Source organism: Eriocheir sinensis, unplaced genomic scaffold, assembly GCF_024679095.1.
Source record: "Eriocheir sinensis breed Jianghai 21 unplaced genomic scaffold, ASM2467909v1 Scaffold19, whole genome shotgun sequence".
Lineage (NCBI taxonomy): Eukaryota > Metazoa > Arthropoda > Malacostraca > Decapoda > Varunidae > Eriocheir > Eriocheir sinensis.
This window is the reverse complement of record NW_026111294.1, coordinates 213,514-285,602: the sequence shown is the minus strand read 5'-3', so window position 1 is coordinate 285,602 and position 72,089 is coordinate 213,514. Positions and strand designations below refer to the sequence as shown.

The 72,089-nt window shown below is 44.5% G+C and overlaps 2 protein-coding genes across 4 annotated transcripts; one reads left to right on the top strand and one right to left on the bottom strand.

Annotated features, from left to right (window-relative positions):
* Positions 1 to 39,919: 39,919 nt before the first annotated feature.
* LOC126990683 (prespore vesicle protein-like) lies at positions 39,920 to 44,863 on the top strand. 2 transcript variants are annotated; one of them, XR_007744640.1, is made up of 3 exons: positions 39,920 to 40,606; positions 42,182 to 42,266; positions 43,107 to 43,190. XR_007744640.1 is itself a non-coding variant. In XM_050849367.1 (3 exons), exons 1-3 carry the CDS (start codon positions 40,429 to 40,431, stop codon positions 44,683 to 44,685), a joined length of 858 nt encoding a protein of 285 aa, XP_050705324.1. In that variant the 5' UTR covers positions 39,920 to 40,428; the 3' UTR covers positions 44,686 to 44,863. The 2 variants fall into 2 exon arrangements, 1 of the variants encoding a protein (XP_050705324.1); XM_050849367.1 differs by lacking the exons at positions 42,182 to 42,266; positions 43,107 to 43,190 and adding exons at positions 43,590 to 43,715; positions 44,132 to 44,863.
* Positions 44,864 to 48,074: 3,211 nt separating this feature from the next.
* Positions 48,075 to 51,269, bottom strand: LOC126990682 (putative nuclease HARBI1). Of its 2 annotated transcripts, none has more exons than XM_050849366.1 (4): positions 51,045 to 51,269; positions 49,938 to 50,598; positions 49,033 to 49,406; positions 48,075 to 48,866 (listed from the first exon to the last, which is right to left on the bottom strand). In XM_050849366.1, exons 2-3 carry the CDS (start codon positions 50,596 to 50,598, stop codon positions 49,039 to 49,041), a joined length of 1,029 nt encoding a protein of 342 aa, XP_050705323.1. In that variant the 5' UTR covers positions 51,045 to 51,269; the 3' UTR covers positions 48,075 to 48,866; positions 49,033 to 49,038. The 2 variants fall into 2 exon arrangements, with proteins under 2 accessions (XP_050705323.1, XP_050705322.1); XM_050849365.1 differs by having other exon boundaries at positions 48,075 to 48,853; positions 51,045 to 51,267.
* Positions 51,270 to 72,089: the final 20,820 nt, after the last annotated feature.

Sequence of the window (72,089 nt, the reverse complement as noted above, 5' to 3'; positions counted from 1 at the left end):
CGTGAAAAAGGGATCGTGTGTGTGTGTGTGTGTGTGTGTGTGTGTGTGTGTGTGTGTGTGTGTGTTCCATTCCCCTCTGATTCTTGAGAAATCTGCTGCTTGCTCAAAATTTTGTGGGCCAACTTTTTTAGCCGAATATATGCTCCGAAGCGGAATTTAGTGAGGATTCTTATGGTATCTTCAAATTCCTCATGCGTCTATTAGTTCCCGAGTTACACCGAGAAAACTGAATGTTATTCTCTCGTCAGAGTATCCTAACAAATAAAAATCGCTCAGAGCTCCTCATCTACGTTCCTTAGAAAGATTGCCATATGTTACTATTAAGAAACTTATCCCAACAACTGCAAATTTGACGCACTTTCATCGAAAACTTAATTTTTAATAATTTTTTATTTACTTTTATGGCGCGTTTCGCGTCATCGTCCGCCAGAACCTTTTACCCTTGATGACATGAAATGCGTCATCGTGCGCGAGAGGGTTAAATAAGTCAGATTTATCTCAAATTCACTGTCTGGGCAGACAAATATTCGGAAAAGAGAAGGCAAACCAGTTTGTAGATATATATAAATATGCCGTATATTCACGTCCTTATGGATATCTTCTTGTTGATTAGGGTTTAAATACTCCTGAATCCCTACAGTTTCGCTCAAACATTGTTGGAGAGCCTCCCAGATGAACGCGTATTCCAATGGTGAACTCCAGGAAAAAGGAACTCTTACACGTTCTATACTCCCAACATAACGAACCCTATGGTTTAAGCTCTCAGCTACTTCTGATCTTACTCTCTTAAGCCTTTGCAGTTACTTTCTTAAACCATCGAAGCCCGCCTTCCTGAAGTCAGGTATTAAGTCTTGTTTCTGCTGACTCTATCCTCCCATTTAATATTAAATTTAATTTCCTTATGATCACTGTTACCTAATGAACCCCCAACCTCAATGTTGCTTATTATGTCCTCTTTATTAGTTAACAACAAATCCAAAATATTTTCTTCCCTCCTTCGCACTGTTTTGTATATAGAACGAACTTACATTAGCTGAACCCACACTCCTGGAAGAAGCTAAAATTTTCTAAAGGCTACAATAAAGTCAATATGACCGATGAAGATACGGCACGTCACAATGAACAAACTCACTGTCTTCTCTGTAAATACGGGTTTTAAAAGGTAAAGGAGTAAAACATCATGACCATGAAAAATCAGGAAACAATTACATTGAAGCTTATTGTAATAGATGCAACCTTCAAATGAAAAAAATCACAAATTGCAGCGTACTCTCATTGCACATTATGCGGATTACGACAGGACGTTAATCCCGCGTGAATTAACGCTACCTGGCTTTGAAAATCAAACTAAGACCAAAACATTCAGTTCAGAAATACCATGAAGTCATCATAAATGACTTGAGATTTATTGACACGTATGTCTTTATGTCTGGTTCACTCGCGGCTTTAGCGAACCAATTCATCAGCACTGGGAACGAGCCCATGTGCACACAACAGATGTTGAAAGATGTGCCAGCACCTGCGTTACCATTATTGATCAAGGAAAGCAGGTTTTTTGTTATGACTATATGGACTCGATGGAACGACTTTCTGAGACACGTCTTCCATCCCGCGAAGATTTTTTCAATTCGCTTCAAGAAGCAGAACTTTCCGAAAGTGATTATAAACATGCTCAGAATGTTTGGAAAGTAGCTGGATGTCAGAGCCTGATGGACTATTTGTTGCTTTATGTAAAAGTGGATGTTGGCCTTCTATGTGATGTCTTCCTAGAGGGGAGAGGTATTTTGAAAACACAGTGGAGGTTGGATATTGTAAATTATGTTAGCCTGCCAGGATTTGCCTATGACTCTTTTTGTTAAAAACACAGCAGGAATTAGAGATGCTTAGTAGCCCACACATATATCATTGCATTCAAACAAATGTGCGTGGGGGCTACACAAGTGTTGTGCGTCGTTTTGTACGCACCAATAACATCTACACGAACCCTCAGTTTAATCCAAAACATGATAGAAACACTTTCCTTTCATATCTTGACTTCAACAGTCTTTATCCCACTGTAATACAAGAGAAGTTACCATGTGGAGATATGAGAAAACTAGATGAGACAGAAATGCACTGGTTTTTGAGCGGGAGGGGGGCTAGGTCAATCAAGCAACCGATGGCGATTTTGGATACCTCATTCTGTGCAATACTGAGGCTGTCTCACGTGAAGTCATTGAGAAAACGGATGACCTCCCACTGACCATCAGAAGACACAATATCATCAATAGAGATATATCGTCAGCCGCACACGAATGGTATGAAGAAGAAAACCGTCCAGTACCGTGTAAGAACATAAAACAGATTGGAACACATGTTGCTCAGGAGAAAATACTGTTTGCTCTGTCCCTCCTTAAACTGCTATTCAACTAGGCCGGGTTGTTAAAAGTGCATGCTATTTATATGTTTAAGCAAAGCACTTTCTTGCGGACTTCATTCAGGATAACATAGAAGCCCGCAAAAGTGCTACTTGCCCTATCAAGAAAACTGCAATCAAGTGTATTTCAAACAGCATTTTTGGTCGATACCTGATGAACGCGGCCAAATATAGTGAAGACATAGATATTGTCACCAACCGCGAAAAGTTTTTGAAGCTGGCCCGAAGTCCTTACTTTAAACGCGTTGTACCCCTCAATGATGGTCATGTAGTTGTAGTTCGCCATAAGAAATATTCACAGGCGAATCATCCAAACTACATTGGCTACTACGTCCTAAAGCTGTCCAAGCTGCGACTATATGATTTCTTTTACAGTATCATGAAGGCTCATTACGGGGATCGGGCGAAACTAGTGTATTGTGACACTGATTCCTTAATAACAGAAACTGAAACTCCTGATCTATTAACAGAGTACTCGCAGGAACCCTTTAAAAGCTATATAGACACAAGTAACTTTAGCTCCTCACATTCCTTGTACAACACAGACAACAAAGGCAAGCTCGGATTTCTCAAGTCTGAAGTGAGGGAAAGAACCATCTCAGAATTTGTAGGTGTAAGAACAAAGTGCTACTCCATCCCCATGGCAGACAGTGACCGGTTGAGTTCAGCTAAGAGCGTTCCAAAGCTCATAAAGAAAAAAAAAAAAATTGCTCATCAGCGATACAAAGACGTCCTATTCCAGAAGCAAACATTTACCTTTGGCTATCAGGGATTCACAGTGCGTAATGGACGAATGAGTACAGTAAAATATCCCAAGAGAGGGATATCTGTAGTTCAGGACAAAAGACACTGCTTTAGCACCTTGGAGTTACGACCTTACGGTCATCCCGATAATTCTACAGGGGTAGAGGAGGAGGAGGAAGAGAAGGAAGCTGTAATCATAATTTGACCAAATTCCAATAAACATTGAGTTTGTTTGACTTGTTTATATGTCCTTTATCAAAAAATGAATGAAAAAAACAATAATTGTCTTAAAATTTATTCGATTTGTGGAAACATGTAGACAAAACGCGTCTATGTTTCGATCTGGCTCATATAAAAAAAAGAAAAAAAAAGACTCGCGAAATGTGCGCTAGTCCGAGAGGGGGGGAGGGGGGGGGTTAGGGGGTCTAGATACCCCTCTTCCGTAACCCCCGCAACTTACCCCCACTCCCGTCACCCCCCCGCTGACCGCTGACCCCCCCAACCCCCACTTCCAGTCCCCCCCACTTCCAAATTACCCCCACTTCCGTACATTTGTTACTACTTACATCTGTAAGGTGCTGTGGTGGGTGTGTTATGAAGGGTATTACATCTGTAAGGTGCTGTGGTGGGTGTGTCATGAAGGGTATTACATCTGTAAGGTGCTGTGGTGGGTGTGTTATGAAGGGTATTACATCTGTAAGGTGCTGTGGTGGGTGTGTTATGAAGGGTATTACATCTGTAAGGTGCTGTGGTGGGTGTGTTATGAAGGGTATTACATCTGTAAGGTGCTGTGGTGGGTGTGTCATGAAGGGTATTACATCTGTAAGGTGCTGTGGCAACCTCACAGTGTCTGTCAACCTCACAGTGTCTATCAACCTCACAGTGTCTGTCAACCTCACAGTGTCTATCAACCTCACAGTGTCTGTCAACCTCACAGTGTATGTCAACCTCACAGTGTCTGTCAACCTCACAGTGTCTGTCAACTTCACAGTGTGTCAACCTCACAGTGTCTGTCAACCTCACAGTGTCTGTCAACCTCACAGTGTCTGTCAACTTCACAGTGTGTCAGCCTCACAGTGTCTGTCAACCTCACAATGTCTGTCAACCTCACAATGTCTGTCAACCTCACAGTGTGTCAACCTCACAGTGTCTGTCAACCTCACAGTGTCTGTCAACTTCACAGTGTCTGTCAACCTCACAGTGTCTGTCAACCTCACAGTGTCTGTCAACCTCACAGTGTCTGTCAACTTCACAGTGTGTCAACCTCACAGTGTCTGTCAACCTCACAGTGTCTGTCAACCTCACAGTGTCTGTCAACCTCACAGTGTCTGTCAACTTCACAGTGTGTCAACCTCACAGTGTCTGTCAACCTCACAGTGTCTGTCAACCTCACAGTGTCTGTCAACTTCACAGTGTGTCAGCCTCACAGTGTCTGTCAACCTCACAATGTCTGTCAACCTCACAATGTCTGTCAACCTCACAGTGTGTCAACCTCACAGTGTCTGTCAACCTCACAGTGTCTGTCAACTTCACAGTGTCTGTCAACCTCACAGTGTCTGTCAACCTCACAGTGTCTGTCAACCTCACAGTGTCTGTCAACTTCACAGTGTGTCAGCCTCACAGTGTCTGTCAACCTCACAATGTCTGTCAACCTCACAGTGTCTGTCAACCTCACAGTGTGTCAACCTCACAGTGTCTGTCAACCTCACAGTGTCTGTCAACTTCACAGTGTCTGTCAACCTCACAGTGTCTGTCAACCTCACAGTGTCTGTCAACTTCACAGTGTCTGTCAACCTCACAGTGTCTGTCAACCTCACAGTGTCTGTCAACCTCACAGTGTCTGTCAACTTCACAGTGTCTGTCAACCTCACAGTGTCTTTCAACCTCACAGTGTCTGTCAACCTCACAGTGTCTGTCAACCTCATAGTGTCTGTCAATCTCCCAGTGTATGTCAACCTCACAGTGTCTGTCAACTTCATAGTGTGTCAACCTCACAGCGTCTCTCAACCACAAAGTGTCATCCAACCTCACAGTTTGTCAGCCTCTCAACCTCAGACTGTGTCAACTTCACAGTGTCTATCAACCTCACAGTGTCTGTCAACCTCACAGTATCTATCAACCTCACAGTGTCTGTCAACCTCAAAATCTGTCAACCTTAAAATGTCAACCTCGCATTGTCAACCGCACTGTGTCATTCAACCTAACAGTGTCAACCTCAGATTGTCAACCTCACAATGTCTGTCAACCTCAGTTTCTGTCAACATCACAGAGCCATTCAACCTCTGTTTCATTCTCACAGTGTCTGTTAACATCACAGAGCCATTCAATCTTACAGTGTTTCAGTGTCAGTCAACCTCAGTGTATGAACCTCATAATGTCTGTCAACCTCAAAGTGTCATTCAACCTCACAGTGTCAGTCAGCCTCACAGTGTTTCAACATCACAGTGTCTCGCAAACTCACAGTGTTTCAACCTCACAGCGTGTCAACCTCACAGTGTCATTCAACCTCACAGTGTCTGTCAACATCACAATGTCATTCGACTTCATAGTGTCCGTCAACCTCACAATGTCATTCAACCTCAGAGTGTCATTCAACCTCACGGTGTGTCAACCTCGGTGTCTGTCAAACTCACAGTGTCTGAACCCTCACAGTGTCATTTAACCTCACAGTGTCTGAACCCTCACAGTGTCATTTAACCTCACAGTGTGTGAACCCTCACAGTGTCTGAACCCTCACAGTGTCTGAACCCTCACAGTGTGTCAACCTCGGTGTCTGTCAAACTCACAGTGTCTGAACCCTCACAGTGTCATTCAACCTCACAGTGTGTCAACCTCGGTGTCTGTCAAATTCAAAGTGTCTGAACCCTCACAGTGTCATTTAACCTCACAGTGTCAGTCAACTTCACAGTGTGTCAACCTCGGTGTCTGTCAAACTCAAAGTGTCTGAACCCTCACAGTGTCATTTAACCTCACAGTGTGTGAACCCTCACAGTGTCATTTAACCTCACAGTGTGTGAACCCTCACAGTGTCATTTAACCTCACAGTGTGTGAACCCTCACAGTGTCATTTAACCTCAAAGTGTCTGAACCCTCACAGTGTCATTTAACCTCACAGTGTGTGAACCCTCACAGTGTCATTTAACCTCACAGTGTGTGAACCCTCACAGTGTCATTTAACCTCACAGTGTCTGAACCCTCACAGTGTCATTTAACCTCACAGTGTGTGAACCCTCACAGTGTCATTTAACCTCACAGTGTGTGAACCCTCACAGTGTCATTTAACCTCACAGTGTGTGAACCCTCACAGTGTCAGAACCCTCACAGTGTCATTTAACCTCACAGTGTGTGAACCCTCACAGTGTCATTTAACCTCACAGTGTGTGAACCCTCACAGTGTCTGAACCCTCACAGTGTCATTTAACCTCACAGTGTGTGAACCCTCACAGTGTCTGAACCCTCACAGTGTCATTTAACCTCACAGTGTGAACCTCACAGTGTCTCAACCCACACAGTGTCATTTAACCACACAGTGTGTGAACCCTCACAGTGTGTGAACCCTCACTGTGTGTGAACCCTCACAGTGTGTGAACCCTCACAGTGTGTGAACCCTCACAGTGTGTGAACCCTCACTGTGTGTGAACCCTCACAGTGAGTGAACCCTCACAGTGTGTGAACCCTCACAGTGTCATTTAACCTCACAGTGTGTGATCCCTCACAGTGTGTGAACCCTCACAGTGTGTGAACCCTCACAGTGTCATTTAACCTCACAGTGTGTGAACCCTCACAGTGTGTGAACCCTCACAGTGTCATTTAACCTCACAGTGTGTGAACCCTCACAGTGTGTGAACCCTCACAGTGTGTGAACCCTCACAGTGTCATTTAACCTCACAGTGTGTGAACCCTCACAGTGTCATTTAACCTCACAGTGTGTGAACCCTCACAGTGTCTGAACCCTCACAGTGTCATTTAACCTCACAGTGTGTGAACCCTCACAGTGTCATTTAACCTCACAGTGTGTGAACCCTCACAGTGTCATTTAACCTCACAGTGTGTGAACCCTCACAGTGTCATTTAACCTCACAGTGTGTGAACCCTCACAGTGTCATTTAACCTCACAGTGTGTGAACCCTCACAGTGTCATTTAACCTCACAGTGTCATTTAACCTCACAGTGTGTGAACCCTCACAGTGTCATTTAACCTCACAGTGTCATTTAAACACAAAGTGTGTGAACCCTCACAGTGTCATTTAACCTCACAGTGTGTGAACCCTCACAGTGTCATTTAACCTCACAGTGTGTGAACCCTCACAGTGTCATTTAACCTCACAGTGTGTGAACCCTCACAGTGTGTGAACCCTCACAGTGTCATTTAACCTCACAGTGTGTGAACCCTCACAGTGTCATTTAACCTCACAGTGTGTGAACCCTCACAGTGTGTGAACCCTCACAGTGTCATTTAACCTCACAGTGTGTGAACCCTCACAGTGTGTGAACCCTCACAGTGTGTGAACCCTCACAGTGTCATTTAACCTCACAGTGTGTGAACCCTCACAGTGTGTGAACCCTCACAGTGTGTGAACCCTCACAGTGTGTGAACCCTCACAGTGTCATTTAACCTCACAGTGTGTGAACCCTCACAGTGTCATTTAACCTCACAGTGTCTGAACCCTCACAGTGTGTGAACCCTCACAGTGTCATTTAACCTCACAGTGTCTGAACCCTCACAGTGTCATTTAACCTCACAGTGTGTGAACCCTCACAGTGTCATTTAACCTCACAGTGTCTGAACCCTCACAGTGTCATTTAACCTCACAGTGTCTGAACCCTCACAGTGTCATTTAACCTCACAGTGTGTGAACCCTCACAGTGTCATTTAACCTCACAGTGTCTGAACCCTCACAGTGTCTGAACCCTCACAGTGTCATTTAACCTCACAGTGTCTGAACCCTCACAGTGTCATTTAACCTCACAGTGTGAACCCTCACAGTGTCATTTAACCTCACAGTGTCTGAACCCTCACAGTGTCTGAACCCTCACAGTGTCATTTAACCTCACAGTGTCTGAACCCTCACAGTGTCATTTAACCTCACAGTGTGTGAACCCTCACAGTGTCATTTAACCTCACAGTGTCTTAACCCTCACAGTGTCATTTAACCTCACAGTGTCTGAACCCTCACAGTGTCATTTAACCTCACAGTGTCTGAACCCTCACAGTGTCATTTAACCTCACAGTGTCTTAAACCTCACAGTGTCTGAACCCTCACAGTGTCATTCAACCTCACAGTGTCTGAACCTCACAGTGTCTGAACCCTCACATTGTCTTTTAACTTCACAGTGTCTGAACCCTCACAGTGTCATTCAGCCTCACAGTGTCTGAACCCTCACAGTGTCTGAACCCTCACAGTGTCATTCAACCTCACAGTGTCTGAACCCTCACAGTGTCTGAACCCTCACAGTGTCATTCAACCTCACAGTGTCTGAACCCTCACAGTGTCTGAACCCTCACAGTGTCATTTAACTTCACAGTATCTGAACCCTCACAGTGTCATTCAGCCTCACAATGTCTGAACCCTCACAGTGTCATTCAACCTCACAGTGTCTGAACCCTCACAGTGTCATTCAACCTCACAGTGTCTGAAGCCTCACAGTGTCATTCAACCTCACAGTGTCTGAACCCTCACAGTGTCATTCAACCTCACAGTGTCTGAACCCTCACAGTGTCATTCAGCCTCACAGTGTCTGAACCCTCACAGTGTCATTCATCCTCACAGTGTCTGAACCCTCACAGTGTCATTCAACCTCACAGTGTCTGAACCCTCACAGTGTCATTCAACCTCACAGTGTCTGAACCCTCACAGTGTCATTCATCCTCACAGTGGCTGAACCCTCACAGTGTCATTCATCCTCACAGTGTCTGAACCCTCACAGTGTCATTCAACCTCACAGTGTCTGAACCCTCACAGTGTCATTCATCCTCACAGTGTCTGAACCCTCACAGTGTCTGAACCCTCACAGTGTCATTCATCCTCACAGTGTCTGAACCCTCACAGTGTCTGAACCCTCACAGTGTCATTCAACCTCACAGTGTCTGAACCCTCACAGTGTGTCAACCTCGGTGTCTGTCAAACTCAAAGTGTCTGAACACTCACAGTGTCATTCAACCTCAGTGTCTGAACCCTCACAGTGTGTCAACCTCACAGTGTCTGAACCCTCACAGTGTGTCAACCTCGGTGTCTGTCAAACTCACAGTGTCTGAACCCTCACAGTGTCATTCAACCTCACAGTGTCTGAACCCTCACAGTGTTATTCAACCTCACAGTGTCATTCAACTTCACAGTGTCATTCAACCTCACAGTGTCATTCAACCTCACAGTGTTATTCAACCTCACAGTGTCATTCATCCTCACAGTGTCTGAACCCTCACAGTGTCATTCAACCTCACAGTGTCTGAACCCTCACAGTGTGTCAACCTCGGTGTCTGTCAAACTCACAGTGTCTGAACCCTCACTGTGTCATTCAACCTCACAGTGTCATTCAACCTCACAGTGTCATTCAACCTCACAGTGTTATTCAACCTCACAGTGTCATTCAACCTCACAGTGTCTGAACCCTCACAGTATCATTCAACCTCACAGTGTCTGAACCCTCACAGTGTCATTCAACCTCACAGTGTCATTCAACCTCACAGTGTCTGAACCCTCATAGTGTCATTCAACCTCAGAGTGTCTGAACCCTCACAATGTCATTCAACCTCACAGTGTCTGAACCCTCACAGTGTCATTCAACCTCACAGTGTCTGAACCCTCACAGTGTCATTCAACCTCACAGTGTCTGAACCCTCACAGTGTCTGAACCCTCACAGTGTCATTCAACCTCACAGTGTCTGAACCCTCACAGTGTCATTCAACCTCACAGTGTCATTCAACCTCACAGTGTCTGAACCCTCACAGTGTCATTCAACCTCACAGTGTCATTCAACCTCTCAGTGTCTGAAACCTCACAGTGTCATTCAACCTCACACTGTCTGAACCCTCACAGCGTCATTCAACCTCACAGTGTCTGAACCCTCACAGTGTCATTCAACCTCACAGTGTCTGAAACCTCACAGTGTCTGAAACCTCACAGTGTCATTCAACCTCACAGTGTCTGAACCCTCACAGCGTCATTCAACCTCTCAGTGTCTGAAACCTCACAGTGTCATTCAACCTCACAGTGTCTGAACCCTCACAGCGTCATTCAACCTCACAGTGTCTGAACCCTCACAGTGTCTGAACCCTCACAACGTCATTCAACCTTACAGTGTCTGAACCCTCACAGTGTCATTCAACCTCACAGTGTCTGAACCCTCACAGCGTCATTCAACCTCACAGTGTCTGAGCCCTCACAGTGTCATTCAACCTCACAGCGTCATTCAACCTCACTGTGTCATTCAACCTCACAGTGCCTGAACCCTCACAGTGTCATTCAACCTCACAGTGTCATTCAACCTCACAGTGTCATTCAACCTCACTGTGTCATTCAACCTCACAGTGTCTGAACCCTCACAGTGTCATTCAACCTCATAGTGTCTGAACCCTCACAGTGTCATTCAACCTCACAGTGTCTGAGCCCTCACAGTGTCATTCAACCTCACAGTGTCTGAACCGTCACAGTGTCATTCAACCTCACAGTGTCTGTCAACCTCACAGTGTCTGTCAGCCAAACCGTGTCATTCAACCTTACAATATCTGTCAACCTCACAGTGTCATTCAACCTCACAGTGGGTCAACCATGGCATCTGTCAACCTCACAGTGTCTAAGCCCTCAGTGTCATTCAACCTCACAGTGTCTCAACCTCACAGTGTCTGTCAACCTCACTGTGTCAACCTCACAGGGTCTATCAAGCTTAGTGTCTGTCATCCTCACAGTGTCATTCAACCTTACAGTGTGTCAAGGAGAAGGGTAGGAGGGAGGGGTGGGAGTAGGGGAAGCCAGGGGCGGACCATCGCTGTTTAAGACACTTGAGGGAGGGGTGTGTTGGGGTCAAGTGGGGTTGTAGGAGTTGGCAAGGGGTTATATATGTGGTTGTGGTGGGTTGGGGAGGGGTTACGTGGGGTTGTGGGGGAGTTGTGTGGGTTTGAAAGTGGGTTACAATAGGTTTAGGGAGATTTCACCGCATGACACCCCCGCTCCTAGCATGAAAATTGCTCTGGTCTCGTTAGTAAAATATAACCATAACAATGTGCGTATGTGGGTTGTGTGGGGTGATGGGGGGATTTTGGGGGCTCGGTGTGGTTGCCGAGGGGCTATGAGGGGTTGGGAATGGTTACAGTGGCGACTCCTGGCAACTATAGGGTGCCATTTCTAAGCTCTCATAGTCACTCTATTAGCTTATGTCAATAGTATAAGGATCCTCTGAAAAAGTATAAACATGCCCCGCTATGTGCTGCCCCCTTTTGGCAAGCATGCGCTGTATAAGGGTATTATGTCATCGCTATGAGGGTAACCACGTCTACTATTTCTAAAGGTCTAATAGGAGCTTATTCAGGTTCTATTGACTGTTTTCTTTGGTTCAGAGTAAAGAAGAAAGGTTAATCTATCACCAGGGTTGCTAAGCTACTCTTGGAAACGCCCACAACGCCCACGAAAGCCTTGCCAAATGGGAGTAGTTGGGCGACGTAAGGTTCAGGAACAGGTCACTGGGTCCATACGAGGAGAGACACGGCCGGCGGGGTGACCACGTCGAGTATTTCTAAAGGTTAAATAGGAGGTCAATCGGGTTCTCATTAGTATTTTTGCACATTCAGGGTAAACAGAAAAGGTTAAACTACCACCAGGGTCACCAAACTACCCCCACAAACGCCCACAACGCCCACGAAAGCCTTGCCAAATGTGCATACGTGGGTGCCAACGGGTTCAGGAAGAGACACAAATACGTCGCGGGTGACCACGTCGACTATTTCTAAATGCTAAAAATGAGCCTAATCGCGTTCTCATGACTGTGTTCTCAGGTTCATGGTAAAGAAGAAAGGTTAAACTATCACCAGGGTCACCAAACTACGCCTGGAAACGCCTACAATGCCCACGAAAGCCTTGTCAAATGGGCGTACATGGCCGACCGGCAGGTCCTTGGGTACAGACGAGAAGACAGGGACGGTGGAGGTGACCAGGTCGACTATTTCTAAAGCTCAAATAGGAGGTCAATCGGGTTTGCATGAGTGTTTTTGCACATTCAGGGTAAGGAAGAAAGGTTAAATCACCACCAGGGTCATCAAACTACCCATGGAAACGCCCACAACGCTCAAGAAAAGCTTGTCAAATGTGCTTATGTGGGGGCCGAGCTCGACATGACAGAAAGACGGCTGGCCGCGGGGGCGAACATATCCACTATTTCCAAAGGCTAAAAATGAGTCTAATCGCACTCTATGGACTGTTTTCTTAGGCTCATGGTGACGAAGAAAGGTTAGTCTTCCACCAGGGTCATTAAGTTACCCCAGGACACGCCCACAACGCCCACGAATGCCTTGTCAATAGGGCGTTCCTGAGCTCCGAAAGGTTAGCCAGAGGTCACGGAGTACGCTGTGAGGTGGCTGGTGACCGCTTCATCTATTTCCCTTGTGGGTGGTTTTGTGGAATTTCTGCTGCGTTTTATTCGTTTTGGGCGTGATAGAGTTGTTTTCTTAGACATAGGGAAGCTGTGTGCCTAAGAGAGCAAGTAATTGGTCTTCCCGTAGCCATAGAATAAATAGGTTGAGTAATATATGAATGGGTGATGCACTCTTGCAAGATGCCCCGCCCATCCGCCTCCCTGCAGGGCTCAGACGCCTCCGCCTCGCAAAATAACTATTTTCAAAGGCCAAAAAGTAGATTAACGGGTTCTCATGACTGTTTACTTAGTCTCAGGGTGAAGAAGAAGGGTAAGACTACAACCAGACTCATTAACTACCCCTGGAAACGCCCACAACGCCCACGAAAGCCTTGTCAGATATGTTTCCTCAGACGCCTCCGCCCCTCACATTAACTATTCTCAAAGGCCAGAAAAGAGGTCAATCGGTATCTATTGACCATTTTTTAAAGTTCACAGTAAAGTGGAAAGGTCAAACTACCACCAAGGTCATAAAACTACCCCTGGTAACGCCCACAACGCCCATAAAAGCCTTGTCAAATACGTATTCGCACATCACCTATTCCTTAAGGCCTAATAACATCTTTTTCCTTATTTTCCCTCCATGAATCATAGTAATAACATCAATAATAGTTAAAAATAATGATAACTTTTTTATAGTAATCCCGTGGACTCGGCGTACAAAACCATCGGCGGCTCAGTCCGCATCAGTTCCCGGCGGGAACTTCCCGCGCGGCGTCCCTGGTGGTGGTCGCGTGACCCGTGATATTAAATCCTTTTTATCGTTTTCCGACAAATTACGCAGTGCCAGCGAACCACAGTGCCAGGGAAGAAAGAAGAGGTGCCAGAGATTACACAGTGTCAATCCCATCCCTGGAAAAGCTTATATCATGCGGAAAATTGGGTGAGAAGTGGAGGGGAGGGAAAGTGCCACCGTGGGTAAATTTCAACCTTGTATTTGTACATTTTTAGGCGAATTACGTGTTCCCGGAATGTTGTGGTGCCATAGAAAGGAAGAAGTGGTGCCAGTGGTTATACTGTGCCATTTCTAACCCCCTGGAAGGCTGAAATAAGATTGAAATAAGATAAAAAATAAGGGAAAAGTGAAAATGGCGGGGTGTCATGTCTGACACCCCTCTTCAGCACCATATATATTTTTTTTTCATTTTTAAAGTAAATTGCGTTTCCTCAGAGTGCCGCAGTGCCATGCAAAGAAAGAGGAGGTGGCATAGATCATACAGTGCCAATCTTAACGCGTGGGAATGCTAAAATAAGGTTGAAAAAAGAGAAAAGCGGAGGGTGGAGGGCAAGACAGCGGAAGTCGTGTGTTGAAAAGGAGAATTAACGAAAAAAATAGAAAATGATAGCAAGGAAAAGACAAGGGAAGAGCGTGGAAATGCTTAGAAAATAATGAAGTAAGATTCGTGTGAAAATTAGTGAGAAATAGCCTAGAAAATAATAGTAAGGTAAAGTCATGTGAAAATTAGTTAGAAAATGCTTAGAAATAATGGAAAGGAAAAATAAGGTCAAAAATTTAAAGTGATACTCAAATAATGAGAAAAAGCTTGGATATTAATAATAAGGAAACATTAGTTAAAAATAATGTGAAAGTAAGAAAATGCCTAGAAAATTCGAAAAAAATAAAATAAGGTAAAATAATGTGAAAGTGTGTTAGGAAATCCTTAGAAAATTATAATAAACTAAATTAAGGAAACATTAGTTAAAAATAATGTGAAAGTAAGAAAATGCCTAGAAAATTAGAAAAAAAGTAAAAAGGTAAAATAATGTGAAAGTATGTTAGGAAATCCTTAGAAAATTATAATAAATTAAATTAAGGCAAAATGTGAAAATTTGTTTCGAAATGCTTAGAAAATTAAAATAAGGAAAAATGAGGTAAAATAATGAGCAAATAAGTTAGAAACATCTTAGAAAATAATAATTATAACAATAATAATGATGATGATGAAAATAATAATAATAGATAATGGTGATAGTGAAAGTGTCTGTGCATGTGTGTGCGCGTGCGGTTATATCGTTAATATTTTGTCACGAATTTAATTATATAGGTATATGTTGCAAGAACAGGAAGAAGAAAAAGAACTACATCTACATCATGGGTTAGGTGAGTGTTATTATTATTATTATTATTATTATTATTATTATTATTATTATTATTTTTCTCAATTCCTCTACTTCCTCTTTTTCTTCTTTTTCTATTTCTTCCTCTTTTTTTCTCTTCCTCTCCCTCTTTTTACTTTTCGACCTACTTTTTTCTTCTTGCTATTCTTGTATGCTTTTCTCTAAGTAGGATGATATTACACAATACAGCTATACAAAAAAACTCAAAGCATTAATCTTAATTTCATTCTTTTGAGTACTTCTAACCTAACATTATATCACCAGAAACTGTTTGACCAATGCTATTGAAATAATATTGTAATCTTACTTTACCATTCTCATCAAATCTACCTATTCCGATATAGTCTTAACATAAAATACTTGTAAAAGTGTTGAGAGTCTGGCATGCCCAACCCCCCCCAAAAAAAAAAAAATCTAAAAAAAGAATAAATAAAATAACAGGTAAATATGACGACTTATACTAATCCCCTTTCCACCCTAACAAACTTGGGGACCTACCATGCTAAGTTAGGACGTGTTAGGTAGGACAGGTTTAGCAGGAGTTGGTTTAGTTATGTTAGATTGTTGAGGGAGTGGGGGTTGCAGCAGAAATGGTCATGATGATGCTATTCACGTGGAGCAGTAGGAAAAAGTATGTTCTATTTGGAAACTCTGTGGTTGCGTTTGTATACAAAAATACCCATTTGACGAGGTTAGGTGAGTTTGCAAGTTACTTGAATCATGAACATGTGAATATGTAACAAAAAAAATAAATAAAAGCATTAACCTTAATTTCATTATCTTGAGTACATTCCAATCTAACATTATATCACCATAATCTGTTTGACCAATGCTATAAATACACTATTTTAATCTTACTTTACCATTCTCACGAAACCTACCTACTCCCATATAGTCTTGACATAAAGTACTTGTTAAAATGTCCATAGTCTGGCATGCCTAGCACCCCCCCCCCCCAATAAAAAAATAATAAACAAATGAAAATAAATTAGGAATAAAAAAAGGTCAAATATGCCTTTACTATCTATACCAACCCCCTCTTCCCCCTCAACAAACTTGGCATGTTAAGTTAGGATGTGTTCGGTAGGACGGGGCAGGTTTGGCATGGTTAGGTTTAGTTATGTTAGGTTGTTGAGGGAGAGGGGGTTGTGGCAGAAATGGTCATAATGAAACTATTCAGATACAGAATGAAAAGGTATGTTCTGTTTGGAAGGTCAGTGGTTGTGTTATTATGTAAAAAATACCCACTTGATTAGGTTAGGTTAGTTTGTAAGCTAACTGAAGCATGACTATGTGATTACCAACCTTGTTACAGCTTCTGCCACTTCAGTCCACGCTCTCTTCTTATCCTCAGGGGTGATACTCTTCCCATAACACCCTCTGATTATACGTATTTTTTCATGAATTTGACGTAAGAAGACCGTTTCATCTGGCGACCAATTAAACTTACTCCTTTTCTGCGCTGGTTCTCCGGCCCGTAGATGTGCTCATTGGGGCAGATGACGTGGTTATGGTGCGGTAATTTCAGCAGAGCAAGTTGTGACGCAGGAGGGGAGATATGTCGGATGTTTACGTTTTGCACGGAGGCGTCCTTAGCAACGAGCCCGCCATAAAGAAGATAATAGTAGCCAGGATTTGCTAATACTTACACTCAAAGTTGACGAGGATAGCTGTTACTCTTAATAAATTGAGACTATTAACTTTGATAGTAACTTTAAGAGTAAAAGTTAATAGCCCTCGAGGATACGGGCCCAGGAGTCTTGGGAATGGAGAGGATGTGTCGCACTCGGCTCCCTTTCCGCAACAGGCGGTAGCTGAGAGCGAGAAGACGTTCAAAGCAGACGTTTAACGTCAGTGGCATACCGAGGGGGTGGGGGTATGGGGCCATGGCCCCCCCCTTTTGCAAAGAAAAATAATAAATAAACAAATGTTACAGGAAAATAATAGGAATATGTATATTAGTATTACGATTACGAATGTGTGTGTGTGTGTGTGTGTGTGTGTGTAGTTGAGAGCTCAGTGGCACCGAGTGACCGAGCTATTTCCCCTTTGGTTTTGTTATGAGTTAATGGTAGGATATAAGGTGTGCTCTGAGTGAAAAAAGTAAGGTGTTAATGATGGGTTCATAAAATTGTGTGTAGAGTGCGACGTCAAACTGTCAACTGAAAGCGACGGAGGGGTGTTTGTAGCGGGAGACAGGAAGAAGAGGAATACGAGATTGGGATGGCTCTGGCAGAGAGAGAGAGAGAGAGAGAGAGAGAGCACGAAAGTCGTAAGTGTGCCTCCTCTCCTTGCCTCTCATATTTACTTGATTTTAGGTGTAAGGTACGGTCAAAGTGATTGGAGGACTATATAAGTGACTATATTAGTGAACTTGTCTGGTGACAGTGGTGAGTATGTAATAAGATTCTGTATTATGTCGGGGAGAGTGGCAGGCGACGCGAGACGCGTATGGGACCTGTAAGGTCGACCTTTGCCGCTATAATAATTGAGTGGCTGCGTGCGACAAGGGGCCAAGCGCCAACCACCGTCAAATTGAGTTAATAGTGTACTTAGCTCTATAATTTTCCCTTCTTCTTAGAAACAACAGTAATATGATCGTAGCTCTGCTGTGCGTGCAGCAAACGTTGATTAATCGTAGTAGTGTGTAGCTCATCAACCATGTCATTGCCATCATCGTCTCATTCAGTAAATATCACACGTTTGCAGAGGCAGTTGCTGATAATCGTGGTTAATTCTAACACAAAACATTAGTATACACTATTGTTACCCAAAAATTATCATCATATACATGAACGTTTCTTTAACTGGCCAACACTTCACTGCCGGCAAACATGGCGCGGGGCGGTTATTGTGGGGGTGGGGGAGGGGCCCTGGCGGGGGGGGGGGGGGGACGGGGAAGCACCAACACGTCGTGTGTCGGGCACTCATCAATTTGTTTTGTTTGTTTAGTTTTCTTCAATTTTAAATGTGTTGTAGTTGGGAATATGCATTAGGGTTTTCGTTTGTTAATGATGAATGCAGCGGCGCTAGAAAAAAAGTGTCACCCGTCCTTCCAGTGCAAATTATCAATGAATATTAGAAGAAGAAGAAGAAGAAGAAGAAGAAGAGAGAGAGAGAGAGGCAAGGTTACGTAGGTGAAGGAAGTCATGGTGGGAGGGAGGGGAGGACGAGAGGGTACAATGGGCGTGTCAATATAGGGCTGCATGTGACAAATACCTATGCATTACGCTAATATTCAATGTATTAATTATAAATTGTCATTGGCAGACTACATTCAACATCGTCACATTCAATTTTATCACATGCTAATATTCATTGATGACCACTCATTTCGAGAAAGCACAAATTCAGCCGAAGACCTTCCATTTCGGGCACGGACACCACCATGCTACTTTTGCATCAGCCTAGACTTAATAAAAAGTCACGACCTTGACATCAGGTGCTCAGGGGCATTCAATCTACTACATCATCCAGTGTGTCAGGTGTCAACGTCTCAACTCCATTCTACGGCCAGTCTTGAGTTAGTGTGTCTGCTAACCTCTTACGCTCATGGTGTCAATCAGCTTCAAGTATCTGTCAGCCTCACTGTTTCAAACTCATATTCTGTCAACCTCACAGTGTGTTAATTTCACGGTGTCAGTCAACCTCACATTGTCAACCTCATTGTGTCAATCAACCTCACAGTGTCTCAAACCTCACAGTGTCTGTCAACTTCATAATGTCAATCAACCTCACTTTGTCAACCTCAAAGCATCTTTCGACCTCACAGTGCCAATCAACCTTATAGTGGGTGTCTACTTCACATTGCCAATCAACCTTACAGTGTCAACTTTAGTCTGTCAACCTCACAACGCCAATCAACCATACAGTGTCTTCCGACCTAACAGTGTCAATCAATCTTAGTGTCTTTTTACCTCACAGTGCTAATCAACCTTACAGTGTCCTTCGACCTTACAGTGTCTGTCAACCTCAGAGTGTCTTTCAACCTCACAGTATCTACAACTTCAGTGTTAACCTCATAGTAGGTTTCAGCCTGACAGTGTCAACATCAAAGCGTCTCTCACCTCAGTATCAACCTCACAGTGTCTGTCATCCACAAGGTATCATTCAGCCTCACAATTTGTCAACCTCACAGTGTCTGTCATCCACAAAGTATCATTCAGCCTCACAGTTTGTCAACCTCACAGTGTCTCTCAACCTCAGAGTGAGTCAATCTCACAGTGTATATCAACCTCACAGTGTCTGTCAACCTCAGTATCTGTCAACCTCAAAGTTTCAACCTCATATTGTCAACCGCAGTATCTGAACCTCACTGTGTCATTCAACTTAACAGTGTTAACTTCAGATCGTCAACCTCACTGTGTCTGTTAGCCTCAGTTTATGTCAACATCAGTGACGTTGAACCTCAGTGTGTCAATCTCATTGTCTGTCAACATCACAGTGTCATTCAGCCTCACAGTGCCTGTCAACTTCAGAGTGTCATTCAACCTCACAGTGTCTTAACCTCACTGTGTCAACCTCACAGGGTCTCTCAATCTCAGTGTCTGTCAACCTCACAGTGTCTGTCAACCTCACAGTTTCATTCAACCACACAGTGTGTCAACCTTACTGTTTGTCAACCTGACAGTGTCTCTCAACCTCACTTTGTCTATCAACCTCACACACTGTGATCAATCTCACAGTGCCAATGAACCTCACAGTTTTTCAACTTTACAGTCCCAATCAACCTCACAGTGTCTTGACTTTTCAGTATTAACCTCACAGTGCCAACCATTCTCACAATGTCAATCTTACAGTGCCAATCAATCTCGGTGTCAAGCTCCCAGTGTCTGTCAACATTACAGTGCCAATTAGCCTCACAGTCCGTCTGTCAACCACACAGTGCACGGCTCCGTCAATCAACATCACAGTCTATCTGCCAGTTTCACAGTAAATAGTGTACTATAAGGATGACCATCAAGAGAAACTTTTACGACGTGTATTTTTATGGTTGTTTGAAAAATACTTCACTTGTGAGGACACAACGAAAGCACTGCCAAAGAGTTTGAAATGTGGTGTTTGACCAGTAAGATTTATGACAATAGTAGGAGTTATTGGGTATAATGATTTATTTTTTTATATTAGTAAAATTCATGAAAATGTGGTAATGGTAATTACCTAAGCATTCTAAAGGACTAGGAGAGAGACAAAGGAGAATGAAAATGAGTAGGTTACAATATAGTGAAATGAAAACAAATAAAAAAATAAATGAATAATGTGATAATGGTAAGTGCCTATGCATTCTGAGAGAGAGAGCGAGAGAGAGACGAGTGGGGAAGAAGTGTAGTGGAAGGTAACACAAGGAGGAGGCTATCGTACGCCTGGCAGCGTTACGCGTCGTCCCTCCCTACCGCGGATAGGGTGGCGCCTGCGGGGAGGACTAAAATTATTGTCATTCAATGAACATACGTACAGTTAATCTTTTACTTAGGAGTCTAAGACCTGTCCTAAATGAACTATTAAGAGATGCTGTCTATCAATTGATTGTTTTTTCCAAGGTAGTAATTACTGGGCCACGTAATACTTTCAAAATCCGAAAATTGTTCCTGCTTAACACACTGCATTATTCATCATTTTATAACTCTTTTGTTATTCAACATTACGAAATCAATGTATATCAAGTAAAAGCCAAGAAAATGTAGTCTCTAACGGAGTATAACACATAGTTGCATATACTCTGTTTAGGACACACGAGACAGGTAAAGCAAAGCGATGGTGACCGACCGACGCACGCCGTGTCATTACCTTTACATGCAGTTTTCTCGTTTGTTTACTTTTGGCGCTTGGCCCCTTGTCGCAGGCAGCGCTTCATATAACCACCTTTAATGACCGTTTTGTGCTTGACAGTGGACAGTGTAGAGTGGCTGAGTGACTATTGTATGCTCAGCACTTGAACAATGGAGCTGCTGAGTTGAATAAGAGCAGGTGATCTATTTTGAGAAACATTCGTTGACGACGTAGGCTCACGTGGCCGTAGCCTATTCATGTTATCCGTATAATATTTTCTGACCACAGATTCCAAATTTCTAAAAAATTATGATTGATAGACTTCATTTTCTGTTTATGTAATACTTTTTTTCTATAGCGTGTGTCATTTCTTGAATTCACGCAGGCTTGGGATTTGTGTCTTTCCATTCTTTACATATTTCCTCCCTGGTCACAAAACGCCAGAAAACGCTTCACGTACGTACTTTATGTGGTGTAGGAAAGTCATTACTGACTCGGCTGATGCCCGGATAATTCAGTTAATCAGGTGGGTAAATAATGAAATAATGATTAAGAATAATTACTGCAAGACACGTTAGGTGAAGAATCAGCAGCCAAGTCTAATCTATAGCAATAAGTGACCCAGGTTTTCTCATGAGTTTGGAAGTGCTCACCTCAGCTCTAAGTGTCACTAAACCCTTGCCAGAAAAGCTGCAGGGGTCACAACAAGAACTGATGGGTGCTCATGGAAGTGTAGCTACACAGAGCTGCATAGATGCATTTCAGTTCTATCGTGATGGAAATAAGTTCAACCAACTTTTTGCCCAAGCTGAGGAAAGGTACGGAGATATCATCCAGAAGCCTTGAACAATCAGTGGTCATCATAAACATAATAAAGGCTTACCCTTCAACAGCAACTCCATAGGAGTACTATCGAAGAGCTATTTTTCTCCCATTTTCGGACACTGCTATAGCACAACTTAGGGAAAGGTTTGCATTTAAACACAGTAGGAGCTTTTTGTTGGGAAATCTTGTTCCTCTTTTCAGTTGATAATGGCTTTGGTAAACTGAAGGAGGCAGTTGAATTTTATGGAAATTTCTTGATGGAGATGCCGATCTCGTTGAAGATGAATATCTACGGGGGCAGAGTTATTGGGAGCGTCGTGAATCTCATGAGTGGTTAAAGCAAGTTCTTGAGACATTAGCATGTGCCAAAAAATTGGGCACGCGTCCAAAATTTTCCACCCTATTGCAAATTTTTCAACCCTACCTGTTAGCACTTTCACCAATGAGCGATTATTAAGTGCCCTTAAATTGCTTAAAACGTACCTTAGGAACGCAGTGAGTGAAAGTCGTTTAAATGGACTGGCCTTACTCTGTCCATTGTGACACAAATCTTGATCATGAAGTCCTTGATGAATTTGCACGTAAGAACAGACGCATAAATTTGAGGTAAACCAGTTACAATGTATTGTTGTTGACAGTAACTAATCTAATTCATCTAGTTAATTTTTATTTTGTATTCATAGAATACCTGACCCAGTTTCCATGTATCTTGTAAAAATATCTATTACAGCAGCAGCCTGTATAAACGAAGATTATACATGTTATATGAATATAACATTTTTTCCTTGCCAGTATATTACTTTTTATCAGAACATTTAGTTCTAGAGTAAGTACTGTTGTTTCGAGGGTAAATTTTGCAGTCCAAATTACAGAAATGAACAAGATTTCTCCCTCTCCACACCCACCATACTTCCTTCCTTCTGCTGCCGCTGACTCTCATTCATCACCCCCTCTCCCTTTCCTCCACCTCTTCCTCCCTTCCGTCTCTTCCTGCTCTTCCTCGCATTCTCTCTCCTTGTCCTCCCCCACATCACCTCCCCCTCTTCTGCTACCACTACCTCCCCGCCTCCTCCTCCTCCCCCCGCCTCCTCCCTCTCCCTCCTCCCTGCCTCCCCACCACCTCCGCCACCACCTCAGCCACCTCCTCCTCCCCCTCCCCTTCGACGTCATCCTCCTCTCTCTCCTTCTTCCACTCATCGTCCTCCTCCTCCTCCTCCTCCTCCTCCCTCCTCTCCTCCTCCCCTGCCTCCCCACCACCTCCGCCACCACCTCAGCCACCTCCTCCTCCCTCCCCCTTCGACGTCATCTCCTTCCTCTCTCCTTCTTCCACTCATCGTCCTCCTCCTCCTCCTCCTCCTCCTCCTCCTCCTCCTCCTCCTCCTCTTCCTCCTCCCACTCTCTGCTGCTGCCCCTCCCTCTCCTCCTGTAGCGGCTTCCTTCCGTCTACTGACAAAGTTAATAAGAGGAAAGTACTGGTGGTTGGGGACTCTCAAGTCAGGTTCATTGACAGGTACTTTTGTTCAAGGGATAAGGAAAATAGGCTTGAGTGTGCTTTCCTGGGCAGGCATCCAGCACGTATCTAACAGAATGGAGGAAATTTTAGCAGGAGGGACACAGCCAATCGTCTTCTGCAGTTACGGTGGTAATGACATCAGTAAGGTGGGAAGGAGAGATATTTCGGCGCTTAGGGAATCGTTTACAAAGTGAGGGACTTCTGGGGGTGCTGGCTGTTTGTGGGGTTTTGCTGAGGAGGGGGGTGGAGAGGGATGGCTTTCCAGAGCTTTTAGCAGTAAACAGCAGGCTGGCGGCCCACTGTAAGCGAAATGGTTGGCTTTTCCTTGACAATTGGGACCTCTTCTACAATAAAGCCACCTTGTATGCCAAGGATGGCGTGCATCTGTCACTCCAGGGGGTGGAGGTTCTCGCAGACTCCTCAAGCGATCACTTAGCACCCTACATAATTTTTAGAGTAGGCGAGGGGAGGGCCTGTCAATGCATAGCAGACTGGGACCAGGGGCGCAGGAGAAATCGAAAGGATATAAGAAAGGATGGCTAACGGCTTATTACACCAACAGTAGGAATCTCAGGAACAAGATAGATCTACTGAGGGGGAAAGCATGTGTCGAGAAATTGACATTATAGCTATCACGGAAACATGGGTGGATACTGCCAACAAAAACTTTGTGTCTGAGTATGAAATAGATGGTTACCAGATGTTTCTACAAAGATAGAAAGGGAAGAAGGAGGGGGTTGCACTTTGTGTTAAAGACACATTTAAATGTTCCGCTAACAACTCTATTCAAACAAATAGCGACTCAGAATCAGTTTGGGTGGACGTCCACAAAGGGAAAGACAAACTAATTTAGGGTTCTTTACAGGCCCCCCAACCTCAGCAGGCAGGACACTGATATATTACTACAAGAGGTAGGGAGGGCGAGCAGGAGCAAAAATGTCTGCATAATGGGGGATTTTAACTATAGGAATATAGATTGGGAAGGCGTGGTGGGTGATCTAGAGTCTGAGGATTTTCTGAAAGTAATACAAGATAATTTTCTCAAGCAGACAGTAACAGAGCCCACCAGGGGTAACAACATTCTGGACTTGGCCTTAACTAACACCGAGTATATGATCAGCGAGCTAGATGTTGAGGGAGAATTAGGTGGCAGTGATCACAAGGAAATTAGGTTTAAATTAGATCATGGTGACCCATGAACTCAACCCTGTGTTGGTGCCCGACTTTAGAAGAGCTGATTATGAGGGGCTCAGAAGACACCTTGAGGAGGTAAATTGGGAAACCTTAGGGCTGGATGAGGGCCAGATTTCAGGGCTGAAACCGGAAAGACAGGGGAACCATGTAGATTTGACCTACAATAATTTAGTTAGAGAAATTGCAGAGGGTCAGAGACAGCATATCCCTTACCAAGCACGTAGGAAGGAAAATAACGACCCCAAATGGATGACCCGCAGACTCAAGCATGAAATAGGCTTGAAGAGAGGAATTTATAGGAAAATAAAGAACGGAGAGATCCATCTCAGGGGTAGGTATGTTGAGCTCGTCAGGTCGGTGAAGAAGAACACCCGCCTAGCAAAAAGAAATTATGAGATTAGGGTAGCCAACGCGGCCAAGAGCGATCCCAAGGGCTTCTTTAAATTGTACAGGACGAAAACAAGGGACAGAATTGGACCGTTGAAAACAAACACGGGCGAGCTCGTTGAGAATGGAGAAGATATGAGTCAAATGATGAATGACTATTTCCTCTCAGTTTTCACGCAGGAAAATCTAACAACCATTCCGGAGAAAGTTCAGATATATGAGGGTGACGAGAACGACAAGTTGAGGGATGTGATCATCACTAGGCAAGTAGTCCAGGATGAGATTGGTAGGTTGAGGAAAAACAAATCGCGGGGCCCAGACGAAGTATTCCCAAGGGTTCTGAAAGAGTGCAAGGAAGTCCTTAGTGGCCCTCTTGCCGATATCTTTAAGATGTCGGTAAATTCTGGGTATGTGCCCAATCAATGGAAAGTAGCTAATGTGACGCCGATTTTCAAAAAGGGAGACAAGTCAGCCACCTCAAACTATCGCCCAATTAGCTTAACATCAGTTGTAGGAAAGATTTTAGAGTCAATTATAGCCCGGAGCATTCGGGACCATCTAGAAAAGCATAATTTAATTCATGATTCACAACATGGGGTCACAAAGGGTATGTCTTGCCTAACTAACCTGTTGTCCTTCTACACTAAAGTAATCGAGGCGGTTTACAGAGATGAAAACTATGACATATTATATTTAGATTTCAGTAAAGCGTTCGACAAAGTTCCTCATCACCGGCTATTACTAAAATTACAGGCTCACGGCGTAGATGGGAAAGTTTTGAACTGGATCAGGGCGTGGCTTAGTGGTAGGAAGCTGAGAGTGCAAATCAATGGTAGGAAATCTGAGTGGGGCAGTGTTACGAGTGGAGTCCCACAGGGGTCGGTGCTGGGTCCTCTGCTTTTTATTATTTACATGAATGACTTGGACACAGGAATTAGTAGCGATGTCAGTAAGTTCGCAGATGATACCAAGATCGGTAGAGTAATCCAATCAGACAGCGACGCTACCGTTCTCCAGGATGAGCTTGACAGACTATATAATTGGGCGAGGAAGTGGCAGATGGAATTCAATGTCAGGAAGTGTAGCATTTTGAGTGTAGGTAGGAATAACCCTTTACACAATTACTCCTTAAATGACACTCCTCTAAGCAGGTCTGGGCGTGAGAGAGACTTAGGAGTCCTAGTGAGCGCTGACCTCCGTCCTAGGGCTCAATGCATTCAGGCTAAAAATCGGGCAAACAGAGTACTAGGTTTCATCTCAAGGAGCGTGAGCAATAGGAGCGCTGAAGTCATCCTCAAACTTTACTTAGCACTAGTTCGACCTCATCTCGATTATGCAGTTCAGTTCTGGTCCCCCTATTATAGAATGGATATCAAGATGTTAGAATCTCTACGGAGGAGGATGACAAAGATGATTCAGGGGGTGAGAAACTTGCTTTATGAAGACAGGCTGAAGCAGTTAAATCTACACTCTAGAAAGGCGAAGGTTGCGAGGAGACTTGATCGAAGTTTATAAATGGATGAAGGGATTTAATAAAGGGGATGTCAATAAAATTTTGAGAGTGAAAGAGCCAGGTAGGACGCGTGGCAATGGTTTTAAGTTAGACAAATTCAGATTCCACAAAGACATATACAAGAATTGGTTCACCAATAGAGTGGTGGACGAATGGAACAGGCTTGGGAGCCATGTTGTGTGTGCCAATACCATAGATACATTCAAGAAGAGGTTAGATAGGGATGGGTAAGGTGAGGTAAGTGTACAAGCCATGGATGCATGAGGTAAGGTGGGGTTGAGGTACAGGAGCTGCCTTGTATAGGCCAACCGGCCTCTTGCAGACTACATACGTTCTTATGTTCTTATGTTAAAAGTAATGTTTGCTCAAGTAACATAAAATTAGTACTTTTAAGATTATTCAAATCTCCCAGGTTTATGTTGTACTTATATGCTGCCAATAAACTTAAAATGTACAATGTATGTATATGTATGTATCAATACATGTATGTATAAAAATAACAAATTTACCCTAAAGGATCTAACCCGAATCCTCGTTGTATGGGATCCCTGCGCCTGTAATAATACTGGACGCAGAAAAATTATATATATATATATATATATATATATATATATATATATATATATATATATATATTTATATATATATATATATATATATATATATATATATATATATATATTGGCCACCCCTTTTCAATTTTCTGGTACGCCAGTGTTTAACGTTATCTCAATGCTAGCACACTAGACGCATCACATTCCCCACACACACACACAAGGCACACACAGTGTTTAACGTTATCTCAATGCCAGCACACTAGACGCATCACATTCCCCACACACACACACAAGGCACACACAGTGTTTAACGTTATCTCAATGCCAGCACACTAGACGCATCACATTCCCCACACACACACACAAGGCACACACAGTGTTTAACGTTATCTCAATGCCAGCACACTAGACGCATCACATTCCCCACACACACACAAGGCACACACAGTGTTTAACGTTATCTCAATGCCAGCACACTAGACGCATCACATTCCCCACACACACACACACAAGGCACACACAGTGTTTAACGTTATCTCCATGCCAGCACACTAGACGCATCACATTCCCCACACACACACAAGGCACACACAGTGTTTAACGTTACCTCAATGCCAGCACACTAGACGCATCACATTCCCCACACACACACATACAAGGCACACACAGTGTTTAACGTTATCTCAATGCTAGCACACTAGACGCATCACATTCCCCACACACACACACAAGGCACACACAGTGTTTAACGTTACCTCAATGCCAGCACACTAGACGCATCACATTCCCCACACACACCCACCCCAGGCACACACAGTTTGTAACGGTATCTCCATGCAAGCACACGAGACGCATCACATGCCCCACACACAGACATACAAGGCACTCCCAGTGTTTAACGTTATCTCAATGCCAGCACACTAGACGCATCACATTCCCCACACACACACATACAAGGCACACACAGTGTTTAACGTTATCTCCATGCCAGCACACTAGACGCATCACATTCCCCACACACATACATACAAGGCACACACAGTGTTTAACGTTATCTCAATGCCAGCAAACTATACGCATCACATTCCCCACACACATACAAGGCACACACAGTGTTTAACGTTATCTCCATGCCAGCACACTAGACGCATCACATTCCCCACACACATACATACAAGGCACACACAGTGTTTAACGTTATCTCAATGCCAGCAAACTATACGCATCACATTCCCCACACACATACAAGGCACACACAGTGTTTAACGTTATCTCCATGCCAGCACACTAGACGCATCACATTCCCCACACACACACATACAAGGCACACACAGTGTTTAACGTTATCTCAATGCCAGCAAACTATACGCATCACATTCCCCACACACATACAAGGCACACACACTGACACACAAGGCCGCAGTGTGATGTAGGGAACAACACGACGACTGTAGCTGAGACACAAGGCGAGCTGATCACGCTGAGCACAGCGGCGAGGCGTCACCCTGAATTTGGAGTGTGCTGGAAATAGCGAGGCGGAGCTGTGCTGAGGGAGCAGGGAATGTAGCGTGTGGGAACACAACACTTCCTCTGTAACAGTGGCAGCATTTCACGGGCACGGCCCGTACTACTGAATAGGCTTTTCGCTAACACCCATGAAAAAAATAATATCCTCACCTTGATGGATAACAAAACAAGAAAGAAACACACGGAGGCAGGCGACGTCTGGCTCACTTCCTCTCTTTTTCTCTCTTCGTCTTTGTCCTTCATTCAGTCTCCTTCTCTTTTGCTCCGTCTCGTTCATGCCCGCACCTGTTCTTCCTCTTCCAGCCCCAACACACTTTCCTTTCCTGTCCCACTGCCAGTCACCGTCTCCTGTCTATTTTGTCTAATACCTGCTCGTACATTCTTTCTCTCAGTTTCTTTCTATTCGTGTCTCCGTCCTCCTTCATCTGTTAATATATTCCATTTATTCCTCGTCCTTTATCCGTCTGTATATTATCCCCGTTACTCCTTCACCCGTCTCTATCTTCCCTTCCCCATCTCTCTCTTCAGTCCAGCAGTCAATCAATCAGTCAGTCCCTCAGTTAGTCAGTTAGCCAGTCAGTTAGATAGTTAACCCGGTAGCAGCGACGGTCCAAATTTGTGGCTTCACCTTGTAGCAGCGACGGGCCAAATTTGTGCCATGATATAACCCCCCCTAAATAGATGATACATAATCTGATCACAAATGCTTGGATATATATTATGAAGTGGTTTGTGTGAGGGTGATTTTTCTTATTTTTCTCACTTGGAGGAACCATTAATAAACATGATCCCCGCTGCTTCCTACCGGGTTAACCATTCACTCATTCATTCAGTCAGTCCGTTTGCCATTCATTCATTTATTCATTCAGTCAGTCAGTCATTTAGTCAGTCAGGCAACCAATCACTTTTTTTACGTAGCCACAGAGTCAGTCAGTCAGTCAGTCAGTCAGCCAAATCAGTCATTCAATTATACATTAGTTAGTCCGGCAGTCAGACAGTTACGTAGGTAGTCAGACTGCTAGTCAGTCAGTCAGTCATTTAGTCAGTCAAGCAATCAGTCAGTTATTTTCGTAGCCACACAGCCAGCGAGTCAGTAAGTCAGTCAGCCACTTACATCAGCATGGTCAGCTAGTCAAGATAAGTCAGTCAGTCAGTCAAGGCATTCAATCAGCCATTCTTAAAGTAAATCAGTCACTCTAGCAGGGAGCGCCATCAAATCCCGGAGTCTGCCTTACAAAAATCCCATTTTCTATCGTGTGCCGGGGCGGGGCTAAGGCCAGCGTGACCTTGAGGGCGGCGCAGGGATGAATGATGGGCCTTTAAACTCTGTCATGCATGCGGGACCCGAGCCAGTAACGGCGCCCTGAATCACGCGTCGCCGGCTACTTCGGGGGTCATGTTGGTAAACCTTTCGGCGTCCAGGCACACACACTGGGCAAGGCTGTCGTGGAGTGTTGGGCGCGTCCAGGGGTAGTTTACGGCCCTGGCGGTAGTCTGACGAAGCCTCTGTGGTGGGATCTTGAAAATACTCCGGAAAACTTTGTAAACGTTTGTTGTGAGGTGGAAAGCGTTAAGAATACGAGACTCAGGTCGGCATTGTCAGACGTTTCCGCCTCTCACATCAACTTTTTTCAAGGCCCAAAGAGGACATTAATCGGGCTCTAATGAGTGTTCGTTTAGGCTGATGGAACAAAAGAAGGGTCAGACTACCACCAGGGTCATGAAACTACCCCGGGAAATGCCCACAACTCCTACGGAAGCCTTGGCAAGCGTGCGTGTTTGGCGACGAAATGTTGACCCCGAATTCTTGAACGTATCAGCCCCCATGGCGACTATTTCCCAAGGCCGCAGGGAAGATGAACTGGATGATCATGCGCGATTTTCCCGATCAAGATGCGTAAGTCATGAGCAAGTCTGAGGGCCTTATTTTTAACAGTATCCGGCTGCCATTACAGCTTCCTCAGAGAGGATTAACCGGGCTTTCATGGGTGGTTTTCCAGTTCAGGGTGCAGCAGAGGTCGTGTAAACCTATCACCAGCATCACAAAACAGTCCACGGAAAGCCCAGCAACTTGTAAGTACGAGAGGCTTATCAAACAAGAGAACTGAGGGGCCAGACGCTTGAAATAGACACTTAAGCGGATAGAGTGATTAGTAAGACTGGTTTCTACTCTTCGAAATGTGTAAATACATCTATACTGCAGGGAAATGGGTAGGCATAGAGATTAGAGCACACAATGACACACACACACACACACACACACACACACACACACACACACACCGTCAGCTGTAAACAGACACACACACAGTGCTGCAGGGATGGGTCAGTAAGGCTGCACGGCACGTATTCTTAACGCATCGGCGCCTCGGTTCGCCTGTTTAAAAGCCTCGTAGAAGTTTCAGGGTTTTCACGGACTGTCTCGTGATCCCGGTGACAGTCATACACGACCTCTGCACCCTCAACGGGACACCCCCGTGAAAACCCAGTTAATCTTCTCTGTGGGCTTGGAAAATAGTCTTAATCTGAGCCGAGACGTTTAGAAATATGGAACGAATTCACTTCAACCTCTTTTACAGTCTCTGTAGATTAGGTAACGCACACACCAGCGGCTTTGAAACAGGCGTAAAATTAGCTACGTATAGTGATTGTAAGGCTCGTTTATATGTCTATAATGCTCTCTCTCTCTCTCTCTCACACCTTCTCCACGCTGGGCTTAGTGAACGTAAGGAGGAACGGCTTGCAATTTTCCTACCTAAGTCTGTCAATGGCGAGCGCGAGATATTCATTCACTTCCTCTGTTGTGTTCTTGCCGCTTTGGGAGTCGCTGAGACCCAACCTGCGAAGGGGAAGGTGAAGTATTGTATGGGAGGGCGAGGCTGTCATCGGGGAGTTCCGGGCTAAGGACACACGGGCACCTGATAGAAAGGGGGAAGGTGAAGTATTGCATGGGAGGGCGAGGCTGTCATCGGGGAGTTCCGGGCTAAGGACACACGGGCACCTGATAGAAAGGGGGAAGGTGAAGTATTGCATGGGAGGGCGAGGCTGTCATCGGGGAGTTCCGGGCTAAGGACACACGGGCACCTGATAGAAAGGGGGAAGGTGAAGTATTGCATGGGAGGGCGAGGCTGTCATCGGGGAGTTCCAGGCTAAGGACACACGGGCACCTGATAGAAAGGGGGAAGGTGAAGTATTGCATGGGAGGGCGAGGCTGTCATCGGGGAGTTCCGGGCTAAGGACACACGGGCACTTGCTTAAGCAAGAACAATAACTTGTAACATATATATTTCTGTTGCAACTTGGGGGCAGACAATGAAAGCGGCGGACAATGAGGAAAGAAACACTCGTCGTTGTCCGTCTGTTTACCTGTCTGTTTTTTTTCTTACCAAAAAACCTAAAAATCTGATGAATATATTTACCAGTTCCACATGGGTGGACATCCCAAACATTTACACAGCTCCCTCCACACACACGTGACGGCCGTGCTGCGTGCGCCAAGTGCCGGAGGCGGTGACAGTGAAAACGTGTAAGAAAGTATTAAGGGTTATGATTATTTTCCAGTTATCACTCCTCCATTTTTCGCACTTCTTGAAAAAAAATACGTTCATCAGAAATAGAAAAAAAAGAGTCTGGATAGAAACTGTAAAACTTAATCTGTTGTTTGCTCAGCACGTAAAGGAAAATTGAGCTGCTTCTCCGTCACAGATTTACGTAAAAGGTAATTAGTACGTACCACGCACACAAACACTCACACACACAATAAAACTTCCTTTCTGTGTGTGTGTGTGTGTGTATGTGCTTTCCTCATCACATCTGATAATGAAGACGTTGAGGATTGTTTCGACACAGCCACTCAGCGCGGCCGGTCAGCTTAGAGAGAAAGGCGGCAACTCTCTCCTCACTCTTCATAAATAAAAGCGGATCAGCAAAGTAGCTTCTCCCGCGACGCCGCCGATGAACAACTCTGCGGGGGGTCCTACCTGCCCGCCGCACCCCGCCAAGCTCCCACCTTGCCCCCCCTGCCCCCGCCCCCCACACCCATCGCGGTGGTCAGAAGGTCAAAGGGACTGAAAGGAGTGTTATGTAAACCTTTCCCATTTTTTTTCATAAAGACAGGTGTGCTAGGATAATGTGTGCTGGAAAAAAGGTCTGTCAAAGATAAATCCGTGGAACTCAATATTCAAGTATTATTCATTGGTGAAAGTTGTTAGTGACAGACTGGTAGGCATCTGGGCATACAGACAGACGAACAACGGACAGATACACACAACTAGAGACAAAGACATGAAAGAACACACACACACACACACATACACACACACACACACACACACACACACACACACACACACACACACACACACGCTCTCTCTCAAAGAAGCTGACAATTTTAAACCCCGGTTGACCAGGCGTTTCAAATGAAGTATTTACGGAGAAACTACCACTGCCCGTAACTCTTGGACGCTTCTTCACACACAGCCTTCTCCAAGGTATGCGATAAATACATTACTGCGAGAAATGTTTTCACCGTAACTCGTGTGGCTTTCCTTCATTCCTTGATTGCGGGGAAAGTTCAGGAAAGTATAGAATTATGTAACCATCACCGTCACAGCTCGCCGCCCTTTCCTCTCCCCGCTGAAAGCTTGAGAAATGTGTGGTCGCCTCATCCCAAACGCCAAATAAAATAACGGCAACTTTTTTAAGCCTTCCTTTAGTAGGCGCCAGACGTAAAGAATTCGACGGGAAGTGTCGACTGGATTCGGCGGTCAGTAAGGAATTCTAAGGATTATTTATATTTTTTCTTACCGGTGAAGAGGTATGGCTTAAGTCGGGAGGTTGCAACTCCCGGGGATCTGCTTAATAAAATCAACCTTTCATTGAGGGAAGTCGACCTCGGTAGGTAGATAAGGTTAAGCTGACAGTAAGGTTGTGGCTTAATGTCATACTTCTCGGTGTGCCGCGGATTATAGGCGAGATAAGTGGAGTAATCACCACGGCCGCCTCCTGCCTCCTTACTCGTCGAATGATCAAGGGGCTGGAACCTCTAAGGCGATGGCAGATGTATTGTTAGACTTAGAAAAGAGTCAGAGTTCAGTGCGAACCTTGTGTAACCTGTTAGTGAGAGGGGAAAGGGGTCTGAAGGAAGGAAGGAAGATTTGATAAAACTAAAGAGTGGAATTTGATTGGAATAAACTTACATGACTCAGCACTGGAAACTTCATTGGCTAACTATGATGAAGTTTTCGTAAGTGCTGGTGAGACCCCGTTAATTACTGCTTGGTGGAATTTCACGGTCGGGAGGTGAGGTTGGCTCGCCCTACAAGTAACGTTGAAATAATGAGTTTCTTTGAAGTCGGCCGCACACCGGAGCAGTTTGTTCACGAACTGCATAATAATATGTAAACTTTTCCCCAGTAAAAATGATGAGTTACCTTTTGTGTTGTAATATTAACTTAAACGCACATGGGTGGTTTTCATCCCCCCCCCCTAAGCATTCTTCTCTGTTTTCCCGGTATTTTATCTCTATAGACCTACTTGGTACTTTGGGAGACCACTAATAAATAAACACTTATAAGCATCTAACAGATAATTCTTTCCGTTGCAGGAGCCAAGATGGCGGCGAGCCCTTGCCGTGGTGCAGGGCGTGGCGTCCAAGGGGTACTGGCTGCTCCTGCTGCTTCTCTTGCTGCTGCTTTCGCCACCACAGGCCGCCGCCGCCGGGCCCCCCGCGGAGAGCCAAGGTGAGTCTCCGCCCGTCACGCCAGAGGAGGTGCCGGCCGTGGAAGTCTTGGGGCAGGAGGAGTATAGTTACAATACCAGCAGCGTCCAGGGCGACTCTCCGCTCCTGCCTGACGACGCCGACGATTTCCTTCCGCCCATCATATCAACGGAGGCGCCCTTGGAGAACCCGAGTCCGCCATGTGAGGTGCGGCTGCCTGGCCCGCCCGCTGCTGCCTGCTGTCTCGCCGCACGGCCTCCACTAACACCTGACTCGGGCGGCGCTGGGGATGCGGGTGGTGGTTGTATTAATGGTTGTTGTTGTTGTTGTTGTTGTTTGTGGTGGTGGTGGTGGTGGAGGTGGTACTATATAGTGCTGGTAATGGTATTGTTGTTGGTACTAATATTGGTAATGATATTCCTGTTGATATCAGTGGTGCTGATGGTGGTAAGATTAATATTGTCATTGGTATTGGAATTTTATGATTTATGGAGGTAGTGATGATAGTGATGGTGGAAGTATTTTGTGTGATAGTTGGTGGTGGTGGTCATGTTGCCGCTACTGCTTGTGGTGTGGGCGGGTGACAGGGCTGTTGCTAAACTATAAAGGAATAGATAGAATATTCTTAATTCTTTTGAATGGCAACTATTCGCAAATAAATCTTGATAAGTAAGAAAAAATAACCGTGTTCAAGTTTTATTTCATGCACAATGCGTGGATAACATGCCTTGGGTTCTTTATACATTAGTTATTTCCCAGTGTGTCGCGTAGGTACTCTTTCCCTCCATATCTGTTCCCTTTATCCCGTGTCCGTCCATTGCGATTTCTTTATTTTAGTTGCCTTTCTGCCTACTACACCCCTGGATTGTTACTAATGAGACCAGAATACATCCAATACCTACTTGCTCTATTATTATTATTATTACTATTATCATCATCATCGTATATAGTAGAAGTATTTCAAGTATGCCTATGCCTCTCCATATTGTACTCAGTCTTTCATCGCTAAATACAAAGTTCTCATTTACTAATCAACGGCAGGTTATATAGTAATTCAACTTCTTTGAATTCCACATATAGTACTTTACACCCAATTACATTTTTTGCTTTGCACATTTGCGTCAAATTATTACTATCAGTGGACATCAGATTGTTGGATCATTATTACAGTAAATATGAGATATATGGATAATTTTTAGAGGTGTTCATCATCAAGTAAAGTGCTTCGTGGAAAGTTGATATCATAGGAATAAGGTCTGGAAACACGTAGTTGGAACTTGGAGTATGGGCGTTGTGCTGAGTTTTTCCGTGGCTATGGTCTAAGAGTCTTGAGGAACTGTCAAAGGGAAATCAAGAATGAGCTGGGAGGCAGCATGAGCCACGAATAGATGGCGTCACTATAAACACTTGCCTGCGCCACGGTGGGCTCGAGCCGACTACCAGGCCCCCAGAGAAAGCCTAGGCACCATAGGCCAAGATGTAAAAAATATATAAATAAAGGTAGTAGCAATAGTAGTAGTAGTAGTAGCAGTAGTAGTAGTAGTAGTAGTAGTATTAGTAGTAGTAGTAGTAGCAGTAGTAGTAGTTTTCTTGTACTGTTTTCCAATGTATTTAAAAGGTGTAATGTACAATATGACCGTAACTGGTGAGTAAAGGAACGTGCCGTAAAAGGGTTGCCCTTAACGTCTAAATTTGCATTCCTGGAAAGGCGGACGTTGCGAGTAGACTTCATTAAAGTTTATAGATGGGTGACGGCCTTTGATGAGGGTCTGCTCGTAAAAGGGCATGCACTCTTAGCCAAGGGTCGTTAGATCAATATAGATTTGTTAAACATGCAGGCAGGAATTGGTTTGCTAATAGAATGGTAGTCGAATGGAAGAGGCTTGGCAGTCGTGCATGTGGTGAATTTCACTGTGATAGGCACACTATTATTAATAGGTAAGGTAAATTCATTAATAGGATAATAGTTTTATTGTAAAGGTTTTCATTGATAAGATAAGAAATACAGCTGGAGCTCCTCCCCTGAAGGTGTAATAAGAGCGACGGTCACTGAAGGGTGTCTCACTCCCGGGAGTGTGGCTCACGATGTGGCTCGCGCCTGCGCCGGGGGTCACTGGTGAGTGTGTTACCAGGCTGCTTAGTGAAGCATGACAATTTACACAACGACAGCACAGATGGTCGTGACGTCCAGAAAGGCATCAGTCTCTACGGACCAGTCATCACTGGTCATCATCTCGAAGGCTGCCCATGCATCATCAGCCTCTTCGGTGATGGCGGCCACCAATTCGGCGGATGGGCATGGATCATCAGCCTCTTCGGTGATGGCGGCCACCAATTCGGCGGATGCCCATGGATCATCAGCCTCATCAGACGAGTCATCACGGGTCGTCACTTCAAAGAGTGCCCATGGATCATCACCCTCATCAGACGAGTCATCACGGTACGTCACTTCAAAGAGTGCCCATGGATCATCACCCTCATCAGACGAGTCATCACGGTACGTCACTTCAAAGAGTGCCCATGGATCATCACCCTCATCAGACGAGTCATCACGGGTCGTCACTTCAAAGAGTGCCCATGGATCATCAGCCTCATCGGTGATGGCGGTCACCAATTCGGCGGATGCCCACGGATCATCAGCCTCCACGGACCAGTCATCACGGGTCATTGCTTCAAAGGCTGCCCATGAATCATCAGCCTCGACCATAGCAGCGGAAGTCACCAAGTCTGGGGCTGCCCATGAATCATCAGCCTCCACGGACCAGTCATCATGGGTTGTCACTTCAAAGGCTGCCCATGCATCAGCCTCGACCATAGCAGCGGAGGTCACCAAGTTTGGGGCTGCCCATGAAACATCAGCCTCCACGGACCAGTCATCACGGGTCATTGCTTCAAAGGCTGCCCATGAATCATCAGCCTCGACCATAGCAGCGGAGGTCACCAAGTCTGGGGCTGCCCATGAATCATCAGCCTCCACGGACCAGTCATCACGGGTCATTGCTTCAAAGGCTGCCCATGAATCATCAGCCTCGACCATAGCAGCGGAGGTCACCAAGTCTGGAGCTGCCCATGAATCATCAGCCTCCACGGACCAGTCATCACGGGTCATTGCTTCAAAGGCTGCCCATGAATCATCAGCCTCGACCATAGCAGCGGAGGTCACCAAGTCTGGGGCTGCCCATGAATCATCAGCCTCCACGGACCAGTCATCACGGGTCATTGCTTCAAAGGCTGCCCATGAATCATCAGCCTCGACCATAGCAGCGGAGGTCACCAAGTCTGGGGCTGCCCATGAATCATCAGCCTCCACGGACCAGTCATCATGGGTTGTCACTTCAAAGGCTGCCCATGCATCAGCCTCGACCATAGCAGCGGAGGTCACCAAGTCTGGAGCTGCCCATGAAACATCAGCCTCCACGGACCAGACATCATGGGTTGTCACTTCAAAGGCTGCCCATGCATCAGCCTCGACCATAGCAGCGGAGGTCACCAAGTTTGGGGCTGCCCATGAAACATCAGCCTCCACGGACCAGTCATCATGGGTCGTCACTTCAAAGGCTGCCCATGCATCAGCCTCATCGGTCCTGGCCACTCCGTCAGTGGCCGCACGCGGTGCAGGGCTCATTGCCCGGACGGGCCACACCGCCTCCCGTTGCACCGGAGACTGGTGAAGACGGGCCCGTCATCACAGAAGAGAGAGAAGTGGAGGCCGCTGATGTTGTCCAGCAGCCAGGCCAGTGGGATGGAAGAGGTGAAGACTGGCTTCCTAAGCGAGGCGCATTGCACCCTGACGGCCGCGTTGCCGTCTTTCTTGCACAGCTTCGCCAAGGGCACACGCAGCTCACCCTCGGCGTGGCAGCCTTGAATCCCTGCGACGCAAGACCATCCTTCCACGGGGAGCTTGACGGAGGCGACCGTACGCCTCCTCTTCAGGCAGCAGGTGAAGTCCTTGCACGAGAGCTTGATGGAGTCCACCAGGGAGGAGCCTCGCTCCAGGGTTACCCACACGTTGAATTTCTGTCGAGATGCAGAGTTTCCCATCGTTGCTTCGATGTGATATAAAAAAATATCCGTATATCGAGGAAATCGGTGTTAGGTAATAAAAGGAGGTGCTATGTCCATGAAGACCGACTGGCCTCCAGCAAATTCTTTCTGCTGTAATCTTGCCTAGTCGGCTAAGTAGTGCAGTTCACGCGTCGGATGGCGGGTGACAGGGCTGCAGCAACACGCTTCTTCATGTTGTTTAATAAGAGAGAGAGAGAGAGAGAGAGAGAGAGAGAGAGAGAGAGAGAGAGAGAGAGAGAGAGAGAGAGAGAGAGAGAGAGAGAGAGAGAGAGAGAGAGAGAGAGAGAGAGAGAGAGACTGCTGGAAGGGATTAAAAAGAGAACAACGCAATATACTCTTCCGCAAAAACCTGATCCATCCGATAGAGCCTTCACCTGCCGCCCGGCGTCCTAATTGTTACACTCGCCGAGGACCGCCGCGCTGATTGGTGATCTTATAAGTGCGTCGCAGCCACCAAAGGAATTGAACGTTTTGACCGTAGAAAATTCAAAACTACCGCTCCTCAGCTGACTTTATCGGCAATTGGCTTTTTTCTCCGCCAATGGCTGGCTCTCCCTTCCCTTACGCGTCCTGTCAAGAGGGCACTTTTCTCGCCTAGTTGTTCACTGTTACTCTGATGCGTTACGTAACATGGCTCTAAGGAAAGTGTCTGCTGCACTGCACAGGTGTACGTTCAATAAATGGGCACCTGGGGAAACGTGGAGATTACAAATTGTGGTGCCTCGCACATGACACCGTACCTGTAACCGGGCAGCACCCGCCACGTGCACTTTGGCCAGATAGAGAGAGACGAGCACCGACGCCACGCGCAGCTGTAGCATGTGCCTCCACCTGTACCTGTTATTTCTCTGCCGAACAGTTATAATTACGGCCGTCAGCAGATCGCTGGCCGAGGCCTCCTGTCACGTGTCACTTCTTAAACGCAACATCAGCACGCGCCGGAGGGGGAAATGCAAGATTCAAGAGGTGGTAATTGTTATGTATATAACTAAACAGCTGACACCACTCTCTCTCTCTCTCTCTCTCTCTCTCTCTCTCTCTCTCTCTCTCTCTCTCTCTCTCTCCTTGATTGTTATGCAGTTTTCGTTTGAATTTTTTCTATAAAACAATAACCCACGCACACATAGCTATCACAGACTAATTTGAAAACTTATTTAAGAGAGTATTTATAACCTTTATTAGTTTTAATATAAAGTATAAATTATTATATTAGCTCAGTATGGAAACGATTACAACGTGGCGGCGCCCGGCCTGGTGGGCCTGGCAGCTCGTGTGGCTCTGCTCCTCTCGTCCCTTGCCCCACGCCCCGCGATGCGTAGGCTTGTCTCTACACGGCCTCGGGCGCTCAGAGACAGGTGTCCAAACAGATCCTAGACTCGCCAATATGGTTCAAGTTTATGGTGTTGATAAAATATATATTAAGATGTCATTCTTGACATTTTTCTACTGGAGAACTTTGTTTGGATTGAGATTTCGCTGCCTGTTAGCGCAGATTTATAAGATGGGAATTCTGGTAATGATGTGGAAAAAGGCGTTCATCACCGCTGCATTCTGGTAGCCTGGCAGATTATGACTATTTTTGTCAACAGCACATATAAAATAACTAACTGACTAGGTAAATATAATCTTATGATCATGCAAGAAGATAAATTATAAAAAATTGCAAAATTGTCAAGTGGGTGTATATATATGTCTATAAATATTCATATAATATAAAATAATCTATATATACATACATATATATATATATATATAGATATATATATATATATATATATATATATATATATATATATATGTATATATATATATATATATATATATATATATGAAGGAGGGAGGGGAAGGTGAGAATCCTGAAAACAGAGGGTGATTTGGAGATAAACAAGGACCAAGTACTGATGGTGATAATGATAGTAACGACTACGATGATAATGTGGGCAAGGATGATGATGGTGATGACAGTGACAACGGTGGTGGCATCATGGAGCGATGGCAATGATAAGGTGACTAAGATCGGCCAGGGGAGGAGTGTGGCGGGAGGTTATCGAGCTGGAGACTGTGCTCGGTATCATAAGACACTTTCGCTTCTCACATCAGCTATTTCTAAAGGTCAAAGATGGGTCCTTTGGGTTCTAATAAGTGTTTCTTCAGGTTCATGGTGCAGAAGAAGGGTCAGACTAACACCAGGGCGGGGATGCTCAAAGGGGTGGTAACTTAGCCCCGGAGACGGTTGTAAGTCACGGGTCGCGTCGCAAGTTAGCTCCCCGCTAGTACCGTCCTCCGCAGCGATGCACAGCGCGGTCGCAGCGGGGTGCTAAGGGTTAGCCCTATGGTTCATGAGTGAGGCGGTAGAGGGCCGGCAGCTCACCAGCTGATGTGATTGCAACCAATGGAAATCACTGAAACAAAGAAGACAGCCAATCAGGATCGAGGAAGGTGTTTGTAAACAAACGATGGAAACTTGGGCATTTGGTGCGGGGCCGTCTAGCCAGACCACTTGCTACGCTTCCCTACTTCCTTCCATTCTTCCACCGACTGTTTCAGTGGCAACACCTGACCTCGCAGAGCCCGACCACTCCTCACACCAGTCATCCGCGCCTCACTTGGCCCATCCTCAAGAAGACGCAAACAGTAAGTATTTCCCCTAGTTCGTACAGACTAGCCATAATGTAGAAAACTAATGAAATATTGGTCGGAGTCAGATGCCACACCCTGCCCTTCCAAGCCCCAACACCCTGCCACACCCTGCCCTTCCAAGCCCCAACACCCTGCCACACCCTGCCCTTCCAAGCCCCAACACCCTGCCACACCCTGCCCTTCAAGCCCCAACACCCTGCCACCTGCCTTCCAAGCCCCAACACCTGCCACACCTGCCCTTCCTACCCCCAACACCCTGCCACACCCTGCCCTTCCAAGCCCCAACACCCTGCCACACCCTGCCCTTCCAAGCCCCAACACCCTGCCACACCCTGCCTTTCCAAGCCCCAACACCCTGCCCTTCCAAGCCCCAACACCCTGCCCTTCCAAGCCCCAACACCCTGCCAGACCCTGCCCTTCCAAGCCCCAACACCCTGCCAGACCCTGCCCTTCCAAGCCCCAACATAAAAAGAACATAAGAACATAGGGAAACTGCAAGAGGCCAGGTGGCCTACACTGGACCCTCTTATCCCATGAGCCCTGACTTTATTTAACAGTCTCTGGTGAGGTACCTTATCAAAGGCCTTACTAAAATCAAGATAAACCACATCATAGCTCTCATCATTGTCAGCTGCCCGTATACTCTATTGTAAAAGGATATAAGATTAGTAAGGCACGACTTTCCTTCAGTAAACCCATGCTGTGAGTCATGAATTAAAATATGTCTGTCTATATGGTCCCTAATACTATCAGCTATTATTGACTCAATCATTTTACCTATAACTGACGTCAAACTAATCGGCCTATAGTTCTCCATAGAAGATTTGTCTCCCTTCTTAAATATTGGAATAAAGTGTGCCTGCCTCCATGAAACAGGCACCACCCCTGTCTTACCTAGACGGGTTCCACGAGAAGGGAACCCCACAAGTGCCAACACGCCAGCAGAACACTAAAACTATTAAGCCGCTGCTGGAATGTGTGTTGATTGCACTAAGTAAAGACTAGTTATAAAATATATTGACTTATACGTATATAAGTGAAATAAATATTTATATTTATATTGCTGTAAGTAGAATAAAGTAATTTAGAGTTAATATGTTCTATGTCTAGTGACTTCCTAAATACTTCTGTTAACTGCCCACTTATCTCTGTTTCACATTCCTTTATTACCCTGGGGAAAAGTTCATCCATCTCGGGTAATTACCTGTTGACCTGACTTCCCTGTGAGGTATAAACTGTTTCTGTCCTAATTTAATCTCCCTGACCAGACTATTGTACTCACCCTCCAAGCTACTGACCTGACTAGTGACCTCACCAGAGATTACCGCCCCTCCCTGCTCTGGGTCCACCCTGCCCTTCCAAGCCCCAACACCCTGCCACACCCTGCCCTTCCAAGCCCCAACACCCTGCCCTTCCAAGCCCCAACACCCTGCCCTTCCAAGCCCCAACACCCTGCCCCGCCCTGCCCTTCCAAGGCTCAACACACCCTGCCCTGTCCTGCCTTCAAGGCCCCAACACACCCTACTCTTCCCAGCCCCAACTCATCCAGCTCTGCCCTGCTCTTCCCAGCTCCAACTGTTGCTCCAACTCCTCTCCCTGGACGTGACGTGACCATCTGCGCCTCACTTGCCCCTTCCTCAAGAAGACACAAAAGGTAAGCATTTCCCCAAGTTGGTACAGCCTAGCTAAAATGTGGTTTACTAATACAATACATATTGGTTGAAGAGCTGACTACCTTGCTGGAAACTGCCATAGTAAGTAGGCAATGCGTTCATGTTGAATAGGAAGAGTCAGGCGCTACATAGAGTTTTGAGATCTCTAGATGGGAGGTAAAACACGTTTACATAGTATGCGATGTAGCAGAGGGAGTTATGGGAGGCTCACCCATCAGGGAAATTGCCACACTACAAAAGGGGGATTGATGAGACTTCAGTGCACATGCTACTTTAGTGTTCTGTGTATATTATAGATAGAGCAGAGTATGGCAGAGTATTTCCACGAGAAACTGGCGGGTGCGGGGTGAGCCCAACCCCACGCTTTGCCACACACTCAACACCTCTCGCCTCCTCTCACATGTCAGCTATTTACTACCTTTAAATTAATTTAATCAAATAGTTGGATAATCCAATGGGTCATACAGTGTTGAGATTATTTTTATGATTTTATGTCAGCTAATTAATATTTGAAATTGTGTAAAAGAATGTACATATCAAATAAGGCAGTACAGTGCTATGCATGCATTTAATTACAATATGAACAAGTTGTGTTAGAAAGAAAGCCTAAAACAGATTATATACTCAGTGTTAGGTTTGGTAGTGCTGTGGCAAGAAAATGTGATTATAGCCTCCGTGGTCTAGTGGTTATTGTAGTCAGAGCTAAGCCCCAAAAATTTCCATCCCAGCTAGGAAGGAGTCAGAAGGATGATAGAAGGAGTAACATGTTTGTGGGAAAAGTTTAGGTACTGCATACTAATTACATGTTACACCACTTTCAGGAATGGAGGGGAAGAAACCCCGTAAGGCCAACTTCTCTGAGGCTGAAGTGTTGGCAATGGTCACGGCCATCCGTGACAATTACAACATCCTTTTGGTAAATTGTTCAGGGGACGACCCATTCTACAAAATTGGTAGCCTGGGCAGAGGTCCAAGAAGCTGTAAATACAGTGGGGCGGGTTCACCGCGACATCGATGAAGTTAAAACCAAATTCAAACACATCAAGTCCGACGTCAAGAGGAAAAGGGCGAAGGACCTTCACTATCAAAAAGGAACAGGTATGTTGATAGATTATCACTGGAGAGCATTATGATATACAAAATATGTTTTTTATTCTTTGATATGTGCCGATACTAACCAAGCCAAATTTTTCGGGCAAATATCTCCCTCTCTATTAACAGTGTAAGGTAGTCAGGGGGATGATGTTAACGTCATATAAACTGCCTGCTAAATGTTACCATTCATCATTTTCCTTTCTTCTCAGGTGGCGGCCCAGCACAAAAGACACATTATTCAGTGGCGGAAGAAATTGTGCTGGGCTTAATTCCTGTGGAGGCCATCATGGGCCATCGTGGGATTCCAAACCCGGACCAATTGGCACTGACACAGGGTGAGACATAAAAATATATTTGCGTTATGATCAGAAATATGATTCTTACTGAATGATAACGATTAACCATTGAATATTGTTATGTGTAATACTAACTACACATACACTATCTTGTGTTAACTACACAGTGTACACCAGAAAGTCAAAATGTATACACATTAGTTATATTGTTGTAATATACATTTACAACCTAAAAAAACAATACGTTAGGAGCAAGTTTCACATTTGAAATAGACCTAATACTTGTTATATATTTTTAGTCTTAATTCTACAGTAAATGTTAATTTAATTTATGATATTTAGTATCTAGGCACTAGGAGGCATAGATTCCTCAAGGCTCCCGGGAGGGTGTAGGAACTTAGCAATGGTTTAATAATACCGCTGTATAGCATTTATATGTTGTGATTTCCTTACAGAATACCAGGATGCTGCAACACCTGCAGAGGAGGAGGAGGAGGAAGAGGAGTGGAGGCAGGTGCAGCCCACCACCGAGGTTATACCAGTGGATATGCCTGCGGCCCTTAATGACCATTTATATGGGGCATTTATGGGCACCCAAAGACAGGCATCAAGGCCCAGGCCCTCAACGGCCCACCACCCCTATGCCCGCCCAGCCAGCCACACTCCCACCCGCCCAGCCAGCCACACTCCCACCCGCCCAGCCAGCCACACTCCCACCCGCCCAGCCAGCCACACTCCCACCCGCCCAGCCAGCCACACTCCCACCCGCCCAGCCAGCCACACTCCCACCTGCCCAGCCAGCCACACTCCCACCCGCCCAGCCAGCCACCGGAGAACTGCACAACATCCTGCACAGGACATTAACCTACTGGAGCAGATGTTTGAAGTGCAGAAGACACTCAACACTTCGGTGGAGAGGATGACCGACAGGCTGGAGCAAGCAATTGCTCGCGCTGGTTCAGAGATTGCAGCTGCTATACGGTGTGCTGCAGGTAAACTGCCACAGTAATGTGCATGTTTATCTGCAGCACCCGCCTGCAGAGACCTCATGTTTGACAACTTGAGGTCTCTGCAATGGACCGTATTGGCTATCCGGCGGCGACTCGGAGACAAGTACTGTTTTGACTTAACTCAGTTCCTTTTTTCTATTTCAGAAAAAAATAATACTGGCTGTCGTTTGGAGCCAAATGTGGTACCTGCTGGTAGAAAAAAAGGATTTACCTTTTGCTGGTCAGATTTGGCTTGCGTCTGTGTGTGGTGTGTGTGACCAGTGAGGCCGAATGTTGCAGGCTGCAGTCTCCTGAGCGGCCCAAATGGACAAAACACAGCTTGGGAGGTTTCGTATTTTTTGCCCAGGGCTTTATTTTGCTCTCAGTAGCTTAAAATGATTTAACTTGCTGTCAAATAATTGTTCGAAGCTTTTGACCTCTGGTCTTAAGATAAGTGTTTACAGACGCCCTCTCGCTGGAGAGGATGTCTGTAAATCTCTTATCTTAAGGCCAGAGGTCAAAATAGCTACAGGTACTTCAACTAGCAATTATTCAACAGCAAGTTCAATCATTTTTAAGCTGCTGGGCAAAAAAATACGAAACCTCCCAAGCTGTGTTTTGCCCGTTTGGGCCGCTCAGGAGACTGTGGCACGCGTCACATTCGCCCCTCAGTGGTCACACACACCACACACAGACGCAAACCTTAAAACCTTACCAGCAAAGCATAAATGCATTTTTTTCTATCAGCAGGTACTACGTTTGGACATAAGGCTCCAAACGACAGCCATTATTATTTTTTTCCAAACTAGAAAAGAGGAACCGAGTTAAGTCAAAACAGTACCTGTCTCCGAGTCACCGCCGGATAGCCAATACGGTCCATTGACGTACTCTGGGTAGCCAGGGGATTTATCCCCCGACTAGCCAAAGACCCAACTGTGCGGTGGACTTTCCCGATGCCTTCACATTGGGCGAGCCCACCATCAGTGACGGGTGACGAGCAAAGCCTACAGAACTCCTACACCTTGAAGGAGGAACAGTTATATTTTTATAATGTGGATAAGTAAGAGAACGGTTATATTTTTATAATGTGAAGTCAAAAGCTTTGGAATAATCACTGTGATATACATGTGTGTCGTTCATGTCACAAACACAAATAGCCATTGAATATATTTATGCATTATGTATGTGTGATATTGGGAATCACTGTGATATACATGTGTCATTCATGTCACCTAGTCAATATATTGTGTTATGGAGTACAGAACTTTGGTGCTGATGTTAATTGCTCGCAAGTAAAGGTACAAATATGTATTTACTTATGTTTCACAGGTAGGATAAGTGAGAGAACAGTTATATTTTTATAATGTGGATAAGTAAGAGAACTGTTATATTTTTATAATGTGAAGTCAAAAGCTTTGGAATAATCACTGTGATATCCATGTGTGTCGTTCATGTCACAAACACAAATAGCCATTGAATATATTTATGCATTATGTATGTGTGATATTGGGAATCACTGTGATATACATGTGTCATTCATGTCACCTAGTCAATATATTGTGTTACATTTGCATGTGATATCTGCAACTCCTGTGATAGGCTGTGGTAGTCTTTTTATCATGCACACTATTGTCAGAACTATGCATGGCACAGTTACTTGTAAGTTGTGCCACTGCTACTGGACACTGTTCAAACAGGACAAGCTATTTAATGTGCAATATTGATGTAGGTTTTGTATACATTGTATGCAAACCCTGTTTTGGGTCTATTCGTTCATCTCAACTGTGATATTTAGTAAAGACCTTTGGTACTGATGTTATTTGCTCCCGTTTCATCTCATACCAGACTCATATGTGCAACTAAAGGTACAAATATGTATTTAATTTGGTTTCATGGGTGGGATAAGGCAATTGAGGTAGAGAATGATTATTTTTATGTGAAAATAAATGCAAAATAATTTTGAATGATGAGTGTAAATACCTTGGATTAGTTATGTGCAAGCATTGGGGTATGGAGGGAGAGACAAGAGAAAGGGCATTGCAAGGAAGAAGGGTGGTAGAGTCTTTGGGACGTATCATGAATGGCAGAAGTGTGAGCATGGAGGTAAAGAGGGATTTGAGAAATACAGTAATAGTACCAACCCTCACATATGCTAGTGAAACATGAAAGTCAATAGGTCTAGAATGCAGGCAGTGGAAAGGAGTTTTTTGAGAAGTGCTTGTGGTGTGACTAGAATGGCTGCAATGAGTAATGCAAGTGTGTATGAGCGTTTTGGAATAGGTCATGGGGATGAGGGGAAGAAGTGAAGGGCAGACTTTAAAGTGGTTTGGTCACATGGAGCGAAGTGAGGAGAGTAAGAGTCTATGATATGTGAGTGAGAGGGAGGGAATGTTAGAGAAAATCTCCAGTGAAATGGAGATAGGGTGCAAGAGTACGTTAGGGAGAGGGGTGAAAGGTCCTTGAAACTTTGAGAAAGCAAGGGAGTGTCTGGAGAGATGGAAACTCGTCTGCCGTGGCCATCCCCTGGTGGGAGCTCATCCCTTTATTGTCGAAATAAATCCCTTATGCAATAGTTAACCAGTAGCATTTTCACTCAACCCTTACACTGGTAAACTCTGGAGCAATCTTCCTTCATCTGTTTTTCCTCCTGCCTACAACACACTATTTCAAGAGGAGAATATTGATCAGGACACCCACAAATTGTCCTCTCCTCTTAACTCTTTATTGGAGCAGTGATTTGTATTTGGTTTTATTTTTTTGTGCCCTTGCCCTCGAGCTGCTTCCTTTGCTTAACCCGTTCAGTGTTTAGTGTGTGTGTGTATATATATATATGTATATATATATATATATATATATATGTGTATATATATATATATATATATATATATATATATATATATATATATATATATATATATATATATATATATATATATATATATATATATATATATATATATACATACCTCTTAGGGAAGTGTTTAGTACATATATATACGCATGCCCTTTTGAGCAGTTTTACGCCCTTTATTTTAGTTTGTGTATGTAACATTGTTCATTGACAGTAAAAATGAATATTTTTAAAAGTTTTTTGTGGTTCTAAAGAGATTCAAAATGGCCTTTCTGGACAAGTGTACGCATTCCAGCAAGCCATTATACAAGAAGGTATGTTACTTTCTTGTAGGTAAAAAGAAATCATAATTATAGAAAAAAGTAATCACACATTACGCAGTGATCCATATGCTTTTTATTTGATTAACCTGTGGTATGAACAGTACAGCTTCAGTTAGCACAACAGTCATTACAGTACATAGGATAAATAATTACAGTCATAAACACAGGAAGATAATCACACAGGTCAGTCATATGCTTTTAATATGATTAAGGGGTTGTTGTGCCTTTTGGTAAATTGACTACCTCACTGCTGGGGTTCATCAGAATGTTATTTCATTGAAATGGGTTTTAGTTTTACCAGCAATGAGCACCTTCCCATTCCTCCATAAACATTCCTCGCCAACCTGGTTCATCACTAATCAATATCCGCACTCCCTGGGCAAGAGTGCAGAATGCTGAGATACATGGGGTATGTGAGATGGACAAGTAGGGTACCAAACTAGGTGATGAGACTGTGTGGTGTGGAAGTGGTGAACCTCTTGACCGAAGACGCTGAAGTTAGGGTTGACCGAAGATCTGCTGGGCAGCATGTTGGTAACCCTCCACCACATGTCCATGGCTGAAACTCTCAGCATCTTGCGGTGGGAAACGAGTCCTATGGATCACCACGTACACACATTCTGAAACACATGGTTAAGGAACAAGTTAAATGGCTACTGTGCATATGTGAGGTTAGTTATGTTATATGAAGCAGAGAAATGGCCAACAATTAAAGAGTTGAAGAGGATGATAAGCAAGTCAAGAGTACAGAGTGCTGAAATGTATAAGGTATGTGAGAGGGACAATTAGGGTATCAAACTAGGTGATGAGAATGTGTGGTGAGGAAGTGTTAGCCCCTGGTGCCTCTCTTGATCAAAGATGCAGAAGTTTAGGTTGACTGAAGATCTGGGCAGCATGTTGGTAACCCTCCACCAAGTGTCCATGGCTGAATTCTCTCAGCGTCTTGCAATGGGTGTACAGTCCTCTGGATCGTACACACGCTGACCACTCGGCCACCGGTGCACCATACGCAATCTGCAGGTGTAAGCTGATATTAATTAGATATTAATAATAATTAACAAATTCAGATCAAGAAAGATGAGCATGTGGTCATTATGGTTTCTTGTTTTATTCTTATGCTCCAACTGTGAGTTCTGCACATTTACATATGAAAGCAATCTATTAATAACTGCAAGGTCTACATATATGCCTACCTATACTCAGGAAAAGAAGTTTCTAATAATTTCCTGCCTGACAACTTGACCAGGAACCTGTCTGTTGTCTCTCACAGGCTGAACTGGTACTTCTTCTTCTTGCACAAGATCACCAACATAGGGAATGCGACGATCCACACAGTAGTTGTGCAGGAGCATGCAAGAAGTCGCAATCTTCATTGTCTTCTCGGGGTCGTACTGCAAACTTCCTCCTGACTCGTGAAGGCACCTGAACCTTGACTTGAGGATCCCAAACGTCCGCTCAACAATGCATCTTGTCCTTCGATGGCTCTGGTTGTAGCGTTCCTCCCCAGGTGTTGTCGGGTGTACAACTGGGGTCATCAGGAATGGCTCCAGAGGATACCCACTGTCTCCTGTGAAATGGAAAATTCATTAATTCATTATTCATTTACGTAGGAACAATTTGAGTATGGGTAGCTGTGCCTTGGTGTTGTCAATAATGCTAAAAAATTGCAGTGATATTTTCTTACTTTTGTACTGATGGTAACCCAACTGTGGCTGGCTGCTTGTAATCACTAAGAAAGTTGTTGAACTGCCAGACCCTCATAATAATACCATTTACTGTTGACATCATGTATAGACGAGCTTGATGAGTAACATGATGTGGCATTGACAATGTAGTGTTATGTGAGACAGTCTTTCCACTACGAAATGCATGAAAACTATGTTAAAATTTTTAATGTCATATGCAGTTCTACTAAGAGTTTTGTTATCATAACAATATGACATGTCTAGAAGGTTAACATTCATTAACATGTAATCACAAGATATAATATACAATTATGAGGTTTCTTCTATGCAGGCAAAAATCTGAACATGTAGGCATGTGGTACGAAAGCACAGGTAATTTGATAGAATTACATGGAATATATAAGGAAACATACCTATTAAAAGAGCATCTCCAAAATGACCAGCAAGGAACCGCTTAAGGGCACAGTGTCTCCATATGAAGGAATCATGTGTGCTCCCTGGGTAACTGGTGTCGTAGCTGATGATCTTGTTGTTGGTGCCACCCACAGCCTGTATATTTAGGGAGTGGAATTGTTTCCGGTTGACATAAATCTCTTCATTTTCCTCTGGGGCCTTGATGCGAATGTGGGTTCCATCAATGGCACCTATCACTCTTGGAAAGTTACCAGTGCGTCTGAAGTCCTGCATAGCTCTGTTGATATCTATTGCTGTGGTTGGCATCTTTATCTCTTGACTGGCCTTTACACAAAGTACTTGAGTTACTTTGTCAATGGCCCTACTAACACTTGATTGGTCCATTCCAACAGTGTCTCCAATAACAGTTTGGAAGCTGCCACTTGCAAAAAACCTTAGTGCAGCCAGAACCTGGGTGTGAGTTGGGAGTGCATGTGCCCTCCTGGTTCTCCTTTCCAGGTGGGGACGCAGCTCATCACAGAGCCTGATGATTTCTTGACGGGGAAATCTATACACCCGCAACAGATGTTCATCACTAACGTGTAGTGGGTCAAGTGGGTCCCGATATCTCCTTTCTCTGCGCAGTCTGCGATTGAAAACGTATACCGCAACATACTCCATCTGTGAAACACAGAAATAACCACATTACTAGAATTAAGTAGAACAACACCCTGCCCTTCCCAGCCCCAGTGACTCTTGCTACGCTCAAACAACGCTATTCATATGCATGGAAGCTTTAAGAACTCCATGGGATTAAGAAATATTGATAAAAACAACCCACATCACTGCCTCATGAGCCCAACCTTATTTCTCCATAACCAGCCCACATATCATCGTAATTGTCCTTCATGTGACTCTTGCTACGCTCAAACAACAATATTCATATGCATGGAAGCTTTAAGAACTCCATGGGATTAAGAAATATTGATGAAAACAACCCACATCACTGCCTCATGAGCCCTACCTTATTTCTCCATAACCAGCCCACGTATCATCGTAATTGTCCTTCATGTGACTCTTGCCACCTTAATGTAAAGCTATACAAAGGTAGGAGCTCAAACACGTACCTTATATTGTGTATAGAGGTGGAGATGTGGATGAGGCGGAAACACTTCTTCAATGGCGACGGGTTAGGACGGAAACTGGTCGGATCTAGCCCCGCTCCCGAGCAGTCAGGCTGAGGGGCACAAGATGGCGTCTAGGACGTTTTTTGAACATCGCACGGGGCAGCACTTGCGACCACAATGGCGGATTTAGTACCAAATGTTGAGATACGACCGTTTGAGCATCCGCCGCCAGGGTCATAAAACTACTACTGGAAATGCCCACACCTGCTACGAAACCCTTATAAAATATGCGTACTTGGGTGACGAGGTGTCTTATAATACGACCCATGTTATAGTTCCTCGGAGATGGTGGGAATGGTGTGCGGAGCTCATTGAAATACTGAATAATTATTACATCTGACGCAAGAATAGTTAGCAATGAGGCACGAAATCTTCCCACTCAGGTGTTGCTCCGGCGATTTTTTTTACAGATATGGAGACAGTTCAAGGGCGTGAAAAAAAAGAAAACAATAATGAAAAAAGAAGCCCGCCACTTACTGCTCCCGAGTAGAGTACATAGGAGTGGCCAAAAAGTTGTACAAGTCACTCCACGACATTCAACTCTCCCTTTCCGCTGCTCCCAATTTTCTTCCTTATTTTTTTTCCGTCCTCCGCTCCCGGACTCGAGGATCGTATGTAGTTTTCGCACTCATCTTAATTAATATATATAGATTTATTAATGTGTAGTACCCGTATCCGCTTACAGAATATAATAGGTAGCAGGTGGCAGTGAGGTGATCTGTCAACTAGAAACCGTGTGACTGGCACCTCTGATAAGCTCAAGAATAATAATATGAAAATAAAACGAATTCGCCCAGCAGTCCACCCGCCTCTCCCAAACCCCATGTCGCACTAAGGCTCCGAGCATTATCGGACACGTGATTCTTTACAATGCCCTTCCCTATACATTTACCATAACATTTACCTTACAATTACCTCACAGTACCCTTACATTTCCTACGGTCAGACGAGGCAAACACAAGTCCGTGTTGACATAATACTACATAGCATACATTGTTTTGCGACGCGAAATTGTCTCTCTCGCCTCCAATAAGCTCGCCTAGGCCTTATGGACAGCTGTTGCCATCCAAGGTAGCCCAGACGTGCCCTTTGACCTCTGGTTGTGCGTGGGACGGCTGCACCAAACCCGGGTGTTGATGCGGCGAGGACAAAGTTGTTCAAGTAATACCGCTGCTCACCCGTGGGTATCGAGACGGTTCATCGGGATATCCGTGTGTGTGTGTGTGTGTGTGTGTGTGTGTGTGTGTGTGTGTGTGTGTGTGTGTGTGCTGATGTACAGATAGATGCATAGAAAATAACATAATATATAACATAAGAGAAATATATCATGATGATAAGGGGGGGGGGGGTACTCTAGGAGTTTGTTGAAAGGAGCTGCCGTATCATCGCTAACCTTTCCTGTAGTCCTCGCGCCGCTAGAGTGGACGTAGTAATGCCAGCAGCGTGGCGGCCTTTGGCGTTTGTTTGGGATCCAAGTACTCAAAGAACAAGCGCAAGACTGTGGCAGAATCTGGTTTGGACTCCTTCCCAGTAAATAGGTGAGTGAATGTTTTACAAGGATGAAATTTAACTAAGCACAGGTGTTTTGTCTGCCTAACTGTCCCTGTCATTTATACCTATTGTGTGGCTCACTCGTATCGTTGTCACTCTTTTGATTTGTATGCATTTCCTATATTTTCTCATTTCGTCGTCTCATATAATTCATAACATTATTTTTTATATGATTAGGTAATCGCTGAAGTCATCGATGATAGTGATTATTTATTAACTGGCAAGTACTCGTACCTCAGGAATTTGTACCTTCTCCCCAGCGTGGCTTCTCATACAATCGTCATAATACAAGGGAAAGGGATGAAAAACGAGCTACACTCGTCATCTTCAGGATAGTTCGGTAATTAGTCACGTGGTGGCTGCCGTGATGGAAGGGAAAGGGAAACACGGCGGGTAACTTTTCAGAGATTTCAACTCCACAAAGAAATTATCGAAAAACCAAAGTTTGCAATAATGCTAGAATCGATGACGGGAAAAAAAGTTAAAGAATTCCTTTTGTCATTTTTTCATCTTTTCGTTTGCAAAAGAGTTGTAATTACCCGGGAGAAATTGTGAATTACGTAGACCTGTGGATACTAAATGGACTTGTTGGAATGGGTTGGGTAACTTATTCCTGGTAAGATAAAGGTGAGGTCCCGCACGAGCATATAAAAAAGGGTGAATCGCGCCACCCGCGTGTGGAGTAGGATACCTATTCCTTTATCGCCAGTATTCTCCTCAGTCATGGTTAACCTTGTAGTCACTGTAGGCCTCGGGGCTGGCCAGGTATGAATGAGATCGTTACTTGGTCACCAGCCGGGTAGACATTTGCGCCCCTTTACGTTACGCATGGAGTATGCATCTCACGTGTGGAGGGGCTCCACTCACACAGCTCTCTTGGACAGAGTGGAGTCTAACGGCCATAGTGTTAGTCTTCCCCATTCCCTTTCCGTCCCCATCCCCATACGCGGGACTGGGGTATGGACAAGCCGCCCCGTCACCTTCCCATCCCCGGGACAGATATGAGGCACCAATCCGCACGTCATAATAATGTTGGCAGCACTTTCAAACCAATAATTACAGAAAACGAGATAAATAATGCATTTTTTACACAACATTGTATTCATATACATTATATCTCATAAAACAAAACAATAGCGTTGTTGATCTACAAGTGAATAACAAGTAACGCGGGTAAGTTAATTTATGAGACAGGTTGGTATCCATGACTCGTCACACACCTGGACAGCCACACCGGGGTTGCCAGGTCGTGTCATTTATGGCATTTTTGTCTTAAATCAAGGTGGTCGCCAAGAAATACCCTTTTTTATGGTATATGTTAAGTATTCCCATAATAATGCCATATTTAGTTATCAATCTGCCGTCTTTTGCCATTCTGGGGGACAATTATAAATGAATTTTCAGGAATAACTTTACGTTTACAATCAAATGGAAACACCACAGACTTTACAAACTAAAAAATATATATCAACTTTAGCGAAGTTTGCGACATAATATCAGTCATACAAATATTCTGATACTTTTCAATATATGCCCTTCTATAATAACAAATAGAACACTATTTACTCGTGAAATATACGAAGGAAAAGCCGAAGATGTCCTGCTCTCTACCCCGCGGAGTCAACACTTTTCCCACCCCATCCGCACCCTCACGGGGTAGCGTAAAGCAACCCCAACCACATGGGGACGCTTTACACTACGGTCTGTGGCCACGGGTAAGGGATGGGGATGGGATGGGAATGGGGAAGTCTAACACTATGGCCGTAAGGCTCTTCGTATCATCAGCTCCCTTCCTCTTACTTACAGTCTTCTACCTCTTAAATTCCGCCGCCATGTTGCATCTCTTTCTATCTTTTATCGATATTTCCATGCTGACTGCTCTTCTGAACTTACTAACTGCATGCCTCCCCCCCTCCCGCGGCCCCGATTCACACGAAACGAAACAAATTCAGTGAAGGGAGTATTGTTATAACATGGGTAAGCTATGAGTGAATATTGTTGTTCTTGAGAAATCTAGTTGGTCCCTGGTACAGTTTCCACGTTTAAGTTTAGACTCAAGACAAGACTTTACGTGCATCTTGAGTTGTTCGAGTGAAGTAAATAGTTCGGGTGAGAGGCTGACTTTATGAATATTAAGACCATGATGCTACTTTCTTTTCCTGTTTATTTGGTTTTGAGGACGGGTGCATATATGTGTGTGTGTGTGTGTGTGTGTGTGTGTGTGTGTGTGTGTGTGTGTGTGTGTGTGTGTGTGTGTGTGTTTAGGCGAATAAAAAAAAAAATAAGATTGACTGCTGATCTGTCCGTGCAGGCCGTGTTCACATGAGCAACCTGAAATCAACGTGCAGGCTGTGAGTAGTGGAATCTAATTGTGATATTACCGTGCTAAATACAGCCATTATGTCGGTAAATTTATGGTGAACTATTCCTTATAGAGTTTAAGTTTTCTCATAGTCTTGGATCCATCTCACCTTTTTTAACAGAGCAAAGGCCCAATATATGTATAGTTCAGTTGCCGCCTGGATTGTATTACCTTGTAGCGTGCTGCCGTTGTTGGTTGGCGTCTTCCCTCGTCTCTATGAATGTGTACCTGCTTATATTTCTTCTCCTTTGTTTTCTTATTTCTGCAACACATCGATTTCTTTAGGCATTCTTAGCCATTTCAAACCCAAGCGTGTTACCTACCCGTGTCTCTTCAGCCACGACCCCCGGCATCAGGCGTCGCGATGTGTTGCTCAACTCGTTGCATGAGCTCGATTCCGTGCAGTGTTGCCATCCGGAGAGTAATTCAGTTTCATTTCTTCGTTTGTATGGAAATTTAGCAACTTCAGAAATTTTGAACAAAACGTAGGGTAATTAGGAGTTGTGGGTAGGAGTCAAACTTACTATAGAACAGAAGATAATTTATTTAGTATAAGAATGATATTTTTGCACAAAACCCTAAAACATACATTTTTCATTGTTACCATAAATAGTCATATACATAAAACAGTACTGCCTATCATAGTGAGATTTTTTTCCTGAGTCGTCGTAGGTAATGAAGAAAAAATAGTTCAATTTCAGGACTTTGTAGGGCCGAGTAGTCTTTAGGAGTTGGCAGCATTGGACAACACATCGCGAGACTTGATGCTGAGCGTAAATAGGACTTAAGAACGTAAACTTTTCTCTGCTTTGTTTTTTGAGGAGTGGCAGGAGTAGCAGGATCCTTTTCTCTGCAACACTACGACTTGTCTCACATAATTGTAGGGAGCTCTTGCCATTGCTCGAAGATCTTACTCACATACACGGATATTCGATTCAAGATATTCTAGACGAGTCTAAGGCAGAAAAGAATTAAGGAAAGATACAGATGGTACGCGTCTGAGTGGCACTGATCAAATCTGAATAAATACGAGTCGACGGCTGAGCTGCCTCACTAAACCCTTGCTATTGTGCGTGAAATTGTTCCTGTCATCCTGATGCTTAGTGAGACGGAAGAAGACATGAAAAGAATATTTATTAGAATATTTATCATATATATATATATATATATATATATATATATATATATATATATATATATATATATATATATATATATATATATATATATATATATATATATATATATATATATATATATATATATATATATATATATATATATATATATATATATATATATATATATATATATATATATTCGCTTCATGAAATAAGAGAGAAAAATCACGAGATAAAACTAATGAAGTTGTTGTAACCCGCTAGCGGGCTCTAAAGAGAGATAACACACTGCTTGCACTTGCGACAATTGACTTAAGATTCTGGTACTTCAAGAGTATTTAAAGGAGTTCGTAAGTTGGGGTGATGAAACGGTGTCGCTTTTCTTATACTTATTTTCATCTACCTTAATACTATTTTAACACTACAAAGAGGCAAAAATATTGTTAAAACCAGCGACTGGCTTAACGAGACTCAATGAGTCTTCAGGCTTTCTCTCACGGCTGGTTACTGACGTCAGTACTTGTATAACACTGAGAAGTTATTCTCAACAATACGAAAATTAACTGTTACATAATTATAATCACTTATTTCCTAAATATTCCTAAACAGAACTACTAACACAATGGATACGCTTTCCTCTACGGTACCACTTCACTCCGTACTCACGGTAATAAAGATGAGTGCTCTGCCCATGTTGTCTACGGAGGACAACTAAGTGTACAGAGAGCGAGCAGAGTGCTGGCTGATCTGAGGTCTCTCCTGCAAAAATGGGTTTTTGGGCATGACATACATACATACATCACGAGGGTAATGTGTGAGTCTTACATCAAACTTATATAACAATCTTCCTAACCGGCTGGTCTATAAGGTTGGTTCACGCGCCTGACTTTTACAATATTATGAGCTAGGGTTAGCACCGGTTGATTTTGTGTACAAGGAACGTGGGGGTGAGTATCATAGGAACATCCTTATGGTGTGTAGCCTTATGGTTAATGGATTCTAATCCTTAGAATGAGAAGGGTGGCTGTCAAGTGGGAGGTGGCGCACCCGAGCAGCTCGGTTTACGTGACCCTTGACCCGTCGATGGAGTCGATGGATGTCCCGTTGCTCGTGTGTTGACTGCTGGTAGATAAGCGGCGAGTTTTAGGGACACCCTGGCGCCTCGTCTGTATGTTCTCCGGGCTCCGTGCTGTGTTCAGTGTTCTTCAGTGTTCTTCAGTGTTTTTGTAAGGGGAATGTTTAGCGTTCTATACCACTGTCGCCCTCGGTAGATATTGAGGTGGATAATGGTGATACTGCAGCTAGCGTAGTGAGTGGTGTCGCGTCCCGCGGGGCACCACAAAGTTCTTATCTACTCCCAGCATACCATAAAAAAAATGGCGTTCATAATTTATTGTGACAAACTTTATTTTCTGACACGTAATTCAGTCTTGTATTATTAGCAGACAACGTTACAGCTTACAGGCAGATGCTAATAGAAATAACACGACACAGAGACCGTACACTGAGTCTGTGTGGCGGTTGTATCTGTATTGCAATGTTCAGGAACACAAAAATATGTAAATATACGTAATATAGAGCGAGTGTATGCTGATTGTGTATGTGTTTGTGCCGCAGAGTGCAAGATGGTGATCAGCGAGGGCTCGGACGTGGACAGTTGCTCACCGCCAGCTCGCACAAGCCGTTGCGCCGCAGCAAACACTCGCCTGCGCCAGAACGGGCTGGGCCGACCATCAGGACCCACCGGGAAGAAGCCTTGGACCGACCATCAGGATCCACCGGGAAGAAGCCTACCGGTGCAATAGGCCACAAAAAAAAAAAAAAAAAAAATCCTGCCAACCAAAGGACGCGACGCTCAACTCCCACCGAGCCTGGTGTGCCCGCAGGAAGGGCGGTGAGACACACACACACACACACACACACACACACACACACACACACACACACACACACACACAGTAGTTAGCGCACTCGTCTTACAACTAAGATGTCCGGGGGCAGTCGCCTCTCATCTGTATCCCTTGTCTACCCAGCAGTAAATGGGTCCCAGGTGTCAGTTGGGGGCTGTGCCCCGCCTCTCGGGTATATAAAGGTGTGATGTGAGGCTTCACCCGCACGCAAAGATCCGTCACTATACAACCCCAAGCACTTTCGGGGAGGGTACTGCCTGGCGATGGCATGGTCTAGCACTTGATCAGACCATGGTGAATAACACACTTTTCTACTTATTACCATTTTCACTGATCACTGCATTTTTTCAGAGGTCATTTAAATTGTTTATTATGAGATAGTTATCACACTGCAATTTCAGCATGATGAGTCACCACATAGTTACCAAGAGCACCGCCTTAAACTCCTTCCTGCAGAGCACCAGTGGCTGCAGTGGGACTTGGGGCCGCCGCACCTAGTGACCGGGGTGGTGACGCGCAGCCGCAGGGACACGGGGCGCAACCACTGGGTCAAGGCCTACACCCTCACTTACTCCAACGACTCCAAGGTCTGGTTCACATACAAAGACGACAACCACCTCGATACTAAGGTGAGCCAGATAGAGCTTCCTGTATTGATGGTAGGCAGTGGTGTGTCGTGCTGGTGGAAGGAATGAGGGTGTGGCCTGCTCTGTGTTGGCTTGGGGAGGGGATGCTGTGTGCTGTGACTGAGCTTGGGTGTGTTGCAACGCTTCACTTACGCACGCAAACTGATGGTAGTCAGTGGTGTGTATTTAGGCTTGTGGAGGGACTGTCGGAGTGCGTCTCGGCGCTGCGTAACGAGTGAAGGATGTGGGCTGTTCTGTCTTGACTTTGGGGAGAGGTGCTGTGTGCTGTGCCTGAGCCTGGGTGTGCTGCAACGCTTCACTAACGCCCCCAAACTAATGGTAGGCAGTGGTGTGTGTTTAGGCTAATAGAGGAAGTGTGGCCTTGGGCTATGTTACTTGTAGCTGTGATGTGCTTGCCCGGTGGAGGAGCGCTGCGGCTGAGCGAGGGTTTGCCGCCATGCATGACTAACACTTTCATCGTCATAAGCTGTGGAGGGACGGGCGTTAGTATACAGCATCGTAGCTTCTATCTACAGCACCTAATAGCGTCCACTTTTTTGCCATGGGGCCTTTCCTTGTCATAGTATGAGGACAGTGATGAACATCCGGTGTCGTACATAACGCCGGATAATAACATTAATTCTTCCGAGATGTTTTAACTTGTTGCGCCTTAAAAATAAAAGCAAGGAGAAAAAGTACAACATAATTTTATCGTTGGAGTCATTTACTCGCCTAGGGCTTCATAACGTTAATTAGTGCCTAGATCATTACATATCATCAATGTATGAAATCCAAGGTTTCTGTGTATCCACTTTGTAAATAAGTCATAGTAAGCTCTCCTCCTGCTTAATATTCTTCGAGTTCTCCTTTGATTAGGTCATCAGGTTGTTAGAGCAGGCCGTCATATGACTGCACTAGTCACAAACGCGTCACCAGCATCACCTCTTCAAAGCCTGACCCAACACTCGGCAGGAATAAAGATAAATAATAACAGTAATAATAGCGGTCAGCCCTCCCCAGGCCCTGACACTTTTCTTTTAAATTATCTGCGAAACGTTCACGTTTAGAAATAAATTTTGCGAGGCAGTCTTTACGAGCAAACCTGTTTAGAATTACTGCACCGGTTTGTAACGCGGGCAGCTGTGGGCATCGAGGGGGAACACCCTTGGCCTTCTGGCGACGACGGCAAGGCTCGCGGCGGCGGACGCAGACGTCCGCGATCTGGGGAACCTGGTGTTGTGTTGACCTGTTGTTTGCTTGCTTTTCCTTAAATTCAGGTTATTGTCTGTCGTGTTAATTAGTAGACACAGTATTCTTTGTTGAAAAATGCGTTATTACGGTCACCGCAGTGGTAGTGGCAGTAGTATAACAGGACTTGAAGGGCTAACGTAGTAAAGGTTTGTATTTTTGGTCACGCTGCTGTTGGGGTTACTTGCCTTGATTTTACTAACGCATAACTAGGAATATATATATATATGTATATATATATATATATATATATATATATATATATATATATATATATATATATATATATATATATATATATAGAGAGAGAGAGAGAGAGAGAGAGATTGATCGATCTTAATGCGGTCGCTAGCACTCACGTCCTTCGATCCCTTCCTAAGGCAGCTGCCACCATGAAGATGGCGGGGTGAAGGAGAAGCTTGGAATAGATCGGTCCGCCTCGCTCGCACCTTGTGATTAGCTGAGTTAATACCGCCACGCAGGCGCACGATGCAGCACCCATACAGTGGCTGTGCACGTGTGGGACATGACTCCACGGGCCGCACCCTTGCTTCGGATCGACGTCAGCCAGCAATTGTATTTAATTATTAATTTCTCAAAGCAATCATGTTAGCCAGTGTCTCCATCCATACCTAACAAGTACCGAACTGGCTCTCACTTGCTCTTTCATTTCCACACACATTTTCTTGGGGCACGCACGTAAGTTAACTTTACTGATAGATATAAAAGTAAATGTTAGTTATTTTTTCTCCTGACACATGGTCAGAGTTTTTGGTGTGCAACTAAAAGCGAAGCCAATGGTGATAAATAAAAGAAAAATATACTGCGAAACACAGGCAGCGTGCTGGAAACCCATCGCAGGCCGTCACTCTCACTTTGCTGAGCTCACATCAAACTGTGGTAATCCTCCTTTTGGAAGCGGGGGAACGTGTGGCCAAGACCTGAACTAAAAATCTAAGTGATAGTAATGATCATGTTAACTATATTTGCCTTGATGTATTCTACATTCTGGAGATCATAGATTATTCTTACGTAGCCCCCTATACGTATGTCTGAGATTCAAATTTTACGGGAGCTGCTGAGCGTGTCTGTCGGGAGCTTATATTGATGAGGCTGATGCCACTCTTACTGAGGAGGGGAGCGTGAAATCGAGTTAATGCGTTTCAGATGATCTCATCAGCTTGGGTGTGGCTTAAGTAGCTTTAGAGTAAGTTCTTGCCAGCCCGACCCAGGTGTTTTTTCTCACCAAGGCTCATCGAGGTAATCAGGTTATCCTTTGCGCCTGCCTGCACTCATGATCAACAATGGCTCCGGCGGCACCACTAGCATCACCATCATCGCTATCATCGTCACCATCATTATCACGACAGCCATCCCCTGCACCATCAGATAACTCTTCAGAAACCTCAAGTTATGCTAAATATGCACTGTAATATTACTTTATGGAAGATGAGAATTTGAAACACTTCACGCCAAGAAAATGAGCCGCCAAAGGTCCCCGACGTGGTGATGAGCAGCTCGTAATGGACGGAGGCGGCACAGACTCACCCACCAGGGCCGTCGCGCGGGAAGGAGCTGGACCAGCAGGAGGGGCGGGGGGGGGGGGGGGGGCGTCTGCTGCACCAGAAAATCAAGTTCAATACATTAACTTTTTTTCATGCATAATCAACGCTCAGACAAATTAACAGCTAGGGTGGTGGCGATAAAACCAGCGATAATGACAGGGCGGCGGTGGTGGTGCCTGTGGGTTGTTCCTTAATCACCGTCATCACCAAGCAGATTCTTGAGCCACCGGAACACCACCACAATGGAGGCAGCAGTGTTGGCTATAACTTCCATTAGCATTGGGATCTTGAACAAGTAGCGCGCCCTGCGAGTCATGTGCTCAGTATGTGCCTTCCCTCTGTGCCGGTGTAGGAGGCCCAGCTCACTCCCCGGGTTGAAATCACTCTAGAGTAATCTGGACCTAGGATGATATCACTCTTGAGTGATATCATCCTAGGTTCAGATCACTCTAGGATGAAATCACTCTAGAGTAGTCTGGACCTAGGTTGAAATCACTCTAGAGTAATCTGGACCTAGGATGATATCACTCTAGAGTGATATCATCCTAGGTTCAGATCACTCTAGGATGAAATCACTCTAGAGTAGTCTGGACCTAGGTTGAAATTACTCTAGAGTAATCTGGACCTAGGATGATATCACTCTAGAGTGATATCATCCTAGGTTCAGATCACTCAAGGATGAAATCACTCTAGAGTGAGCTGGAACTAGGTTCAGATCACTCCCCGGGTTGAAATCACTCTAGAGTAATCTGGACCTAGGTTGAAATCACTCAAGAGTAATCTGGACCTTGGATGAAATCACTTTAGAGGTAAGTTAAATCAAATTCGCTAAACCCTGTTGCCTTATTCTTGCTTGTGTTGAAAGCAAAGACCACATCAGGCAAAACCTGCGGCCATTGACCTTTCAGCCCTCCTAACACCTTCAGCAGGGACGACTGTATTGTTCGGTTGTTTCACTCTTCTAAACCGTTGGCTTGGGGATGATATGCACTGGTGATTCGTTGCACCGCATCCAGAAGACCATGCAGCTCCCTCGACACATTGTTTACAAAATCACGACCCTGGTCATTGATTTGGATAGCTGGAACGCCATGGCGACATACGGTCACATAGATGAAGACAGATACACTTCTGGCAGTCTTGTCCTTCTGCGGTTCTGCTTCAATCTATTTGGTGAAGTAGATCACCATAATCGCCATACAGACATAGCCCTCCTCTGATGGTGTCAAGGAGCATATGTCTATACCAACTTGTTTCCATGGCTTTGCGGGTGAAGGTCCGATGAATTCGTCTGGAGCCTAGTATTGGCCTTCTAATAACGATCACGTTTTGCTGGGTATTTCTTCACATCAGCTGCAACACCAGACCACCAAAATCTCTAAATTAATTTACTGGCATAATTAGAATGCCCTTGCTTATATTGACTGAAAAATGTTGTGAATGACTGAACCACTGAACTTGCAGTATGTGTGTGTGTGTGTGTGTGTGTGTGTGTGTGTGTGTGTGTGTGTGTGTGTGTGTGTGTGTGTAATTCACTGTAATACTTTTTTTCAGTTGATTTACCCGTCCATAATTTTGGCCAATGTCTTATCCCTCCCGATGTGGCCTCCAAGAGCTTTTGACTGTGTGGAGTTACCGCTGGAGAACAGTGTCCATGTGTCTTGAGGGTACTGGTAACTTGACACATGGACACTGTTCTCCTTCTTTCAACTTCTTCTAATTAGAATGACTCAGGTGGACAACTGAAATGAAAAGTTTGGGTCATGATGACATTTGATCATTCTCTTAGAAATATGTTGGTTTTTTTTAATTACTTCTCGTTTCATATTCATTGAATAATATGAAACATACTCTTGGGTTAATATCTTGATGCCTTATGCTTGTAAAACAGTTCTGCATTCTGTAAGACATACTTAGATGCCCTCCGACGGAAGTTTGCCTTCTTTCCTTGATCACTCCTGCACCAGTCTGGATATTTACTCTCCATCAGTCTTAACTCTGCTTCCTTACGGGCAAGAGGTCTCTCAAATAGGCTGTTGATTTCAGTTTTTTTTTTTTTTACCTTGCATTTTTTAAATGGAGTTTCGTGAAATACAAACATATTTGCTGTCAAGTAAATATCCAGATTGGTGCAAGAGTGATCATGGAAAGAAGTCAAATCTCCGTCGGAAGGCATCTAAGTATGTCTTGCAGAATGCAGAACTGTTTTACAAGCATAAGGCATCAAGAAATGACCCCAAAAGTAAGTTTTATATTCAATAATTATTATTGTTATTTTAATTATTATTATTATCATTATCATTATTATTATCATTATCATTATTGTTATTATTATTATTATTATTATTATTATTATTATTATTATTATTATTATTATTATTATTATTATTATTATTATTATTATTATTATTATTATTATTATTATTATTATTATTATTATTATTATTATTATTATTATTATTATTATTATTATTATCATTCTTTTGAAATCCATGAAAGGGCATCAGGGAGAATCCTAATACTGATATAGACCCAAGCAGGGTCCTCCCAATGAGCAAATATGGATATGAAAAGGAAAAGATAAAATAAAAGAAAGGGAGTAAATACTTAGCAAGTTAACAGGAAGGTTTAACTTTTGTTTTAGATTTTATCAATAGCAACTTCTGAAACAATTGCATCTGAAAGTAGACTCCACACTTTAGTCAAACTGAGGATAAATGTTCGGGACAATTGGTTGGTTGAGCAAAAAACTTGCTGAAAAGCATGCACATTGAAACGTGAATTATGACGTATTCGGCGAACAGGCTGAACTCGAGCAGGTAATGCACTATGAAGAGGATGTTCATTATTATTGACAATTCTGAAAAGCATGGTCAATGCACCAACGACTCGACGATGTATGCTAAAATTAGGCGGTATAAATTTTATTGAATTAAAAGAACGATCCAAAAGCTTTAAATGAGATGGAGCAGCTGACATCCAAACTGGACTACAATACTCAAAGAAAGGTAAAATGAAGGGGAAAAAAAACTGTTTAAAACATTCTTATCATCATTAAAAATGGCTCTGCATTTTCGCAACAAATCAATCTTATGGGAAATTAGGAAAGAAGTTATCCTAATATGATTTTCAAAAGTCAAATTAGAATCTAAAGTCACCCAAAGAAGTTTTAATGAATTACAGGATGTATTTACTTGGTTGTTAATTATAATATCCGGATTAGGGGGATGGAGGGTCCTTGAACGACTAGAAATGATAATATTGGTCTTGACTGGACTTAATTTCATACCCCAACGCTGGCATCAAGAAAAGATCAAATAAAGATCAGAGCTCAATTGTGTTGTTCCGTGATATATAAATGAAGGATCAGGAACATGACAAAATAAAAGAAGTGTCATCAGCATAAGCCATCAAATGGGAAGTATCCCATGCCACATATCACTAGTATAAAAAATAAGAAGAGGCCCAAGAACATTGCCTTGGGGGACACCAGACGTGAAATGAGAGAAACTACTAAAATAGCCATCAATACCAACATGTTGGTGCCTGGCAGATAAAAAATCCAGAAAAAAAATGAACCATTAATATCCACAGACTTAAGTTTAAAAAGTAAAGCCTTATGATTAACTACATCAGATGCAGAAGAAAAATCCAGAGAAACAAGTCTAGTCTCCGACCCAGTATCCAGAAAAGTCTGAACATGAAAAGAGAAGTAATTCAGTAAACCAACATATTTCTAAGAGAATGATCTAATGTCATCATTTTCATTTCCTTTTCATTTCGGTTATCCACCTGAGTCATTCCAGAAGAAGCTGAACCAAGGAGAATAGTGTCCTTGTGTCATGAGGGTACTGGTAACTACACACAGTCAAAAGCTCTTGGAGGCCACATCGGCAGGAACACACACACACACACACACACACACACACACACACACACACACACACACACACACACACACACACACACACACACACACACACACACACACACACACACACACACACACACGCACACACACACACACACACACACACACACACACACACACACACACACACACACACACACACACACACACACACACACACACACACACACACACACACACACACACACACACACACACACACACACACACACACACACACACACACACACACGCACACACACTGAAGATTCAGTGGTTCAGTCATTCACGACATTTTTCAGTCAATATAAGCAAGTGTATTCTTCTAATGCCAGTAAATTAATTTACAGATTTTGGTGGCTCGGTGTTGCAGCTGATGTGAAGAAATACCTAGGAACATGTGATCGTTGTCAGAAGACTAGGCTCCAGAAGACTTCACTGGACCTGCATCCTGTAACTATTCCCGAAAAAAAACATGGAAACAAGTTGACACAGACATGTGCTCCTTGACACCATCAGAGGAGGGCTATGTCTGCAAGGCGATTATGGTAAACTACTTCACCAAATGGATTGAAGCAAACCCGCGGAAGGACAAGACTGCCAGAGGTGTAGATGTTTTCATCTTTGAGACCGTATGTCGCCATGGCGTTCCAGCTATCCAAATCAATGACCAGGGTCGTGAATTTGTGAACAATGTGTCGAGGGAGCTGCATGGTCTTTTGGGTGTGGGGCAACGAATCACCAGTGCATATCATCCCCAAGCCAACGGTTTAGTTGAGCGAAACATCCGTACAATACAGTCGTCCCTGCAGAAGGTGTTAGGAGGGCTAAAGTGTTAATGGCAGCAGGCTCTGCCTGGTGTGCTCTTTGCTTTCAACACAAGCAAGAATAAATGAACAGGGTGTAGCCCATTTTATTTGATGTATGGTCGCACTGCCGTGCTGCCTGCTGAAGTCCAAGCAATTCAGTGTGAAGATGCCTCATGTAAAGCTTCTAATTGTGATTTCGATGCATCATCCCTTGAAGAGCGCCTGCGGTCTGTTGCTGACCTTAAAGACGTTGTGTACCCGAAAGTTTCATCAAATATAGACCTTTCTCAAGCTCGTCAACGACAAGATTACAACAAGAGACAACACAACAAGGCTTCCTTTCAAATTGGTGATCATGTTCTTCTGTGTAATAGCAAGCGTGCAGACAGGAAAGGAGGGAAAAGCAATGACCCTTGGTCTGGTCCATATGACATCTACATGGAGGTGGGTAAGGGACTGTATCCATTGAAGAACCCTAAATCTTCTCAAGTCCTGATGAAAAAATCAAATGCTTGCAATATGAAACATTACAGGGCTAGAGTTGATGATGCGGAAGGTAATGAAGATGTGGAAGTGATTGGAACACAGGAACAATATGAGCGTCTTTTCATCCCAAGTGACGGCGCTTGGAGAAAATCCATTGCCACTAAACTTGGCGTACCATTTCCTAAGGGAAGACTCCCCAGACGTAGACCCGGAATACTATCAGATGAACCATAATCTGTTGACTCAGTTCTTGGGGATGGCAGCTGCCTGTTCCGAGCATTACCAAAGGAAATTACAGGAACTGAGAACCACCACAAGAAAACTACACGGTGTGGTGGAAGTTCTCACAAATCAGCAATATAAGTCTCACTTCGAAAACTATTCAGGTCAGAAGCACATGGAAGAACTCGTGAACAACAGTCGTATGAACGCTAATGCTGTGTGGGCAACAGATGCAGAGATTGTTGCAGCAGCTCCCCTGCTCAATACGCCCATTGTGATCCATACAGAAGACCAAGCAGGTGTAAGAAGATGGCTGTCATATGAACCTCTGTGTGAGGTTCCACCAGATACGTATCATCGGTGCCAAGTGTATCTAACCAACTATCAGGAACATTTTAATCGTGTTCTTAGTGTGTGAGTGTCTCAAAGGACTCTCAAGAATAGGAATTTGCAATGTGCTTGTATGCAGAACAATAACGTAATCTGTCAGATGCTTTTGTCTTTGCAATAAAATAGTCAACTTGCATCCCGTTTCATCATTTAGACTCCAGCGGACTTTCCATCATGGAGATTCTCTCTACAACTTATAATCAGCAAAGAAGTTACGTATATGGGGAGACGGATAGCGTGACGGCCCCGCGTTCAGGAGGACGCTAGTTCAATCCCCGAACGGTGCCACCAGGCTGGGATTTTTCAACCGCCGCCGAGTGGCTTAAAACTACCCACATGCTATCCAGAAGACCACCTATCAACCCGGACTCTAGATTCTAGGATTAAAGATGAGCTCCGGGAGGGCAACATGAGCCAAAGCAAGATGGCGCCACTATAAACACTCGCCTGCGTCAGAACGGGCTGGGGCGACCATCAGGCCCCACCGGGAAGAAGCCTTGGACCGACGATCAGGGATCCAGGATCCACCGGGATGAAGCCTACCGGCGCAATAGGCCAAGGCGTAAAAAAAAAGTACTGGTGTATATAACCAGTCACTTTTCCTAGCATACGCATGAATATAGAATATGTTTCGGTATATAACCTTTTTTTATTATTTTGTTTGTAGGAAAATAATATAAGGGAATGTTCTGAATCTGCAGGGGAGCAATTTGAACCTGGAGGGAGTGTGGTGAGCCTGATCAGAGGGAGTGATTTCAACTAAGGTTCATATCACTCTAGAGTGGTATTTGACGGCATTGCTTTGGACCTGCTACACCGGTCGAGAAACGCTGCACTAGAGTGATTTAAAAATGAGGAGTTATTTGAACTTATAAAGAGGTGTGCTGTGAAACTAGGGGGAATACTAATTTAAACCAAGGCTTACATCACTACATAATTAAATTGTATCTTATTCGGGTAGGCGGTGGCCGAACTGGTAGCGTACTGGGCCCACATTCACCGCGTGATGGACGACGCGGGTTCGAATCCCCACGCTAGCATTCGGATTTTTCAGTCACCGCCGAGTGGCTTAAAACTACCCACATGCTGTCCTGAAGACCACCCATCAACTCGGACTTTAGAGGAAGCCGTCCAAGCGAATCAAGAAAGAGTTCCGGGGGGCAGCATGAGCCAATGCAAGATGGCGCCACTATAAACAGTCGCCTGCACCAGAACGGGCTGGGCCGACCATCAGGCCCCACCGGGAAGAAGCCTTGGACAAACCATCAGGATCCACCAAAAAAAAAAAAAAATAAATAAATAAAAAAAATATTAAAAAAAATAATCCCAGCGAACTTTCCATCATGGAGATTCTCAATACAACTTACAGTCAACAAAGAAGTTTCATATTATACAACCAGTCACTTTTCCTGACATCTGCATGAGAATATAATATGCTTTCGTATATAACTTTTTCATATATGAGACCGTATGTCGCCATGGCGTTCCAGCTATCCAAATCAATGACCAGGGTCGTGAATCTGTGAACAATGTGTCGAGGGAGCTGCATGGTCCTTTGGTCAGTCTCACGCTGACCTTCCTAAGGTTAAGACGTTGACTTTTTGCTCCGCTGCTGTGTGGTGCCCACTAGCCTTTTCCCTCTGCTGTTGTGGTGTGCTTTGAGGCGTTCTGTGCTTCTGGGAGCTTGCTGCTGTGCTAGAGGACTACACACTCAGGAGGATTACCACTACCTGCATACTCCGGAACGCTAGGTGTTCTAATTTAGTATTTACCTAGATAGATAGTGATCCAGAGTTACTTCTAGGACACGTGTATTGGCTTCCCACACCTAGACTAATTTCAACACTCTTTCACGCGAGCCCAGTGCTACATGGTTTTATATTGCTTTTGTGTTTTCTTTTCATTCTACTATTATGATACTTTACTGTTTTGTGATAATAGGAACACGTGAATCAGGCGCGCCAAGCTACGTTAATTTCTAAGCCCACACAAAACACTAGATAACTCACCTTTCCACGCAAACCTAGTGAACACAGTTATTATCTTATTTAGGTATGTGATTTATCGGTATAATAATATAGGCACGTGTTTTGTCTTGGTAGGTAGAAAGAACCGTGCCTTTTTTCCTAGACACACCTTTTTTCCCAAGGGAGTTGACCTGACTGCGACCTGACAGCAGCTGCTGGTTTGTTATTGTTTTGTTTCGTCTTAGTAGGTAGAAAAAAGCGCGCCCTTTTTCCTTGATACACATTTTTCCCCAGAGATTTGACCTGACGACCTCACCGCAGCTGCGGACTTTTGCTATTTTCGTCTTGCCTCGCCCATATTATCACCATGCCGTCTCCCCTCAAGCGCTGTTCCGGGTGTAGCTACGCATGGCCAAGCAGTACTTTCTTTCTAAGGACGTTTGTAGGTTCTGCGTTAAGACTCAGAAGGATGATCAGAGGATCATCGAGTTACAAAATAGGGTTACGACTCTCGCCGCCCAGGTAGACTTATTAGTTAGCACAACACCAACAAGCCCCGCCTCCTCCTCCTCCCCTTTCTCTTCCTCTTCCTCTACTTCCTCGTAATCCTCCCCTTCTTTACCGACTTTGGTATTCTCTTCTCCCACATAGTACCCCCTCCCATCCTCCTCCTCGACCGTTTCCACTCTCCCCTCTTCCCACCCCTCCTTCTCCTGTTCTTCCTTCTCCCCCTCCTCCTCCTCCTCCTCCTTCTCCTCCTCCTCTCCGACTTCCTCTTCCGTCCCCCTCTCCTCTTCCCACCCCCTCCTCCTTTCTCCTCCTCGCCCTCCGCCTCCTCGTTCGTCCTTCCCTCCCACACCTGTCCCTTACCTTCCCTTTCCCCCTCTTCCTCCTCTCTCCTCGTCCGTTCCTCCTCCCCACCCCTCACCCTCCCTGTCTCCTCCTCCTTCCTCTTCCTTCTCTCCTCCTCCTCCTCCTCCTCCTCCCCATCCTCCTCCTCCTCCTCCCCAACATCCTCCTCTTCCTCTCCCTCTTCCTTCTCCTCCCCCTTCTCCTCCTCCTTTTCCACAATGTCTCCTCGTTCTTCACAGCAGATCCCTCCCCTCCCATCCCGATCTCCCCACCCCCCATCACCCCCCATCCCTTCTGGTCCTTCTCCTGGCCGCCGGGTGCTTCTCGGTGGTGATAGTCAGGTGCGTTATGCTGACAGGTATTTTTGCTGCAAGGATAAAAACAGGACGAGGGTGTGTTTCCCAGGGGCAGGGGTGGGCCATATATCAGACAGGATTGAGGCGTGTATGGCAAGCGAGGGATCGAACCCCATTTTCTTTCTCAGCTGTGGCGGAAACGACGTTTCCCGTGTGCCAAGCAAGGACCTTTTCCAGCGTTTTAGGGAATTGTTAGGTAGGGTACGAGACGCTGGGGGGTCGCCAGTAGTGTGTGGCGTCCTGCCAATGAGGAGCGTTGGCGATGGATGGCTGTCCAGGGCGATAGCAGTGAACAGCAGACTTGCTGAACACTGCGAGCGCAATGGGTGGCTGTTCGTCGACAATTGGGACCTCTTCTTCGGCAACGACGCTCTCTACGCCCGTGACTGGAAACACTTGACGTTCAAGGATGTTGAGGCTCTCTCAGACTCCCTTGAGCGAGCACTTAGTACCCTGACGGATTTTTTAGTATAGACGAGGGGGGGAGGAATAATGGGAGAGGACATCTAGCTCATAATACAACCAGACAACTTAGAAGTAATTATAGGGGGGTAACAGAGGACGGGCTAAGAATCCTCTATACTAACAGCAGTAGCCTCAGAAACAAGATAGACTTACTAGGGGGTGAATCTTGTTTAGAAAATTTTGACATAATAGCGATCACTTAGCCATGGATAAACACAGCCAATAGAAATTTTAGATCGGAATTTGAGATAACGGGTTATTAGATGTTTCGCAAAGACAGAAGGGGAAGAAAGGGAGGTGGAGTTGCGCTATATGTTAAAGACTCACTTAAATGTTTAGATAACAATTCAGTTAAAACTAACATGGATTTAGAATCAGTTTGGGTGGACGTTTACAAAGGGAAAGAAAAACTAACTCTAGAAGTTCTATACAGGCCACCCAACCTTAACATGCAGGACACGAGTATATTACTACAGGAGATTGGCAGGGCGAGTATGAGTAGAAATGTCTGCGTAATGGGGGACTTTAATTATAGGAATATAGACTGGGAAGACCTAGTGGGTGACCTGGAAACCGAGGATTTTCTTGAATTTATACAAGATAATTTCCGTAAGCAGGTAGTTACTGAGCCTACCAGAGGAGATAACATATTAGACTTAGTCCTAACCAATAATGGGAACTTGCTACGTGAGTTGGAGGTGGGCGGAGAGCTAGGAAATAGTGACCACAGAACGGTTCGTTTTAGCTTAAACTGGGCGGTAACCCGCGAACCAAACCCAGTGTTAGTTCAAGATTTTAGAAGAGCAAATTACGAGGGGCTTCGAAGACATCTTGAAGGGGTAAACTGGGATAATTTAGGGATTCATGAGGGCCAGAACGGTGGCTTGGAGAGCCAGCAGAACCAGGTAGAAATGTCTTACAATAATTTAGTCAGAGTAATAGTAGAGGGGCAAGGACAGCATATACCACAGCGAACACCTCGAAAATAAAACAATGACCCTAAGTGGATGACTCGTGGACTAAAACACGAGATAGAGTTAAAGAAGGGAATTTATCAGAAAATAAAGAATGGTGAAACACATTTCAGGGGCCGGTATGTCTAACTATCTAGATTAGTGAAGAAAAACACCAGGATAGCAAAAAGG

Coding starts and splice junctions, on each gene's coding strand:
- LOC126990683 (XM_050849367.1), top strand. CDS start 40,429: ATGGAAACTTGGGCATTTGGTGCGGGGCCGTCTAGCCAGACCACTTGC. Junction 40,607..43,589: donor TCCTCAAGAAGACGCAAACA/GTAAGTATTTCC, acceptor CTTTCTTCTCAG/GTGGCGGCCCAGCACAAAAG. Junction 43,716..44,131: donor CCAATTGGCACTGACACAGG/GTGAGACATAAA, acceptor ATTTCCTTACAG/AATACCAGGATGCTGCAACA.
- LOC126990682 (XM_050849366.1), bottom strand. CDS start 50,598: ATGGAGTATGTTGCGGTATACGTTTTCAATCGCAGACTGCGCAGAGAA. Junction 49,407..49,937: donor TGGAGATGCTCTTTTAATAG/GTATGTTTCCTT, acceptor TCCATTTCACAG/GAGACAGTGGGTATCCTCTG.